This window comes from Chiloscyllium plagiosum, unplaced genomic scaffold, assembly GCF_037043375.1.
Source record: "Chiloscyllium plagiosum isolate Xiang-an unplaced genomic scaffold, Cpla_swu_hap1 HiC_scaffold_29, whole genome shotgun sequence".
In the NCBI taxonomy this organism is placed as follows: domain Eukaryota; kingdom Metazoa; phylum Chordata; class Chondrichthyes; order Orectolobiformes; family Hemiscylliidae; genus Chiloscyllium; species Chiloscyllium plagiosum.
Window position 1 is genome coordinate 100215310 of NW_028270167.1, and position 72089 is coordinate 100287398.

A 72089-nucleotide genomic window follows, 5' to 3' on the forward strand; every position below is an offset into this window, starting at 1 on the left:
AATTGCCCTAAGCTCTTTACTTGATGCTTGTCTAGACTGTGCAACACGTGGAAAGTATTGAAGAAATGGGTTTGTCACATCCTTTATTTCCATGTTCCAGCCTGACTGTCAGTGACTTGAATTCCTGACACTCCTATTCAAGTTTCTAATTTTTTTTTTATTCTGAACGTAAATGTTTGCTTCAATTGACTTAATGGCACTTGATGACCATTTGCAGCTCTGAAAACGTCAACTGCTGAAAGTGCAAGGGAGCTGGTGTTTCTGCTTCTCCAGAAACTAAGAAGGTCATTAAAAAATAAGCTGAACACAATGTGTGACTGTCTACTAACAGCTAGCAGATCTGGCTGCATTTGTGGAGTGAAAGCAGAGTTAATGTTTTTCGTTGAATGACTCATGTTCACAACTTCAGATCTCTCTGAAGAAGGGTCACTTGACTCAAGGTGAACTCTGATTTCTCTCCACAGATGCTGCAAAATATGGTGAGTTTCTCCAGCAACTTCAATATTTCTTTCAGATTGTCAACTTCCACAGTTTGTTCTTTTACATTAAAGTATTGACTGGCATATAAAATTGTTCTTTCGTTAGTCTTGTAAAAAAACATTTTAGGTGAAGCTTGCAGTGAATGCTGCAGACCTTATCCTGGGACTGAAACCTGGAGGTTTTGGCGTATGCTAAGGATGTTATATTGCCAGCAGTGACCAATGAAGAGATTCTTCATTGATGTAGGGCTTTTGCCCGAAACGGCGATTTTCCTACTCCTCAGATGTTGCCTGACCTGCTGTGCATTTCCAGCTCCATTCTAATCTAAAATGAAGAGGTTCTTGCCAGGGTTACTCATCAGTTGACAGCGCAGCTTAGTTTCAAGAGTTGCTTCTCCAGTAAGAGGGAGGACAGATCAACACATTTCTGAGCCCTACTGTTCATACTGATCATTGCTGAGGCTGAAAATATGGGCACAATCAGGGAAATGAGGGAGGCAGGCTTGAAAGATCATGGAGAGTCAAGCTGTCAAAGAGAATTGGTCTATGTCAGCATGGCTTAGCAATGAGAAGGTGCCAGAGTCCCTACCTGCCATTTCCTAAATCCTACCACCTCCCAGTTAAAAGCCAGTGAATAATTGAGCATGCTTTAACACAAAATCGTTCAATAATCATTTCCAGACCTTCAATGTTCAGGCCTTCAGTTGTTCACTTCAAAGCTCTGGACTGTGCAGTGAGGATAAACATATTGAAAACACATTGACTACCTAACTCTCTGCTTCCCAATACTATTACATCGGACACCTCCCCTCACCCCATCTCTTCAAAAAGAACTGACCATGTGTCCTGAAAACCTCTGTGCAAGTTGAAAAAAGGGCAGCATATATTGCAGTCATAGCTTTTGAAAGTGGCCTTTTTTAAGAGAATGTAATGTGAACAGGAATTTCTGGAAAACAGGAATTTCTGTAAGATTCCTCTTGACAACATCTCTCGGTGCTATAGCAAACACCACCATTCCAGACTACCGTCCCTCCCAATATTTGCATTACTCCTGGTGAGTAGAATGATTCCTCTTTTTTAAAAAAAAAAAATGTTGTATCAGCTCAATAGAGCCTTTTGGTCTTCAGGGTTTATTTCCAAATGTTTGCAAGTTGTTTATAGGTGTAAGCCTTTTGCTTAATTTGTGCTTCATGATGACTTGTGACTAGTGACATTTAGACAGACCAGATTGTCAGGAGGATGGGAATCAAAGTTTGCCTGACGTGAGGGCAACCATGAGGAAGCAAGTTTGATTTGATCTGATTTTGATGTGGTTTAATTATGCTTAATTTGGAATACAACAATGTGAAAAGGGAATGTTGGAGAACCACTGATTCCTTTAAAATGTTTTGTGCAATGCGACAAATGCCAGTTCAGAAAACAGCAGCGACATTAAAGAGGCTGCTAGACTGCGTCCCAAGGAATTTAATATTAGTGACAGAGTTGTCTTAAACAGTAGTACCATCACCCTAAATGCTGAGGCGGGAAACTACTTGCTGATCAATATTGAGGTTCTGTTTCTGGCCATTGGAGCTATAGTGAAAATACTGAAGAATTGGGTTCCACTCCTTCACCGCACCTCATCGCTTCTCTTTGTTTCTCTTTCCTTCTCATCCTCACTCCCCCACCCACCATTCCACACTCCCTCCAAAATCATTGCCATGGTCTCCAGACTTTGGTGACATTTGATGAAATATGGCTATGGATTGGGACCAGCTCCTGGTCTCCTCGTTTTGTCTATCTCCCATACAATGTCGCCATTGAATGCTTCGCACTTTTTATAATTTAAGTTGACCAGAGGCCATGTGTATCCACGGAGTCAGGCATATTCCCTAGTAATAGTTATTTGTTTGAATCAAACTTATAAAGTGCTTTCATGGTGAATTCAATACAGGCAGCATCACATCCACACCGTTTCACTGATGTCATCAATTAATCGAAGCCTAAATACTGTGGTCATTACACCGCTCTGGGTCAGAGACCTGTAATTACTTCTGGGTTTATTATGGTCAGATCTTGCAGTAAACTCCGAATGGATGAAGGAGCAGGAAAGGAAAAGGAATATTTTTTTTTCAACAATACAGCCAATACTGACTAATATGACATGAACCTTCAGTGAATTTGAAAAATGAGAAATTACTATATTCGGATACTGAATCAAACATTGACTTACAAATTATGCTTGTAAGGGTTAAATTAGCAATAGTATGTGAAGAGCTTGAGTTTCTTTTTCTAAGATCAGGAAGTTAAACTCAAATCCTTGCATTTGGGATGTTTTCCCTCTGTGCCAGTGCAGAAAGTCTTTATTTGACCTCTTTACTCCCCAACCACCAGCTCCTGCCCTCACAGCCAAAACTCTCGATGTTGATAAGCAGTGCCACATATTAACTTGGTGATCATGCACATATTTAAAATGATCTAACTGGTAGTTTATGATGAGTTCCAGCTGTCAAAATGTTGACACCTCACACTGTGAATTAGGTGGAAACCTAAATTTGTCAGAAACAAAAGGAAACAGATTGGCAAGTAAGTCTGGTATAATGTCAGATTTAAATCTGCTATGTTAGGGATCCAATATTGTGAAAGGGAAGTGCTGGCAGTTGTTGTAAGATTATGTCAGGGTTGCCTCACGAAGGCATCTAATGGCAGTGTGGTGAACACTAACACAGATGAGAACAATCACAGAAAACAACTGCTTGACTCGTTCAGAAATGCTTGGCTTATTTTGAGAGACCAATCTTGAATCAGCATAAAACATCCAATGTTTTTCAATGGTCGGTTGAATTTTGCTTGTTTTTTAGTATGAAGGTCTTGCATAGCCCAGAAATGGCTATAAACAATGGTGACATACTACATAAATGGTTTTCTCTTCTTTTCACCCTGTACTGTCTCTTCCACACCCCAACCCCAGCATTCCCTCAGTGTGGTGTACTGTAGACATCCTGTGGATTAAAAAGAACCACATACCAACACGACCACGATGGTTCATGATGCATCTTGAAAACAAATAAAGTCCCAGCAACATTTTCCAGATCATAGGACAGCATTGCCAATACACTCTAGGGGGATGGGTGGTGATGGCAGCAATAACTAATAACATTAGCAAGAATACAAGACTGGGATTCAAGGTATACTGCTTTGTCATTACCCCCTCATTAACTTCACCATTACAAGGGTAAAATCGGGAGCATTGGAATCTTCACCGCTCACCTGGTGATTGGTTTAATTGCAACAATAGTCAAGAAGCTCAATGTGATCAAAGGGAGAGCAGTTTGATTGACTGGCAAAAGAACTAACTGACCTAATTTCCACTCCCTTCACCATCACTGAGCTACGATGTTGGGCTACCTAGCACTTACACTCTACGGAATGGACTACAACAACTCATTAGACTTACACTGAAAGGACCTTTCCTGTCTATAATCTCTATTTCTGAAGAGAACAACGATCAGCTCAAGGCCTGTTACACCTGATTCTGACTTTGCATGGATATCTGTGTTCTTTTCTTATCACTATGGCAAATAATGCGATTTATTAAAATTGCACAGTCATTGACTAACTTAAGAAAACTAGTCGATCAGGCTTGGAATATTGAACCTCAAGTCTGCGATTTTTTTTGTTGTTAAATTGCTTTGGACTTAATTCTGGATAAGGTTACTGATGTTGAATGACTGCATTTCTGCTCTTTGATGAATTGCAGTTCTGGAAACATTGTCAGTGCAGACAATGAGGGAAATGGGAATGCAGGTTCTCCTGGATCAAGTGAAGTAATTGCAAAGTAAGTTTAGTTGCAGGCATGACTAAGTTAGTCATTATATCAGAATATGACAAACCATCAGGAAAAAACTGGTGAGCTGGTAGTTTGTGCAATGCTATACAACGATCAATGGTAACAAATCGGACGCAATGATTTGATCAGCTCTCAAAGAGGAACTTGCCTATGTTCACTCCCAAGTCCTTTTACTATGTGATACTGCAAAACATCTCCTTATGAATATTGTAGATTCCTTTTGAAGACCTCAGTTGAAGCTGCCTCCTCCACTATACCATTAGGCAGAACATTCCAGTTTCCGAACTATGCTTTTTTTTAAAGTATTCCTTGTCACCATTGATTTATTTTGCTGATCATCTTAAATCAGTGTCCTATTCTTCTCAAGCCTTTTTTAAATATAATCCGCACAGTATGGAAACGGGCCACTTGGCCCAATAAATCCACACCAACCCTCCACAGAGTAACCAATCCGGATGCTTTCTCCTACCCTTTACCCTACTCTATTCAACTCCCTCATGATTTTGAACACTTGTAAAATGTCTTATTTATCTTCAGTTCTCCAAAAAGAGCAGCCCGGGCATCTTGAAACTATCCAAATAGTTGTCCAGTTGCTCATCTCTGGTACCAATTTTGTGTACCTTTTGTGCACCATCTCAAATCCCTTCCTGAAGCGTGCTGCATAAATACGAGACATGAGGGAAAAGCAGGACTGTTTATAACCATTTGTCATAATTTCCTTATTTTGCATGCGACGGTCCTATTTATAATGTTCAGAATCCTAATGATATCTTCAGTCTGCACTGTCAACTTCATAATTTGTGTGCATACACACAATATGTATAAAATGCATTAAATATTAGACTGGGATCATTTAAGGAAGCATTGATACTTATATCGAAAGAATTTAGATTGTGTATAAAATGAACAAGGAACAATCCAGAAAAGTTCTGAGGTGGAGGAGGGCTGAATTCAATGGGCCAAGAGGGCATTTGAGCAAGGACATTTGAGCACAAATCTGGGCAATGTTCAGCTTCAGCTGTAGAGTACAGCTTAACATTTCCAAAAGCAGGAAATGGTGGCAAAAACAATACTCTCATTCCCTGCATGATGTTCCAAAAAATGGAATATTGTTAACCCCAGTGAGAACCATACTAAATATACACAGTTCAGAGGGGAAATAAAGATTAAGGGAGACTGACAGCTAACTTTAAAACGGAATCTAAAAGTCATCATCAGTCACAAACAGTGAAAGGGTGGCAAAAGAATGAGTGGGGCCAATGATCATGAATCCCCTGTTTAAAATTCACAGATGCAGGGGCCTGGCTGAGGTATTATGAAGAGGAAGTTCATGCCCAGTTCATGGTGAAAAAAAGTAGTTGAGACTTGGATGAGATGAAGTTTGACAGAATTTTAGAAAGGCTAAAATAAATCAAAATTGCAGATGCTGGAAATCTTAAACAAAAACGAAACTGCTGGAGAATCTCAGCAGGTTTGGCAGCATCTGTGACGGGAAAGCAGAGTTAATGTTTTTGAATCCTGTGACACTTGAGCATCTCTAGCTGTTCCTGCTTCATTTAGAAAGGCTGATTGTCATTGAGTGTTGGTAACTGACAACAACTGAATTGGAGACACCTGAGGATACAGAGAAGAGGAGCATTGAAGCTGCAGTGGTAATATCCACAACAACCTAATCCTGTTCAAATACAGACATGGAATCAGAGACTGGAGAATCACAACATTTAAAATATTTTTGTTCAAAATTGTCTGGATATATCCAGCAACCAGATTCATCTTCGTGGTGGGAGAGCTTCAAATGAACTGTAATCTCAGCCTCAAGCAACAATACTGGGAAATCATATGGACTAACTTTTTATGCTGACTAGAAAATCTAATGTGTAACCTGTTTACCTAAATCATCTGATGACGGCTTATAAGTCTGAATCTTCAGTTTTCTTGGGTATTTAAGCCGGTTCAGAAACGTAGAAAATAGGAAGCAGGAGGAGGCCATGCAATCTTTCGAACTTGCTCTGCCATTCATCACGATCATGGCTGATTGTCCAACTCAATCGCCTAATCATGCTTTCTCCCCATAACATTCGATCCCATTTGCCCCAAGTGCTATATCAAGCTGCCTCTTTAATTGTAGTTGATAGTGCTTGCTTGAAGTGTCTTAATTTGTCCTTACGTTCAATTGAAGCTGAGAAACAAACTTGGAGTCCAAACTCTGTCCAAATTCTGAGGAAGTTGACAATTTAAATTCACGAGAAAATAAAGTGACAGTCAAAAAGTAAGTTTGATCCAATGTACGACCATGTTATGCTTCAGCATGTGTTCAGTCTCTTTCTGAACCTGTGCCAACCTTCAAAGTTTAAGTCTGTAGGATGTTGCTTGATTGGAACAGCATTTCCTCAATCAATATTATGTGTAGTGAGATTAGTTATTCCCAGGTTATTCCCACATATCTCCCCATGTGATTATACTAACTCTTTCAGGTCATTTCGATTTTCATCTGGAAGTAACTCAGCAGTTTATCCCAGTTTTCCAGAACGTCCTCATTGTTCAATTTAATTTGAGGAATGTCTAATTCACAATCATCTTGATTAGCTTTTGAACAAAATACATCTCTTCAAGCCACAGAATGGTCACAGAAATAGGTGGAGCAGTAAGCCATTCAGCACCTTAAGCATGCGCTGCTGTTCAAAATGATGATGGCTGATTATCCAACTCAGTACTCGGTTCCATCATTCTTTGATCCCTTTGATCCCTTTAGTCCGAAAAAAAATCTATTATGTTTTGGAGTAGGTGGGACAGGAATCCAAGTCTACTAAATCTAATTTAGGAACTTAAGCCTACTGACCAAGGGTAGGGGGTCTATCATTCTATCATCAGAGTTCTGTTTTGCATCTCATACAGAATTGATGCAATTGCCCTTAATTGCTTCATTAATCCCTGGGGATGTAAATAATAAGCCACTTGTCAGAGCATTGTGTGTTGCTCAGGTGCCGCTCAGTATAATGCTGATCGTTGAGTCGGAAGATTGAGGGTTCAAGATCTACCATCGGCGTTAGAATACACTAATTGATACTGCCACGGCAGTGCAATCCTGAGATAATCCTGCACATCAGACGTGTATGAGGCATTAAACCAAAGCCACTCTGCACTCTAAAGGGACCCTTATTATTTTGAATTAAAGTGAGATTATATCTGGTGTCCCGACCAATATTTATCGCTCAATCCCGATGAGCAGACGATCTGGTCATCATCTCCTTCCTGTTTTTCTCACGGTACACAAATTAGATATCACATTTCTGACATGTGACTACATAATCAAAAGTACTTCGGTTGTTGTATAGAACATCTCTGATTGAAAATTGACTTTGTCAGAACCTGCATATATTATTACTCAACTCAGTTCATTTTTCACTCTCTTGACCCTCTTTTGTAAGAAAGCACTCCTTTCCAACTTCCACCAAAGGAGAATGAGACAAAGCTCAGTGCTGTAATATTTCACTCTATACTAACATCTGGATCAAACTGAAATACCATTCAATGCAAATAGAAAACGAACTGAACCAGTTTTAAAGGATTAAAACAAATTATAATTTTCACCAAAGAAGTATGTTGAAATATTTCAATAGTTCTCATTGTGTCAAGTACCAACAAACAGTGGAGTCTATTGCAATCTATTTTATCTTGTCCAAAGAATAGGCTGAGGAAAAGCATTGCAGGCTCTTTAAATTCCAGAATGAGGAAAGGAGTACAGTGTGGAACAGTGACTAACAGCAGGAAAAGTATTCTCCAGATTAGAATTGATGTGTAGTGGAATATACTGAAATGATAGAATGAGAGAAGCTAAAGTGGAATATTACCAGCTGAATGTTTTATAAGCTTGTTATTATCGGGTCAGTCAGGATCTTATTGAATGGTGGAACAGGCTCAAATGACCAAGTGACCTATTCTCATTGACTGTTCATACCTCAAAAGAATTTTGTTAGTTACTCGAGCGGAGGTATTAAACACATTTTAAACTGTTACATGGGCACATGCTGATATTTCCGTCTATGATTCCCTGGGTTTGATAGTATGTAGTTGACAGTCTCCCCAGGAGCCATGTACTTGTTTCAGAGATCTTGAAAGAGATGTTTAGGATACTCTGAGGTGGCATTAAGATGTTATATAAATGCACAATTTTTCTACTCTGCTAGGATAGAGAGGGTTTTGCTCTCTATCAAACCTGTGCATCATTTGACTTCAATCTGCTTTTCTTTGTTGAATTACTGTATGGAGTTTATTCTCTTAAGTCAATAGCCTGGGCTTTGCCCAGAGTTTAAGGGGCTCTTACTGACATTCTGCATCCCATGAGGTAGATTCATTGCAATCATTAATGGAAAATATAGCAGATCAAATATAATGTTGTTAATTGTTATTACATCTTTTAACATGGATAACTATGTGCTGTTCTATGAACCTCAGGATTTAAAAGTGGAGCCACTACTGATTTACCCAATGCGCTATACTGGCGGACTCACTGATACTGAAACCTCTATAATCTGGGACAATGATGAAATAGAAACTGACTGGAACTGCAACTTATCAAGAAAACTAGGGATCAGCGAGAGATTGGGGCTGAAGCTCAGAACACAGAGGCACTGCAAACCCAAACACCCATTGACACAGCTTCTGGAGATGAGTTTCGATGTGGTTCTGCACTATTCAGTTCTGATCTCTGTGGTTTGGTGGAAAAAAATGATATCTGCTAGAAGGCCACTACAAAGCTCTCTTACGGTAATATGACACAGAATCAAGTGAAATTTGGAGTTCTTCTTATGGGACTTCTTTCATCCTTTCAAGTGGCAGCTGAATTTGGTGATCAGGTATCAGTTACTATCGAATTGGATGAAATCTTGTTAGTGATTCCTTTATTTGCATTTCCCTATTTCTGAGGTTTGCCCCATTTCTTTATTAAAGAGCCAATGGGTGTGAGATCTCTTTAGTACTGTCCATAGGATAGCCGTGCTCCTGCCACTGTGCACTTTCATATTGCTATCTGCCTTTAAAATCAATCGGAATCTATGGTCACATACTGGTATCGGAACTGACCGGGGTTCATAATAGAATGACTAATTATTCAACTGCTGCAAACCAATGTGGGCTAGATTTTCCAACGGTCATTATCACAAAGGTGCTTTTGGTGCCACATTCAGTATTCAGAATAACAATGAGGTTTTCTGTTAGTGCAGAATTTCTCTCTGTTACTTTAAATAATAGTGTGCTGTGCGTATGTGCATGTGGTTTGTTTCTATTTATTTCTGTTCCTCAATGACTTTGAAATTGTTGTTGTATAGGATCAAAGGCAAAGTAATGTCTCCACAAGGACATTGTTGCTGGTTTTCCTCTGAGACCAGTGCCGAACTTTACCAGTTCATTGTAGGCCTGATACATTATAGTTAAGTTTCGCCTCTGCCAGCTGGTACAACATGGAAATTTGAGTATTGATGAAAATAAAGTTTTTTTTTAATTTAAGTCTTTAGTATTGTACTTATCAGGACACTCTCAAGAATTCCAATGGAAAGGGAGAAAGCATTTAATCTGTCTGGGTAATGAGTGCTGATTGGTAAAGGCATGGAGAGTGGACCAGGTGATGGTTGGCAGTTAACTGCCAATGCTTGTTGTAATTCGGCTAAATTAGTGATGGCCATTCTCTGCCTCATTTGGCATGACAATACTTTGACCACTCAGGCAACCTGCCAATTGAAAACATAACAAAGTTCAGCTGTCAACTGTCCATCACCATCTGACCAGGCCATTTTTCTTTTGGGAACATCTCGATCAATCATTGTGCACTTTCCAAAGCATCAGAACTCTTTTCGTGTTCAGCATAAAATGTTGTTTCTCTTTATGTCAAAATATTTCTGTATTTGCAAACAACCATTTGAATTTGGGAACCTTTTGTTAATGGAGTATCCAGCATCCAGCTGATATGATTAAAATGGAATCTAATTTTAGAATTTGAAATGATTTAACCCCCTGACAAGTCCACTTTGTTCATGCAGATCCTCTTTGAATATTGTATCAGTCTGGCTGTTGAAAGACAGCTTTGGAAAGTTGTTTACTTTGGTTAATTTCTATTTAATTAATTGCTGAAACGGTGGAAAATTCATTCTATTTCATTTACAAAACTAAGATATCTTGTGAAATCAGGAGATGTGCACAGTGCAAATGAAAATCCCATTTACTGCTGGCCTGGACAAGACTGATAAACTTAAACTTGTGCTTATAGAGAAAGGACTAGATCTTAACTGGCTCATTATCATCTAATGTATTGAGTTTAAACTTATGTCTATCTCTAAATTCTTCAAGGCCTTGATCCATGCTGTCTCTTGTACCCCTTATATACACACTCTGTTCTTTGGTTCTCTGATTGCTTTATATCTTTTTGTCCATGAGTATGGTCTCGCCCCCTTAATTAGCTGTACTTTACTGATAAGCTTCCTCAGATGCCCTCTGGTACTCAGTCTCTCTTTGAAAGCTTGCTTAAAAGCCGGTTTCATGTTTTTGGTGTTGGTCCTAACTCTTCTGATACATGCCAATAAACTTCTCCTATTTGGCATTTGGTGTATCTTTTTCCAGTTTGGAAGTTCCAACTCGAATGAATATAGGGTTAAAGACAGGATTCTTGGCAGTGTGGAGGAACAGAGGGATCTGGGTGTGCAGATCTCTCAAAATTGCCACACAAATGGATAGGGTTGTTAAGAAAGCATATGGTGTTTTGGCTTTCATTAACAGGGGGATCGAGTTTGAGAGCCACGAGGTTTTGCTACAGCTCTACAAGTCCCCGGTGAGACCACACTTGGAATATTGTGTCCAGTTCTAGCCGCCCTACTATAAGAAAGATGTAGAGGCTTTGGAGAGCATGCAAAGAAGGTTTACCAGGATGCTGCCTGGACTGGAGGGCATGCCTTATGAAGAAAGGTTGAATAAGCTCAAGTTTTTCTCTCTGGAGAGAAGGAGGAAGAGAGGAGACCTGATTGAGGTATACAAGATAATGAGAGGAATAGATAAAGTCAATAGCTAGACACTTTTCCCCAGGGCAGGATTGACTGGTACGAGGGGTCATAGTTTAAAGATATTAGGAGAAAGGTACAGAGGAAACGTCAGAGAGGGTTCTTTATGTAGAGAGTTGTGAATGCATGGAATGCATTGCCAGTGGTGGTGGTGGAAGCAGAGTCATTAGGGACTTTTAAGCGACTGCTGGACATGCACATGGATAGCAGTAAGTTGTTATTATATTTTACATTAGGATTAAACCTGAGCACACTGTCGTGGGCCAAAGGGCCTGTCCTGTGCTGTACTTTTCTATGTTCTATGTTAAAGCATCTCATAAATGTGAGTATTAATGTCCACTTTGGCAGATTTAATTGATTCTAATTGGAATGTATCTGCCAAACCTTCAGCAAACTGAATCAGTAAACAGCTTCAAACTGAGCACACATCCAGCGTATAACATTGCTGCTCCTCATTAACTTTTCAAATTCACTGCTCCATTCCAAATAGCGGACCACCTGTTCCCAATCATAGAAATTTGTTTCTGATGGATGGAAGTTGTTGTTTCTGTAATTCTGCCATTTTTATTGAACTCATCTCAAGTTACACTTTAGAATTTGACAGTCAGGTCAAGAAAGTTTGTGTTGAGGTTTATCAATTTTGACCAGTTTGCTAGCACTTCATGTTCTTGAATATTGGAATGGGACTGGGTTCTATCAGCCCTCTAGGGACAGGCAGCAAGGTCATTAGGTGGATAATAATAAGGGAAGGAAGGAGTTTCAGTGGCTCTCATATTTTCACCTCCGTAGTATTTTATTGATCCCAAATTAGGGAAAGGATGGCCACTCAGGTTGTCAATGTAGAGTCTGTTCCCGCCAATGCTGGCAGTTTATTAGCAGTAGGTGGGTCCTCCATTGTGTGGGAGACCTCCTCCTGCATCCGAGAGACATGCCTGCAGGATGTCCCTCCTAATGAAGTACCTTATGGCTCACAACAGGGTATCCCATCTGCATACTGGAACAGGCTCCTGTCCATGGTAGCGATCATTATGGGAACTGGAAATCAGAGTAAGTGAGTGAAAGAAGCCGTGAGGGCTACAGTGTTCACAAGATTCCCAGGTCCAGGTTGGCAGGTCCTACTGAGACCATTAATAAGTCATTAAGATCCCCCAATTGGTGCATGGACACTGGGTTACTCCTACCCCTAGTAAGAGTACTGTGATTGTTTCAGTGCTAGCAAGCAAATAGTGAAGTGTGGCCATGTGATAAAATCATTTACATTCAGTGCTGAACACTTGAGACTTTTTTGTGAGAAACGTTATAATTCTTCTAGATGTTCTTAATACACCTTTTGTTTCATACAATGGTGATTTTCTACATAGAATTACAGAGGAAATACAGACCATTTGCCACAATCAGTTCATGCCAGTGGTTATGTTCCACTCAAGGTGTTTCACATCTTTCCTCATCTAAATCGCTCATTGTAATTCTCTATTCCCATCCCTTCCAAGTGCTCGCCTAGTTTCCTTGAAATACATCTAAACTATTGATTTCGACTATTCCGTCTGGTCACATATTCCCCATTCTCATCATTCTTCCAGTGAAGAGGTTTCTTCTGAATTCCCTTTGGATTTCTTGAGGTACCATCTTATATTGACAGCCTCTAGTTATGTTCTACCCCGTAGTGAAATGTTTTCTCTGTGCCTTCTCTTTTCAAAACCTTTCATAATTTTAGAACTGTCAGCCTTCTTTACAAGTGAGAAGTGAACAGCACAACAATTCTTCCTTGATATCCACAGCCAGAAACTTGTGTAGCATTCTTATAAATCTTCTCTTCACTCTCTCTCTCATACATTCTATAATATGTCAACTCGAACTGCAGGCAATACTCTTAATTATAGTCAACCAAATTTTTATAGGGACCCTACTTTCAAATCTATCCCTTTAGAGATAAAGCTTAGAGCTTTGTTTGCATTTTTATGGCCTTTGGAACCTGTGGTGAAATTGTTAGTGACTGATGTAATTGTCTGAAATCCCTTTGTTTGTCTCCCTCACTGAGATGTGCATCTTTGAATAAGTGACCTACACATTATTCCTACCAAGATGTAACACCTTACTTTTATCTGTGTGGATCTTCATTTGCTAATTATTTGAACATACCGTAAATTAATTAATGATCTCTTGCAACTTCTTGTACTCCTCAGAATTGGCTACATTTCAACATTCCTTTCCAATTTGGTGTCATTGAATTGCTACTTTTTTTGTTGTAATTAGATACAATATTTAATTTGCAGTTTTACTTTATTTTGTTTTGAATTTTTAGAGAGGTGCAGTAATCCACACAGTAACTATAATAACTAAATGTAGAATGACAGATAGATGAAAATTATTACACACACAGGACTAATTAATAGACCCTATTAACTTCAAGGTCAAAACAGGGATTATTTTTTACACGAATGATATGGTGAGATTATCCGTAGTGCAATAACTTTTTGTCCATTTTTTGGTTGCAGTTTATTTCCCCAGGTCTTTCTGTGCTACTGGTATGAAATTGCAAAGGCACCCAGCCTCCATTTTAAACCAAATGATAATTAAAAAAAGCATTTATATAAAATGCAACATGATTTATGAAGCCATCCCTCTAGGCTTATACATATTCACAGCCATGTAGAGTTATATAGGGAGAGGCTGAATAAGCTTGGGCTGATTTCCCTGGAGCGTTAGAGGCTGAGGAGTGACTTTATAAAGGTTTATAAAATCATCAGAGGCATGGATACGGTGAATAGACAAGGTCTTTTCCCTGGGGTGGGTGGAGTCTCATCGAAACCTATACTCGTGAGTACAGGTTTAGAGTGAGAGGGGATAAAGTTGAAAGTACCTAAGGAGTAACTTTTTCATGCAGAGGATGGTGTGTATGCAATGAACTGCCAGAGGAAGCGGTGGAGGCTGGTGCAATTTCAACATTTAAAAGGCATCTGAGTGTGTATACGAATAGGATATGGGCCAAGAACTGGCATATAGGACTAGATTAGTTTAGGATATCTGGTCAGCATGGGCAAGTGAGACTGAAAGATCTGTTTCCAAGTTGCACATCTCTATGACTCTATGATCTACCACTTTGCTCTTAATGTACTAGTCAAGTCTCTTTGGATTATCTTTAACATTATCTCCCAAGGTTATCTCATTTTCCTTTCTTGCCCTCCTCATTTTCCTCTTTAGAAAGTCCCTGCATCTCTTGTACTCTTCGAGATTCACTTGATCTCATATATCTATATCTAATATACGATTCATTCTTAATCTGAACCAGATCCTCAATATCTTTATTCTTCCAGTGTTCCCTCCTCTTACCAGCCTTACCTTCACACTAACAGGAACATCACACCTCCGAACTCTTGTTATCTCACTTCTGAAAGCTTCACTCTTGCCGGCCGTCCCTTTAGCAGTTTACTCCAATCAACCCATGAAAGTTTTTGTCTCATACTATCAAAATTTGCCCTCGTCCAATTAAGAACTTTAACTTATATATAATGCCAATCCTTTCCATAAATATTTTACAACTAATCGAATTATGACCCCGGCCCCAAAAAGCTTCCCTACTAACCATTCAGTCACTTGCCCTGCATATTAATGAAGAAAATTGACTTTAGCACTTACCAAATTCCTCAACATCCAAGCTCTTAAGACGATGGCTGTCCCACTTTATGTTTGGAAGGTTAAAATTTGCTATTATTACAATCCTATTATTCTTACGTATAAATAAGATCTTTCGACATATTTGCTACTCAATTTCACTCTGACTACTGGGGGGACTATTACAATCGCATCAAAGTAATCATGCTTTTCTTATTTCTGAGTTCCATCCACATAGCTTCACTAGACCATCCCTCAGAAATCCCTTGTTTTAGAACAGCAGTAATGTTTCACCACAAGAAAAGTTGACTCCAATCTCCTTCTAGCTCTTCCTACTTCTGCTGTACCTTTGATGACGGGAAGGGCTTTTGACATAAATTATTCCATTTACAGGTGATGGTTAGTAACTGAAAATAAAGATACTATGGGTGACTTGGGTGATGGGAAATAAAAGGTTACATTGTGTGGAACGAAAATTCTGGAAATAAACAAGAATTTTAAAAAACGAACTCCATTCTGTCTGCCCAGGTCTTGCCTACACCGCTGTACCTCCAGAGTACTTTCCTTTTATTTTGATGAGTTCAAGTTAATCTCAGCCACTGTTTTGTACTTGTTAACCATTTGTTAACGGGTGTTTGCCGTTTCAGAATGTAGGTTGCCTTATTGTGTACGTTCTCAGAGTTCAGTGTTTGGAGTCCTTGTTGGTTCAACCTGTGCTTTGGTCTATAATGCAAAATTACAGAAAAATATTAATAGCAATTTAAAATAAAATGTTAAGATATCGGAGGCACAGCAAAGAGCTTCAAAGTTTGACAGAGGGATTGTGGGAAAGGACATGGAAAGCTGCAGGGTTTCCAGAACTTCTGATCTCTGGCTTCCCTGATCGAAATCAATCTGTGATTTATCATTTTTGAGGATTGTTATTCATTAATATCGGTGTGTCAGATAGATCTCAGTCTCAGGGAGGTGTGACCTGCTTCTTTGTTTAGTGATTAACTCAGGGGAACATAACAACAGTAAGGGTGTGAAGCCAAAGCGGTGCAGGAGCAGAGGATCCCCCGTGTGTATGTGCACAAATCAGGGAATGACACATGGACATAAGAGCAAATAATCCCAACTTCATCAATAACGCTGTAGAGAACAAACACAAAGCAATTATGTTAAACTGAAATAAAACAGTCTCTTGTCTCACCTGGAATGTTACATCTAGTTTCAGGTGCCACGTTTTTGAAACAAATGCGAAATTATGAGATTGGGTGCGTGACTGATTCACAACACTATTCCCGGGATGATACACCTCACCAACTCGGAGAAATTGGGACTGTTCCCCTCTGCTGATAGTTTCCTGACTCTGTGAACAGTTGCTGTGATTGGTTCTCAATTCCGTCTTGCGTCATATAGATCCCCATGGCTAAATATTTCAAGTACTCATGAGCTCTGCCTTACCCGATCAACATCGACCTCTAGTTTATTATTTTTGAGGATTGCTGTTCAGTAATATCCCTGTATCAGATAGATCTCAGTCTCATTCCCTGGGATTTGACAGGTGTGGTGTGTCAAGTAGATCCCAGGAATTGTACTCCATGAGATTTATGTGTGAGAAAAACTCCAGCTCTGAGAATCCGCCCTTGGATTGTGCACGTGTTGTGTCTGAATACCTGACTGAACGTTGACATTTTTGGCTGATGAATGTTTCGTTGGGCGCTTTAGGTGGCGAGTTATGCATTAGGGACCCAGGCTGTACTGAAATTGGGAGTACTTTTAGTTTAGACGGTGTAGAGTAAACTTTCAAACTCCGTTGTCTGCCTTTTTTCAGCTTCTGGTGGAGCAAAGCTCCTAATTTGTATCATTACTTACAGTGTGGAAACAGGCCCTTCGGCCCAACATTAGGTGACCCGAGATCGTGATCCTTGGTGCATAAGAGGAAATGTTCTCTAATCATTCTGTCTCTGGAGTGTTCCATCAGGCACATTGTGTGAAAGGTGCATTTACATTAGTGGGCCGCATGGTAGCGCAGCATTAAACTAAATGACTGGATGAAACACAACCAAACAGAACAAGTGAGTTATTTGGCTGGGAAAGGAGTAGGATGTGGGAAAATGTATTATTACTGACTGGCCTAGAAGAAAGAATTAAGCAAACTCAAGGTTAGTGCATATTCATTCAAATTTATTAACCATTTCAGAAAGCATTTTTATCCAAAAAGTTGATGTAAAAGCTAACAGAAGTGAATATAATGGCTGGATGCCACATTGAGACAAGAACACATGCGCTGTCAGGTGGGAATTTTCTGTACATCAGTAACAATCATCAGAAAGGGAATACAACGGCTCATCAGAAAGGGTAGGCAACCATTCCTAGTCAGGAACAAATAAAAACAAAACCAATGGGCTTCAAACAACTGGGAAGCTCCACATTCTTCCAACCACAACCATCTCAAAGATATCATAGTAAAAAGGAAAATCCATCAATAATTGTCTCAGTTATACGCTGATAAACTGAAGTCATCTCACTGTTAGAGTCAGCAACAGGACAGACTGTAGATTGGGAAGTCAGAGGCCTTGATAAGCAGATCAGGAAAATCAAAGGGGTCCACAACTCATTCACTTAACCTGGAAAAGAGAGATAAAGCAATGACTCATTTGTTTATGATCGGGGGCATTCAGATTTAATTTTTATTCAATGGCACACTTAGAGATTTCACAAAACATATTGGGCTGCTTGGCGTGAGAAAGATGTGATTATTCTCACCTTCACTAGAGTGACGGCAGCGCTATAGAAAATACTCAGGAAGAACAAGGTGATGAACGTGGAAGCAGTTGTCCAGATGTTGCTGTTATCATCCTCATAGTCTTCAATCCAGGTGCGATCTATTGAATCTATGAATATAAAGCCGAGAGAACGCATTTAGATTGTTTATTGATCCAGATCGATCTATCTGCATCCAAGTCATGTAATTAGAGACCATTACATCTTCATAAAACAGTCAGGTATTTCTCAAATGTGACTCTTATCTGTATCTATTAGTGCATTATTGATTCTCAGCAAGAAATTACAAATACTAACTGCACATGTTCATTCTTCATTGTCCATGTCAGAACATTTTAAATTAGTTTATTTCTTTATTTATTGAAGGATATTATTATTTGGCGAATGCTTATAACAAATGATTATTTTAATTATTTCATTATATTTTAAATATAGGCTGTGACAGTTTAATTGAAAATTGTGGCCATCACTGACTAAAAGTTCAAAAGTGATTTTCATCTTTATGTATTGGTGACCAATTGCTTGGCAAATCACAAATATGTTACATCACAATCAGAGCATTGCTTCATATTTTTGTTGTAGGATCTGAATATTTAGGAATAAATTTTTGTGCGTGTGTCCCTTAATTTATTTGATCTACTGCTTGGTGTTTATGGTTTTCCTTTAATGTTTGTGCATGTGGTTATGAGTGTTTCTTACTTCACTCTTGCCCATGTTGGAGTCTGTGCATGAATAAACCTATTCGTGTGCTCATGTTTGTGTACATAAATTTTGGCCTTTTCACATTGTGTAAGCTTTATCATTCAAATATGCCACTTCGTTGCTGCCTATGCTTATCTTGTAATGTCTTTGTGAGTGTTCACTTTTCATTAGTGCTATCTAAAATGTGTGATTATGTGTCTATTTCACATCCTACCTGAACTAGATTATTTTCATGTTTGTGCTTAATAAATGTTAGCATGCAACGTCACGTTTTGATGATGATTATATTTATGTGATGATGTCTGCTTGTGTGGCAATCTTTCCTAAACTATATCCTAATAAGCTTGTTTGTGTTATTGTGTGTGGATGCTTGCTGATGGTTGTGTCCATTATCCTTGTTTAATAAATGCCCCACTGTTTGTTAATTTATGCACTTGTCTGCATGTGAGACTCTAAATTTGTGTGTATGTGTGACCGTGTATACATGCTGATCAATGTGGTTTAAAAATAAATAACTAAGCTGCCTCTGTCATCGTATGTTTGTGATTATGAAAATGGGAAAATAATGATATTAATGTTTATCTCTGTGCACTTATGTGCCTGTGTGAGTCAACATGTGGGAGGACATTTTTCAGATTTTGTATCTGTGTGTTCATGTGTGTGTTATGTCTGTACGCATTGTGCTGTATGAATGTATATGTATTCGTGTCCATTTGTGTGTTACCGTGTTTCTCATGGTTATGTGTGAGTACCCCTGCTCAGTTGTGCAAATGCTTTTCTTTTGGTGTATGTGAGTTTTTGTAAGAGCTTAGGTGAGTGTTCAAGTACCATTTGCATGTGTAGCTCTGTGCAAGTATACGTGTGTGACGTCTTATCTATATGCACATTTGAGTGTGCACAAAAATATGTGTCTTTAGGTGATAGCCTGTATATGTGTCTTTACATGTGTCATTTGTGAGCATCTCTGTATCTGTGTGCGTTTCTGCTCTTATACCAGACTGCAATTTTTATTATTCTAATTTTATTGTTCTAATTTTAATGGATTGCCCACAATTAGATCTGACCTTGGTGTTGTAGGAAACATTTTCCATCATCGTGGAGAAATAAGCGTTTTATGAGCGACTCTTCTGTTGCAGTGATAGAATTTCTGTTTCTGAGACAAAAGGCCTGAGTTCAAATCCCCACTGTCCCAGAGATAACATTTCTGAATATGTTTATCATAAAATATCTACTTATGTTCTGTATGTGAAACAAAATAATATCAGGTGTTCGAATACAGAATTGATCCCATGTGCTCCAGGAAACTGAGACAAAACTATGGAATTCAAACTGGGACGATGCAAACACCAGTTTTGGATTATGGGAATCAATGTTAATCATTTGTTAACAGGGCCAAGCGTGTCTAACATGCTTCAAAGGTATTGTTTTGCATGGAAATGTTAAATCTTCGGACAGTAAGCAAGAAGCTGACTGTTCCTGTTAGTAACTGGGTTACATTACAGAGGACATCTACCATGAAAACTCTGCGCAGGGAGCAAGAGGACAGACCATTCATCGTTCCCCTCTTCCCTTTGCTCCAGAATAACTTATCTGTCGATTCTCTTTGGTGTGAAAGTGAAGATACATTCTGTCAACTCATGCATTGGTGCAAGATCTCTGGCAGTTCCCCAGAAACAAAGGTTACATTCAAACTGCTCTGCACTCTTTACGATTGGTATGTTCCAATCAAAACTAATTTTAAAAGTCTCTTAAATTTACATTTCCAATTGGCACAATGTGGCAGTTTAAAACTGACGTGAATTTTGTCAGAATGTCCAATCGGGGGAATCAAGAACACCAAGTTCAAAACGCGTGCTCTACTCTTGACATAAAATGGACATTGTTAGATTTCATCACAAAGGGATTTCGGATAGATAACGTCCTTGGCGGAATCCTGCAATGAGTGAGCTTTACTCTGTCTCTGACCCAGGGTGTATCTGAGCAGGGAACATTAACTGCACAAGACACTCTTCCTAGACCTGTTAATAATCCACTTTAACTACACAGATGCAATGTAAGTCAAAGTGAGAAACGACTAATTCATTATTTAACTCACAACTGGAGGAAAAAAAAACTTTATTACTTTTGTTGAATTATTAAATGTAACTTTGAGATTTTTATTGACATGAATTAACAGTGTCCATCAGTGCAAGTGAAATGTTTACAAAACTCGGTTTACCGCTGGATTTATCGACTGTTCTGTTGATGATCTTCAATGGAATCGCTTCATGTCCCACCACACAGGAGTAAGAAGCACCGCTGGCCCACTCCTCCGCTGTAATGGATAACAGGCTGTACATGAAGAAGGAGGTGTTCTCGCTCTCCGCCATCACCTCGGTGTTCTTGTAGTTATTGGGATTCACCGGTTTGTCATTGTTTGTCCACTTGACGAAGATCTCTCGGGGGGAGAAACCTCTCACTAAACAGGTGAGGGAGAGAAACCTCTGAGCGGAGATTTCTTCTGTTGGTGGCAGGAGGACCGACACTGATGGCTCCAGCGGATTAATCACTGCAGAATATTTGAGATAAATATTAATTAACTATAAAAATCCAGAATCAACATCGCAATTTCACTAAATATTAAAATACACCATTTTTAATTTGGGATTTATTCACTTTCGTTTTTTTAAAGGAGCAGAATGGTATCCGTGATGTTCAGTAAAAGAAGTAAAGAGTTTAGTTTGAAAGTCGCCTCCATGTTTCCAGCCCACAACGAGAACATTCTGTCCATTTGTCATTGCTGATGGTGACATCACAACCCAGGCTTCTTCCCACCTTATCTGACTTAATCAGAATACAATATCCTTTGGTCAGTCTTCTTCTTAATCAGCTACTTAGCTATCCTGCCTTCAGATACATCATTAATGCTCCCAAAGGTGTTTGTTCATTTCCAATCAAAGCCTGCCATTGATGTAACTGGATCTGGATTACACATGGGATGCTTTGTGTTTTAATCTCACCACTCACCTTTCTCCTTGTGGATGGAGTCTCTCACCGGAGTCGGTAGATTCTGATGGTACACCACACATTCAAAAGTAACGCCACTCAGCCAGGCTTCAGTAGAAATGTCTAATTTACTGATCACGCTGTCGGGATTCTGTCCAGGCTGCTCAGCAATCTCTGATTTCAGAGGCTTCTTTTCTTGTTTCCAGGTCACGTTGACTCCAGAAGGAAGATTGGACACAACGCAGGTTAACGTCACCGTCGCCTCCAGTAAGACTTGTTCTACTGGCGGTGGGAGGATTTTAACGGTGTTAGCGTGGCAATCGGTATCTTCTGTGAACAAAAATCAAAGTCAATGAAAAATGCCCCTTTCTGATACAAACAGCCAATCTTCAGATTACTCCTTCACAGGGTGAAGACACCACCTTCAAAATGGCAACTCCAATTATTGCTGAAACGATGCTTACTATTGTTGATGTATTTTGATTTGTGAAAGCATTTGTGATTACCTATAACATACCCTGTGTAATTATTCTTAAAGAACACTGGCTTTGTAACAAGTGAAACCGTGAAAAAAGTAAAATCATCGAAGATACCATCATGTAACCCATGGAATTACCTTTCTTTCAGAGTTTGTCTCTCACTTAAGGCCATCTACTGATAGTAATCTGAATATAATGAGTTCATTTCCATGTTCATAACCCTTACTGCTGGTCACAACTGCCAAATCAAATCCCAAGTTTTGGACAAATTGTAATAAATAATAATTATTTTCTTTGCAGAGTTCTAAAGTGTTATGGGAGCGGTGAACAGCCATGGAAATTCTGTTCATTATATTTAAAGTGATCGAAAAGACTTTGCGTTATTGGTGTGAGATCATTCTCTAATTTACGTCATTGTTCCTCGTGGGCTGAGTGTGGAGTAGATCTGAAAACAAGACACTGAGTACAGCATTGGATATCGGGAAGGACACCCACCCCCCTTAAGTCTTTCCCTCCATTCAGTTAGTTCATGACTGGTCTGTACTTTCACTTTATTTACCCGCTGCATGTTTTAATTTCTTCATAGATCAGAGAGAAAAAAACAAGCAAAAGCATCTTAAATTAATCTACAAATGCAATGGAAATGTGCACTAGTTTCATAGACATCCATTTCTAACTGTGTAAACATCACCACACCCAAACCAGGCTAAATCAACCTGTCTCAAATTCTTAGTTCATTCATCCCTATTGTGGCATTACTACCAGAATATATTCTCCTGCCTCATCCACTAATTACAGAGAGCTCAGTGAGATCACGTTTATCCTATTCTGGATTAGTGGTGCTGGAAGAGCACAGCAGTTCAGGCAGCATCCAAGGAGCTTCGAAATTGACGTTTCGGGCAAAAGCCCTTCATCAGGAATAAAGGCAGTGAGCCTGAAGCGTGGAGAGATAAGCTAGAGGAGGGTGGGAGGGGGGCGGGGGGGGGGGGGGGGGTGGAGGATGCTACCTGAACTGCTGTGCTCTTCCACCACCACTGATCCAGAATCAGGTTTCCAGCATCTCCAGTCATTGTTTTTACCTCGTTGATTTTAACCCTACTGCGAATCCTCTTGCAAGGATACCTGCCTTAAAGACGTTTTCCTCCTCTCTCTATAAGAATCTCAGGGAGTCCCTCTCCCACTGCAACTCCCAAGTCATTTCCTCTGCCCTGAAGCTCACCCATTGTACTCTATGCTACTTTCTCCCCACCCCACCCTCCTCTAGCTTATCTCTCCACGCTTCAGGCTCACTGCCTTTATTCCTGATGAAGGGCTTTCCAGAATCTGGTTTCCAGCATCTGCAGTCATTGTTTTTATCACGTTTATCCTAGTTAATCAAATATGATACCCACTTGGTCTGTGGCCTGATCCCATAAATGAAGGAAAAGAGCTCAGTACCAGATAAAAATCAGTGTCGTACAATGTCCAAAGCCAACAGGTCATTCCTGAGCAGGGAATGAAGCATTGAACGCATATTGATTTATTTTCAAGTAAGGGTCACTGCAAATTTTAACCATGTCATTTTGAGACCACAACATCATAAGATAGAGGATCAGAATAAGGTTGTTCAGCCAATCCAGAGTGTAGATCAGAGTGGCGCTGGAAAAGCACAGCAGGTCAGGCAACATCTGAGGAGCAGGAAAATCAACGTTTCGGGCTAAAGCCTTTTTGCCTGAAACGTCGATTTTCCTGCTCCTCGGATGCTGCCTGACCTGCTGTGCTTTTCCAGCACCACTTTGATCTGCACTCTGGTTTCCAGCAGCTGCAGTCCTCACTTTTGCCTGTTTGGCTAATCCAGTCTGATCTGCCATTCAATCATGGGTGATATGTTTCTCAACCCCATTCTCCTGCCTTCTCCCCGGACTAAGCAAGAACCGATCTTTCTCTGTCTTGAATACACACAATGGCCTGGCCTCCACAGCCCCCTGCAGCAACAATTTCCACAGATTTATCACCCACTGGCTGAAGAAATTCCTCCCCATCTCAGTTCTAAACGGTGCCCCTTTGACCCTGAGACTGTCCCCTTGGGTCGTAGTCTCGCCTACCAGTCAAAACATCTATTCCACGTTTACTCGACCTCAGTCTCTCAGTATTTTCTATGTTTCAATCACATATCTCTCCTATACACCCCCTCCACCCCCAAACTTATCCTTGAAGCCATTACCAGGCAAGGATTCAGCACTCTCAATTCCTCTCTCTGCATGGTCAGGCAACAAACTATTTAACACAGCTCACTGTCTATATAACTATCATCAAAGAGAGGAAACATACTTTTCTGACTTGCCAAAATGTTGAATTATGAGCAATGCTAATGTAACACTCAAACTGAAATAAGAGACACATGGCATATTGGGAAATGAGAAGCTGTACCGTGCTGTTTACTACGCCTGATAAATTAGTGTGTTTGATTCACATCCGAGTTCAGAGTGATTTGTAGCTCTCTCAGTCTGTGTCTCTTACCCTGGAGTGCGGTGATGTTTTTACTTTGAGTGTTCTCTCCATGAGTGACCTGGCAGGTATAGACCGCGCTGTTGTACCATTCACCATAAGGGACCATCAGCCGACTCGTCACCGAGAAGTTCCCGTTCGCCTCACACACGGGAGACGTGAAGAAGCCAGAATCCAAGGGTCGGCCATTTTTCAACCAACTCACGGCGATTGACTTCGGATGGAACTCGATGATTGAACAGACGACGGTTGCAAACTTGCTGCTTGCGATTTCTTCACTGGAGCTCACAGTTAGGAGAAGAGTTGGTGGGAGAGGACCTGTCCCTTTAGGAAACACATCGTATACATTATCTGACGAATTTCAAAACAAATACAATCAGTTCTCATATATCAAGGTTTCTTGTGGTTAATGGATACTAACCTTGATATTATAAAAACCATAATTGTGCAGAGTGCTGAAGAAGCTGGGATCCACACAGAAAGATCATTGGGGAATGTGAAGGACTAAAATTAGAGGACACAACAAGGGAGTCAAGGAGGCATAGAAACTATAGGCCGGTTAAATCAGAAGGGAGATAGCAACGTTGGATGGTATTCGTTTTAATGAAAGAGTCTGATGAACAAGGCAGATGAATTACCGGCATAAATGAGGAAATGATGCCGTTGTTATCATGGAGACATATTGAGAGTGGGGCAGGAGTGGCTATTCAATATTTCAGGATTTAGTACCTTCAGGTGAGACAGGGAAAGATGGAAAAGGATGGGAGTGGGGTGTACGGTACAGAATGTTGCTTCTGTCGCAATTCTGACAGGAGTATTTTTAGCTGGAAAGAGAAATGACATCATGGATACCTCCTCGAATGAAGGCAAATGAACAGTACTTCAAAACCAAAATACAGTAAACATAACTACTGGGAGAGCACAATAAGACCTTACTATAGGTCCAAAAGACCAAGTGCAGATACATGGGCAAATTTCAGAGTAACGTAAATTAAATAGGGGAATGAGAAAAGCGGTTTTTAACTTGCTCAGTATAGGCTTGGATATTCATTTTGTCAAAAGTTTAGAGGGAGCAGAATTCTGAAAATGTCCCCAGGAGAATATTTTAACAAAGTATGTGTTTAATACAGAGAATTTTAATCCAGACCTTGCAAGAAATGGGTGAACCTGGACTTAACTTTAGGGAATGAAGTCGACCCAGTGGGTAAAACATTAATGGACAGTGCAGACAGTGATCATAAATCTGTTGGATTCCAGATTGTTCTGGAAAGAGATAGAAATTGGCCCAAATTTCTGAAGGGGGAAGGACAATGTTAATAAGATCAGGTAATGATTGGACCAGAGTGGACTGGAACTTAGTGGTAAATCTAAATCATAGCAGTGTGACACATTTAAGAAAGAAATAGGAAAAGCACAGGGAGGACATTTCCCAGGAAGCCACTGTGTGGGACCAAGAATGTAGCGGGCTCTAGACATCAAACAGACCATGAGAAGAGCAAAAGGGACCATGAGAAAATAATAGCAGTCAAAATAAAGGAAAATATTTTAAGACGACACAGGCTCGTTCATAAAAGAATAATATGGGAAACAGTAATGCCCATTAAGTATTATTATTGGAATGGAGCCAGAGGATTAGGTTGCAGTCGAAATGAATGTGTTTTTTTTATATTAGATTACTTACAGTGTGGAAACAGGCCCTTCGGCCCAACAAGTCCACACCGCACCGCCGAAGCGCAACCCACCCATACCCCTACATTTACCCCTTACCTAACACTATGGGCAATTTAGCATGGCCAATTCACCTGACCTGCACATCTTTGGACTGTGGGAGGAAACCGGAGTACCCGGAGGAAACCCACGCAGACACGGGGAGAACGTGCAAACTCCACACAGTCAGTCGCCTGAGGCGGGAATTGAACCCGGGTCTCTGGCGCTGTGAGGCAGCAGTGCTAACCAGTGTTGTGTCAGTGTTCACTAGTCAGATGGACAATGTGGGGACAGAAATCATGGAGGAGTGTTGTGATGTACTTTCAGAATTAGGACAGATGTGATGCTCTGTGTTGTCTTGCTGGATGAAAAGGACAGATGAAATGTATACCAAGCTGTTGAGCGATGCAAAGGATAAAATAGTTGGTCAATGACAATAATTTAGAATTCCTGTCTGGTCCCAGCAGTTGTGCCAAGTGAATGTAGATCAATCAACATTGCACTGTTATGCAGGACGAAGGAAGGCATAAACAATGAAAACACAGATCTGTCAATCTAGTCTAAGTGGTAGGGAAACTATTGAGAAGCGGGATTAGTCTTCATTTAGAAGATCAATCAACAATTTTCAGTACGGTTTTATTGAGAGGAAGTCATGTCTAACAATTTGATGGTAGTTTTCAGAGAGATAACTCAATGTCCAGATGATAGCAATAATCAGAGCCAATGGGATCCGAGTTAATCTGACGGATTGGATTCAGAACTGGCTGAGTGGTGGGAGCAGGGGATAATGGTCATTGGGTGTCTGCGTGACTGGAAATCTATGTTTCGTGGTGTTCTGCAAGGATTGGTGTTAATTTCCTTGCTGTTTCTCTTATATACCAATGATTGAGACTAGAGTGTAGGAGGGTTAACCAGTAAATTCACTGATGAAAGGAAAATTATCATGTTGGTAAGTCATGAGCATAATAGCTTTAGATTGCAGGAGGATATACAAGGGTTGGTTATATGTGAAGAGAAGTTGAAAATGGAAACATTCTGGAAAAGTGTAAGGTGATGTACTTCGGCAGAAGAAACTGCGAGGTATTACGTTTTAAATGATGGAACCCGGGAAAGGACTGAGGATTTTTGGTGTACGTATCCACCGATCCCCAATAGTACTGTGTCGTCTGGATAAAGAGGCTAAGAAGGTAGGGAGGATATTTGCTTTTATTAGCCGAGACATTGACAATGAGGAGTAGGGAGATGATACTGGAACTTAGTAAAACACTGGTTCGGCCATACGTTGTGTGCATGTTATCGAAGGATCTACAGTGTTATACGTTGGGTGCTCTTTGCTGTCCTGGTGATTTGTGCTGTTTCAGTGACAACGTTTACAAGAAAATCTAAGGTAGGGATAATGTACAGTGCTGGGTCCTCTACTTTTTGTCATTTACATAAATGATTTGGATGTGAGCATAAGGGGTTCAGTTAGTAAGCTTGCAGATGATACCAAAATTGGAGGTGTAGTGGACAGCGAAGAGGGTTACCTCAGATTACAACAGGATCTTGACTGGATGTGCTAATAGGCTGCGAAATGGCTGATGGAGATTAATTCAGATAAATGTGAGGTGCTGCATTTTGGGAAAGCAAAACTTAGCAGGATTTATACACTCCTGGGGAGTGTTGCTGAACAAAGAGACCTTGGAGTGCAGGTTAATAGCTCCTTGAAAGTGGAGTTGCAGGTAGATAGGATAGTGAAGAAGGCATTTGGTATGCTTTCCTTTACTGGTCAGAGTATTGAGTACAGGAGTTGGGAGGTCATGTTGCGGCTGTACAGGACATTGGTTAGGCCAATGTTGGAATATTGCGTGCAATTCTGGTCTCCTTCCTATAGGAAAGATGTAGTGAAACTTGAAAGGGTTCAGAAAAGATTGACAAGGATGTTGGCAGGGTTGGAGGATTTGAGCGACAGGGAGAGGCTGAACAGGCGGGGCTGTTTTCACTGGAGCGTTGGAGACTGAGGGGTGACCTTATAGAGGTTTACAAAATTATAAGGGGCATGGATAGAGTAAATAGGCAAAGTCTTTTCCTGGGGTGGTGGAGTCCAGAACTAGAGGGCATAGGTATAAGGTAAGAGGGGAAAGATAGAAAAGAGACCTATGGGACAGCTTTTTCACACAGAGGATGGTACGCGTATGGAATGAGCTGCCAGAGGAATTGATGGAGGCTGGTACAATTGCAACATTTAAGAGGCATTTGGATGGGTATATGAATAGGAAGGGTTTGGAGGGATATGGGCCGGGTGCTGGCAGGTGAGACTAGATTGTGTTGGGATATTCAGTTGGCATGGACGGCTTGGGCTGAAGGGTCTGTTTCCATGCTGTACATCTCTATGACTCTATGAATGTGATTACACTGAAGGCAGCATTGATGAGATTTGCCAGGATTTTGCCTGGATTGGTTTAGTTATGAAACTAGATTAGATAGACGGGGGGTTTTCCTTGGAACAGAGGAGAATTAGGGAGAAGATTATCATGATATCTGGAATTATTTTAGGCATATTCAGGGTAAACTGGACGAAACCTTTCCCCTTGATGGAGAGATCAATGCCTCAGGAGCACAGGATTAAGGTAAGACCAGGAGGTTTACAGTGGATCTCGGGGGAAACAAAATCAAACAGAAGGTGATGTGAGTCTGGAGCTCAGTGCCTACAAGTCATGTAGAGACTAAGCCCCTCATAATATGTATGAAGTATTTAGACGCATACTTGCAAAGGCAAGTCACAGAAGGCAATGGATCAAGTGCTGGCACAATGAGATTGGAATAGGTGGCTATTATTGATAGGTGTGGACTGGATGGACCAAAGGGCCTTTTTCCTGTGCTGATTCTGTGAAAACTGTTATAAATAATGCCTTATTCATGTAAATCCACAGATGCTCTGTTTATCTCAGTTCCCACAACACTTACCAACACATGGCATTTCTTTGCTCTTGTGTGACCCGCTGTGTTGAACCTCACAGTAGATTTCACTGGGGCAATCTCCCGCTGACCCAGGCAGGGTTAACTGGCTGCTCAGGGTGTAGGTTCCCTTCTTGTTTCTCACTGATGGGTAAGTCTTCAATCCAGTCGTGATCAGCTCCTCACCTTTCTTCCAGGTTACCTTGGTGACGTCAGGGGAATAGTCCATCGCCAAACAACCAAAGATCAGAGAACCGGTGTTGTGCTCCTGACAGGAGGAGACCAGGCCATAAAGTGTGGGGGGAGACGGTGTCTCTACAATAGAATGACCAATTGAGCATGTTAGTTTCTGTTAATTTGACCTTATCAAATGTATCCTCATCTGTAAACGTTTGCCAGTATGCACCCGCTGAAGTTTACAGCATAACTGGAGTTTATTTTTGTTTCCTACCAATTGCTGGCCCTCTACCTTGACCATTACCATAATTAAGGAAGAAGAACATCCTGATCCCACACCAGTATCTGTTTGAAGATCTCACCAACTGACACTTTCAGTGGATTGCAAGTGAAGAGCAGAGAGATTTCAGTAAATACAAACCAATGATATGCAGATTCATCGAAATTCTACAGTGTGTGCAAACAGGCCATTTGGCCCAAGTCCACACCCACCCTCTGAAAAGTAACGCATCCAGACCCACTCCCCTACCTTATTACTCTACATTTAACCCTGACTAATGTACCTAACCTCCCAATTCCTAAACACAACATGGCCAATTCACCAGTCTGCATATCTTTGGACTGTGGGAGGAAACCCATACAGACACGGGGAGAAAGTGCAAATTCCACACAGACAGTCACGCGAAGTTGGAATCGAACCTGAGTCCCTAGCACTGTGAGGCAGCAATGCTAACCACGGAATCAGCGTGCTGCCCCACTAGGGCACAGTGCTGCGAGACATCAAAAATAAAACAGATATTGCTGGAAATACCCAACGGAGAGAAATCAGAGTGAATCAGGTCCAGTGAGCCTTCCTCACTTATCAATGCAAGGTAGAATGTTCTCTCTGGGAGGGAGGTCACTGCAGCAGCAGCACAGGCAGGAGCTGAGCACTGGGACTAGGAGGATGGCTGTCACGGCTGAACTCATGCCAATTGTCTGAAAGTTGAAACTTCTAATTTACAATTACCTGAATTTCGAGGCCTCTGAAAAATGGAGGACCATTAAGGTTCAGAGACTTTGGAGTGTTACACCTGAGTATTTACGTAAATATGATTTGAGAAATGAACAAGTAATCTTTAACTTTAATAACTATCAAACTGATACGCAGTTCACCATCAAACCTCATCTCTCAGACTAACCACTGCACGTACCCTCTGTCTAGACCTAAATTTCCATTCACATTGACAAACCCTACCCTGTCATATACCCATTCATACCCAGAACACACAACCATATCACAAGAAACACATCCAAGGCAATCCATATTGGTAGTGCAGCTGAGCAGAGAGATCTCAGTGTCCATGTACATAGATCCCTAAATGTTGCCAGCCAATTTGATAGGGTTGTTAACAAGGCATACTTTGTGTTGGCTTTCATCGATAGAGGGACTGAGTTTCAGAACCATGAGGTTAGGCTGCAGCTCTACAAAACTCTGGTGTGGCCGTACTTGGAGCATTGTGTACTGTTCTAGTCACCACATTCTCTGGAGAATGTGGAAGCTTTGGAAGAGTTCACAGGAGGTTTACCAGGATGTTGCTTGGTATGGCGGGAAGGTTTTAGGAGGAAAGGACGAGGGTCTTGAGGCTGTTCCTTTTGAGAGAAGACGGTTCAGAGGTGACTTAATTGAGACATAAAAGATAAACAGAGGGTGATGGCTAGCAGGAGGAGACATAGCTTTACATTGAGGGCTGATAGATAGATAGAGGACAGATGTCACAGGTTGTTTCTTTACTCAGGAACACACTGCCTGCAACAATAGGACACTCGCCAACTTTAAGGGCATTTAAAAGGTTGTTGGATAAACATATGGATGAAAATGGAATAGTGAAGGATAGACAGGCTTCAGATTGGTTCCACAGGTCGGTGCAACAATCGAGGTTTGAAGGGCCTGTACTGCACTGTAATGTTCTATGTTCTATATTCCAGATCGACATATAATCTTAATTCTTTTCACTCATTTCCACTCCTGCCACCCTGCACCTGGTCCATGATGAATCTGGTCCTGACTGGGACCTGGCACCGTAATTTGCACAACCTCTGACCTCACATGTTACCCAAGTCAACCGGTGCACATTGTGCTCCCTTCGCATCGGTGCTTTACCACCTGCCATTTTCCAGACTCCGAGCTTTGCATTTTGACATCACGTCCACCTGTCACTTCATTACAGTGACCTTCCAACCCCGCAACAACCTGGCATCCTGCCCCCCTCTACACTAACCAGCCTGGCACTCTTCCCACCTCTCCACAAACCAACCTGGCAAAGACAGACCTCCTGCCTTTCAGCTCAAACTACCCCTCACCTACCAAGCACAATTTGACCAAATAAACCTGTGACCATTACCATTTACCTTGATGCCACCTTGCCAGACAGAGTGCATGCAAGCTTACCCAGCAGCCAGCCAACACCTCACAGCCTACCAGCCCAAACTCTCCCACATGCCCAATCTAGCCCCTCACTTGCTCACCACCTTCCAACTTTGAGCCTACTCCACCATAAAGTCAGTGACTCATAAAGTCATACAGCACAGAAACAGTTCCTTTGGTCCAGCTCATCCATGCTGACCAGAGTTCCCAAATTAAACTAATTCCACTTGCCTGCCTTTGGCCCATATCCATCCCGACCTATCCAGTTCCTGGAGCTGTTCAAATGGCTTCCAAATGTTGGACCTATCTCTGCATTTACCACTTCCTCTGGCAGTTCATTCCAATGTTTTGGACAGTTACAACATGAAGCCCAAACTCCTGCACTCATTGCTCTGACCAATGAAGGTACATTTGCCAAACACCTTCAACACACGAGCTACTTGAGACAACGCTTTCAAGAATCTATGAGTCTGAACCTCAGGGCCCTGTGTTCAACATCACTACCCAGTGCCCTACCATTAACTCTGTAAGTTGTGACCTGATTTAGCTTCTCAAAAAGCAACATTTCGTATTCATTTAAATTAAACGCAATCTGCCACTCCTCAGCCCATTGGCCCAGCTGATCAAGATCTCATTGTACGTTTAGATAACTTTCACTGCCAATTATACTATCAATGTTGGCGTTACGTGCAAACTTACAAACCATGCCCCATTCAATGTTTTCATGGCTTTCAGCCAATATTATACCCTGCCTGCCTTTCTCCCACATATCCGTAGCATTTTCTTTTAAGGATTGAAGGAATCTATCTCCTTCTTGAAATCATTTAATGTTTTGTCCTTAATCAATTTCTGTGGTGGAGAATTCCAAAGGTTCACCATTCTTTTGCTGGACAGTAAACAATCAGGATCAATGTTATTGGTGTGTTGGGAAGACTGGTGAGCAGCAAAATTAATGATGATCCCATGAATGGAATAGCCTTCTAGAGCGGCAGAGGGGCCTTCTTCAGCTTCTAATTTGAATGCTGACATGTCCCTTCGGCAGCATGTTCCAAAACTGTGATCCTTGAGGATAAGGGCGCACATGCATGTAAATGTTTCACCTGAGAGCTTTCCTCCAAATTAGACTTCAACTTGACTCTCGACTATTTCCCCGCCCCTTTCCTCTTCCTCAATCACAGCCATGGGACTCACTTCTAACAGTGCTGTGAATGTGCTAATACCACACCAACTTCAGCAATTCAAATACGCTGATGACAACTGGTTTCTCAAGGCGATATAAAACGTCTGACACTTCCACACCTGTCTAGAGATGCAAACAACCACTGGAAGAATTGAAAATTATTTGAGGTACTTGTGTGTCCACACAAGATGACATGGTTTCCTTCTGGGTGATTTGACTGTGTTTTCACTGAATGAACAGAGCTATTTCTTAATCATATAATGGGAATGAAGCTTCCCTCATTTTTAGCAAGGCAATCACACATTATATTTCTTTATTCCAGGGAAGTGTAGTGCTAAACTAATGGAATATGATGATTGGGATGCTTCAATTGGAAATTGTCAGAGATTTAAAGCTTACTTTCATGAGCAATTAATTCCAGCCTCATTGTGTCACTTTAAATACTCACAGAAATGTCTTTCAGAAATGGTGTCTCCCTTTGTTATGGGCAGTCGAATCATGAAATCTGGGATAGTTTTTGCTTGTTAATCAAAGGCATTAAAGAGTTTTAGCCAAAGGGAGACCTGTGGATTTGGCTCACAGATGCACCATGATCTAAGTAAGTGGTAGAACAGCTCAAGGGGCTGAGTGCGCACCTCTTGCTCCTACCTTCCTATCATTGTGTCATTCATTAAGCTAGCATTGGCAGTGAACGCTTTTTATTAAAATATTTCAACAAATTAATTGTTTCACACATGCTTTAAAAAAAAACTTCTGTTGATTATTTGGAACGGGATCATTGACATTCTCTATTTGAGTGATCAAAATAACTTTCACCCAATTACAACAGCCACTGCGCTCTGGAGTGTGTTGTTACTTCATGATAGTTTCTTGTGAAACTACAGCTCGAGATCAGGGCGCTCAAATTCAATGATTCTCTGATATTTAATATCTCTGAAAATTCGCAATTTGTTCAAATGCATCTTCTCTCTGAAGAACGTGTTTCATCGAACAGAACTTTTTTCAATGAAACAACAAATGCTAGAAAACCAACATACAGACAGAAATTGCTGAAGAAACTCAGCAGGTCTGGCAGCTCCTGTGGAGAGAAAGCAAGGTTAACCTTTCACTTCCAGAGACCCCCCTCTTCAGCAAATTGTTTTCATGTGTTTGGCACCAGAGGTCACACCTGCTGAGTTAGACAGCGATTATGTTGGCTTGACTCCTGTTGGAAAAAGGATTCTTAGCAGAGGTACTGGATGGTCTGAGATAGCAATTGAAGACCAATTGAAAAGCTATCACCATCTGCTGCAGGTGTTGGATTCAGCGGAACCCCCACCGTACTAAACAATCAAATTCAGCTACAGCACTGGTTTAATATAAAGTAAAACAGCCTAAGCATAATCTCATCAAATATGCTTCGAAAATGATTCATTCTGGTTTAGTTATAAATGATATTGTTAGAACAGGAAGTAAAAAGCTGGGATTTCTTTGAGCACTTACTCCATTAACCCCATCTAGCGATACCCAAAAGCTTGTGAACAAATTTTGATCTGGAAAAAGCTGCTAACCGCCAAAATTCTATTTAATATCTAAGAGACACAAGTCAGGACAGCGAATTGAGTAGATTTCACTGGCCTCTGTGAGTGGAATTCCAACAAGCACCCAAACATGTCAATCTGCTTTCTTGCACTGAAGTAACCTGATAAGAGATGGTGTTACATACCTCTCTCACAGGTTGTAAGTGAACACAGGCCACCTGCCACAGAATCAGGGACCCTATTACAAACCACAACAGACCTGAACACAATGAGCTCGACACTATCGCGGAGAACACAGCCCACCTGTTTGACAGTGCACAAACCATGTTAGTTATTAACACCTTCCAACAACCAGAGACTGTTCCAGAATGTTTGTACAATAAAAGTAACATTTCAACATTTATCCAATAATACTTTGACAGCAGCTCAGATTTGTTCAAGTTCTATGGGAACTGCAGAAGAATAAAACTAGGAATTGCATTGCCATCTATTCACTGTCACTGGATTTCAACCTAGATCTCCCTTCCTCTTAGCCCTGTGAATGTTACTGCACCAGATGATCTTAGTCTAAAATAGATTTAAATGTTTGGAAGTGTATTATGACCGTTGCCAGTGACATTAAAAGCTGATGATAGGTTTTTAAATAATAGGATGCAAAATAATTTCTGCTTCTGCATTGTGCCACTAAACATGTCCCGGATAACTGAGGCACAAAGAAAATATGTAGCACATCTCCCTCTGCCTCGCTCAATCAAATATCCCTTGTTGCCAACAACCAATTTCAAAACTTTTATAATCTGCCTTTTGTTCCTGAAACGTTCGTTCTGATTGCTACAACTTAGTCAGGGCTCTCAATTCTGAAGCACCTAATCGAATATTGCATTTCTGATAAAAGTGGCTTTGAAGTGCAAGATAAAATTGAACTGTCTGAGATACAGGTATCCGAACTGGACAATTTACAAATGGTCAGCACAAGTTGTCAAGTTAGCCGGAGATAGCACTGAAACAAACTGTACAACAGCCTTGATCCTAGCAAATACATCTGCTCAATTCCTCACATCAAGTATTTACTGTAATTGAACATTCATCAGAGGAACTAACCAGAGGATTAATGTGAACAAGAATGTGTTCACAATGAACATTGATAACCAATGAGTTTAAACTTAATAAGTCATTGTAATTAACAAAATTATTGAGGTGGGATATATCGCCAATTAAAGCACAGCCCCGGAGGAAATGGATTATTCTCTAATTTATTTTTTACATATTCTTAAAACATTTCTTGAACTGTGGAGATTTTGCATGCACTGCATAAAGCTAAAACAGCATTCAGTGTGGAAATGCATTTCTATTGAAGAAATTAGTGCAAGTTCATTTTCTTGTTATATTGTCCATAATGTTAGGTGCATCAGTCACCTAATGGGTCTGAGTAGGTTACTCTTCAGAGGATCGGTGTGGACTTGCTGGGCCAAATGGCCCGATACATACTGCAGGAAATCTAATCTAAATGATTGTCACACTTAACCAATGTGAGCAGATTCCTTCCGATAGCTACATTGCAATAATCGGTCAAGTATATTAATTAAAATAAATATTACTCTATTTTCAGTGTTTGAACAAACAATGTGCTCTGTTATCCTCTAGTTCATGTCTTCTGCAAATTTGTGAACTCTGCATATGTCTGAACACATTGATGTAAAATACATTCTCTGCGTTTGCAGCAAATACTCCCATGGTTTTAAGAGTAGATTTCCTACAGTATGGAAACAGGCCATTTGGCCCAACAATTCCACACTGACCCTCCGAACAGTAAGTAGCCCACTCAGACCATTCCCCCTAACTTATATTTATACTTATATGTATAAGTGTATACTTATATGCATCCTAACCTCCACATCCCTGAACACTATATGCAATTTAGGACAGCCAATCTTTTGGACTGCGGTAGGAAACCAGAGCGTCTGAAGGAAACCAACGCAGACACAGGGAGAATGTACAAACTCCACACAGGCAGTCACCCGAGGGTGGAATTGAATTTGGGACCCTGGCGCTGTGAGGCAGCAGTGCTAACCACTAAGCCATCATGTTGCCCTGCGAATTCATGAGTGGATTATTTTAATTAATTCGAAATTTGGTCTTGGCCACATAATTCACAATAGCAGTCGTTTCCAAAAGAATGACTCTTCAGTTGATAATTTGTTGTAAAATGTAACTATTTATTTAAATGCACTGATTGGGAACACCTAAAGCACTGTGCAGATTAAATAATTCAGTTAATGTTTTATTTTTATCCTGCAAATCCAGTTTAATCAGGGACATAACAATTAATTAACTCTTGTGAAACAATTCAAAGCAGTGAAACTGATCTGTTCTTCATAGAATTGAGCAGAATTTCCAAATGGTCTTTGCCAATGATCTTTTCCAGCCTGAAAAATTGTATGTAGTGTACAGCGGAATTGAAAGGTGTTTCTTGATCAATTATTACACCGTCATGGCATTTTTGCTCAAGAGCAAGAACTATTAGAACATTAGACTTTTGAAATTCTATTTATATTTCTCTATGGCTTGTAATCTGTTTAAAGACAGACCTTGTAAATGAACTAGACAGTTTAGTTCTGAATTTGGACTGTAAAGCATGGATTAGATTAAGCCTTAATTACTACTTCTAAGTAAAAATGGCGCCCGAAGGTATATGTTTTCCCTTCATTTCCAAAACCTTTGCGATTTGCCTTTCACTTAATATTAGGCTTTATGAAATTTCAACTGGCATGCTGATTGCATTGAATGAGGAACCCTGGAGCAGTTCACTGTCACCAACCATATAAACAGTGCAAAAACAATGTAGAAACCAGAAACTGTTTCCCAAATATAACTAATTTAATATTACCCAAGCACACTCCCTCCTCAACAGAGCAAAGATCACCAAATCACAACACGGTGTGTTTGCAGCAGAACTCGCTCTGCAAACATTTCCAACACAACCAAGAGCATGGTGTAACCTCACAAAAAAACAGAAATTGAAATCTAACAAAACTACTCAGAATCAAGCAAACTAATGATTAACTTGAACAGTCATAACAAGAAATAACAAGTCAAAACAGTAGCCTGTCTGTGAGGGGACTTAACACTTAAAGCTGTAACGTTTCCAGCAACAGTTCAATTTATTTCCAACCTGTACACCCTTCCTGATCAGGACAATCTTGTGCAGTCTACAGTAGAGCGGTTGAAGGAATATATTGATTAATCACTTCAAGGTCAAAACAAAACTATTTGAATGGACAAATATTACCAAATTATAATTTTAAGTTAGTTTCAATTACGTAATCTGATCAATTCTGCAATTTCAGATTTTAGTCCCAAATTTTATTTTGAATGAGGCTACTCAAAACAAAATTCATTTAGTTTACATTAGAACTCAGATTTTTTTTTAAAAGTCAGTGCATTAAAAACTCGTTTCTTTTTCATTTTTCACACTTCCGTGTTTCTGACTTAAGTTGGTTTTCAGACAGTTACAAACGGATGTAATGTTTTCAATCAAGCAGAGAAAAATATGTCATGAGTTTAACAAATCCAGAAATGATTCATGAAAAACAAAGAACTTCACAAATATTGGTAATGAAAAGTAATCCAGAGAGACAATCTCCTCACCAGAAAGAAAACACCAATTACAGAAAGCATGAAAACGCAGATCAAGTCCACAAACTGAATAAGAATCCAATCAACTCAATTCAACAGAATCAAGGAAAATAAAATCAGAATCCAATCAACTCAAAACAACAGATTTAAATGAATGATAATCAGAATCCAAGCAATTCAATTCAACAGAATCAAATAAAACAATTTCAAAAGCCAATCAACGCAATTCAACAAAACCAAGTAAAAACAAAGCCAAAATCCAATCAACTCACTTCAACAGAATCAAGTAAAACAAACTCAGAATCTAATAAAAACAGAATGAAATATAGCACAGCAGGAAAATTTTCTGACAGTTTCTAACCTGCTTGCCATCAACAAAATTAACAAAATAAATGAGAAAATATAATCATAGTAAGAACATTATGTATACGGGGAATATATTCAAGAAATGAATAATGATATTTTAACATATTTTAATCATGTTTGGTAATATTTCAAATATCTTTAAATTCTCAGCATTTTGTTGCTGATAATAAAACTCACAGTCAGGGTGTCACTGACATTAAACATTATTTATACCTGACTGATTAAGAGACATTAGGTGCTTCAAGTAACCCAGCCACACAGAATGCCCATCTGATCCAAAAAAAGAGATACACCGAGCAACTGACTCCATCATCACCATTGTAGCTATTTGCTGAGCCTTAACTGGTCTATAAATCAGTCTGAACAAAAATCAATCCGAACTAAATCAAACTCAGCACAGAATCTGAGTTTCATTTAATTCAGAAATTAGTCACATGAATAGAATGTTTTTTAAAAAGTCACTAAGAAAGTTCAAAGTTCTTACCTGAAGTCACTGTCACCATGGTCCCTTGGCCCCAGTCAGCAAGATAGTCACACAGTGTTACATTCTCTGGTCTGGGTCACACAATAACTAGCTCTGCATGAAACAAATCAAAAATCTACCATTATTTTAAATTTTCAGAACCACAGGCAAAATAACGTCACGATTAATCTTCATCACATAATTGCGCTAGTGAATTCTGATCATTCTTGATACATTTTAATACTGTTTTATACTCCACAGAGTAATACATGAGCTGATTCTCAAAATCCCCAACTGGTGTATCAATAATTACCCAAACACTCTCACAAATTAAATAGTGATGCTAGCATAAAACCCCACAGAACTAATACTGCACTGCAAGTTAAGACGGTTTGTAGAAGTAATCGCTGACTAGTGTCAATCAATGGAGGCTGAATAGGTTTTTGTATTGGTCATAATTGCAGTGTCACCCCAGCTATATCACTGTGAGACACGTTGTGTCAAATACTATGACAGACTGTAAACTGTGAGATGCAGATAATTTCATCACTCCCTGGAAAGCAGTGATTCAGACTCCTCTAAAAATGATTCAGTGCATTATTTCAGCTTTTACTATTCACTGTATTTTGAAAGCTTGGAATATTTTTACAGGTCTGGTCTGCATTTAACTTGGCAATCAACACAAAGAAGGGAGAAAAAAAATTACACATTTTTACAAACTAGAACTACTGGATTGCATTTAAATTGCATCTCACATTATTTCTCGCTCCTGCCATGGTAGAAATCATCAACTTGAGATTAACCCTTGTCAGCGGTTTTTGTATGAGGATGTCACTATGCACAATACTGTGACCCACTGTAGTATCACAATGATGTAGACCAGTACACTCATTCTCTGTTCTTTACTCCATGTCTCAATTTTCATTTGAAAGAGCCATTTAGTACTGATCATGATTAGAATTAATGCCATAGTTGACATAACAATTAGCAGTGATTTCCTGAGCTGTCAGATATATTAAAACTAATATTTTGACCAAGCATTTAATTGATGGCAGTGATAGCAGTACATATGATAAGCCCATAATATTGTCTCATTGTATCACCTAGTTTGCTAGTTTAAATGGTACACTTCCTTTTTGATAGTTTTGTAAGAGGCAGCCTGAGGTCTGCTTCAGATTGCAGTTGGTATAATTGCATTTAAAACTCGTACTGACCATCAGTTTATGATGGTATTGACAAAATGTTCCCTCGAGCTGTTTTTGAACGGGTCCAGCCCTGGTTCCTCTCGCTGTGGTCTCTTGCACAGTAATAGATGGCGGTGTCTTCGATCTTCAGGTTCCCCATGTCCAACGCGAAAATGTTGTTTGAAGTGTCTTTGGACGCAGTAAATCGACCCTTAATCGCTGGTGCATAGTTATTGCTGTTTGAATTATAGTAGTTCAGCAGCCATTCCAGACCCTGTCCGGGAACCTGTCGGACCCAGTGCATGGTGTAGCTGCTAAGATCGAACCCGCTGGTTTTACAGGTCAGTTTCAGGCTGCCTGCGGGACGGCCAGTCTCTGCCTCTGGCTGGGTCAAAACAACCTCCGACTGGACACCTTTAAAAAAGAAAACAAATAAACCATGAGCATTAATGCTGATGAAATGATAGCTGAGTCTTTTACATTCCTGCGGTAGACTAACATTGAGACAGTCACAAAGAGAGACTTGAACAAAAAACACTCACATGATAAGAAAGTCAGTAACAAACTGAGAAAAAGTGTCGACACAATCATTCTGATAACTTGTGGGAAACGGTTCTGTCAAGATCTTTCTAAACAAAGCCGACCCAGGAGTGTTGAATTACGGTCTAGTGCCCAGGATTTATATGGCCATCGGAAGGGGCAGGCTTACAGCTTCCGCCTGTTGGTGTCCTGCTGGAGGCTGAGACTGCATTCTGGTATCAGCTTGCACAGCCCGAACACATGGGGTCATGTCTTTACATGAGGTTCTGCTTAAACATAGATATATACACATCTTGGGATATTTGTTTTGCTGAATAGCTTCTTTGGAAGTAAATTTGAGTAGCTTCAGGTCTGTTTCAGATGATAGTTGCAAATGTTTTGTTTAACAAAACAAAACTAATTCAATTAGAAGTTCGCTCCCTTTATTTCTACAGTCAAGCTTTTTTCCCCTGCACACCGCAAGTCTCTGTCGCATTACAAAATAACATGTAATGCATAATAAACATTTAAAAATTCAATTTAGGCAACTGAATACAGAGCGTGTCCAAAGTGATTATATTTAGAATATTCAATTAGAAGTTAACTCTCTTTAGTCCTACCTTCAACCACAAGCACATAAAGCTAAAAAGAACTTCAATAATCTTAGTGACTTTATTTTTGCTGTCACTCAAAGTCTCTCTCACATTACAAAATAACATATCATTTCTAATCTGCGTTTCTAAATTCAATTTAGGCAACCTAATATGGAGCATGTCTAAAGTGTTCAGAATGTGAGTGTATGTCACTAAACAGTTTGGACCCGGAGATTAGAAGCACCTCCTTACATTGCAGAATGTCTCTCCCTGCATTTTTTTTTTCAAATTGCTCCAACCCTAAAATGCACAGTAAAGGAAAGCTGTTTGCCTGAGAAACAAAAAGTGAGTTGGCAGTGAAACATAACACCTAGGTAAACTTTTGAAAGAGCATCTAATGAACTACAATAGGACAGTCCATAAGTTTTTTTTTGAAAAATCCTCAACATCTAAACCATTGCAGGTAACTGTCTGGGTACATCAGGAGTGTCTGGTTAAATTAGAGAGTATTACAATAATCATTACCACGAATGTAGGTCATAAACAGTACATTTCTCTGCTCACTAATAGCTTTGACAGAGGCAGTTAACTCATAAAAATCAGCAAAAATTCGCCATTACACTACAGTATTAACCCACTCAGTTTCAATGAGATGCATGAATCAGAGAATGTTGCAACAAGTGATGTGAGTTTGAACTAATTCAAGTTTATTAATTTACTTTGAGATGATAACAAATGTTACTGCAATGTGGGATTTTGGATCCATTAATTTCATATTCAGGAGCTTTAAAGATACTCAATAAACAGGCTGAACTAACCAGAATGTCAGTGTCCTGTTTTCTGATAGTCATACAGTGAATGCTGTATTCAGTGACTTTCCTTTTTAAAGAAGAAATGCCAAGTGAAATGTGTCCATTGTGAATAAATGGGAAAATATTGTTTGTTTGGTAGGATTTTACTTTAGTTGATTCATTTTCCCTTTAATCGGCCGGATACAACAGTTGGCAGCAATTAAGCTGACTGCAGAAAAGGTCCTTGAGTTCCCAGTTTCATTTACTGGAAGCAGATGGAGTTTCTGCAGTGGATCAAATATATTTTGCCTCACTGTTGACCACTTGGTGGAAAACCAACTGCAAACCATAACCACTGCCTCCGCACAAACAAATCTACTCAGCAACAATGCTGGAGAAAGGTTTATTTTTCAGTTGTGTAACTTGGAGAACTAGTCTCTCCTCTCACGGAAGGAAATATTCGCAGAGTCTCAGACACAACCTTAACATCAACAGCTCATTCAAGGATCACTACAGCACTGTTTAGTATTGAGAAAAATTGATAAATAGTCATAGAGTCATGGAGTGATACAGCATGGTTACAGACCCTTAGGTCCAACCAGTCCATGCCAGTCCTAATCCCAAACTAAACTAATCCCACCTGTGTGTACTTGGCTGATATCCTTCCAAACATTTGATATTTATTTACTTATCCAAATGTCTTCTAAAGGTTGTAAGTATCCACCACCAAATCATCTCACACAAAAACCATTCTCTGATATCTTTTTTAAAATTTTTCTCCTCTCATTGTAAAAACATTTTCCCTACTGTTGAAATCCTCCATCATAGGGAAAACACGCCAATGTCTGGGTCAAAAATTAAAACAATCCCAGCTCCAAACATTTACAAAATATCACTGTGGATCTTCCTCGAATCCAAAAAAGATTGCCCCCTTTGATCAATGATTTCTAAAATTTACTCGCATATCTGTTGTGAAGGACGTTTTCAAATAACTTCAGAAGTGCAAATGGTTCACATCAGTCGGATTAAAGTAACATTTCGTGCGTTACCCCACACACAAAAAAGCGTGTTGACATGAATTGCTCTGAGGAAGTCTACGATGGATTCTTTTATCAAACAAAATCATTTCCAATGTTGTGAGGGCTCGTCCACCTTCTGTGCGATGATCTGAATTTTAAGTTGTGTCTGACTGCAGATGAAACTGGCTGATCTGTGTAAAAGTACAGTTTGTGCCTATCACATTGTTAATTTATATTGCTGACTTTAGTTGATAAAGTGACATTGTCCCAGGCATCATCTGGCACCAATAATTAGATCATTAATTTCCGCATCGCTCGCCAGAGAGTCAGGTGGAGTTTATTGATATGTGATATTTTTGAAACGAAAGCTTCGTACATTTCCAGGGTGAATCATGTCAATTAGAGCCATTCACCTTTCCACTCATGGCTTTATAAACTTATATGAGGTCACACCACCCCCTGAACTCTCACCCTCCAGTGAAACAAGTTCCAGTCTATCTGGATTTACAACGGTGGTTCTGTTCCCTCACATTCTGCTGTTAAAGATCATCCTGCCACCCCAGATCCACAGAGAGCATCCCTTGTTACTAGTTCAAAGAAATGAAAGGAACTTCTCCCACCATATTATTCAATTTTAGTTGGCTTCAAACACCATAAAAAATAAATGATCATGTCATTGCTGATTTTTGGGAGAATGCCGTGTACACAGTATCTGCTGAAATACCTGCAGTACCATCCTGAATCTGGTTTGCAGGTTCATCTGTTGCTCACAAACGCAACCAGACATCAGGGAACAGTGAACATCGCTCAACCCCACTCCTCCACCCTCCCCCCACCCCCGTACTTTGCTCTTTGTGAAATCTGTGTTGTCAATAATCAGTTAAAAGAAAGTGTTTTTTTTAAGCGTTCTTAATTCATGTTGCTGATCTTGGCTGAATGTTGCTGTCAGCATTTCTGGGGAATATGTCTGTATCTTTTTCATGTCGGTTAACAATGATATTAAGTCAAGAATAGTCAAAATGTCCTGAGAAACAATGTTTATAAATGGGCCTATTAGCTCCTCAGGGCTGTACCAACTGTTTGAATATTGATACAGTTCTGCCCCTACTTTTTCCCCATAAGCCAGGATTTACAGCATTGGAGATCATATCTATGTTGATAATGGATTAGACCCCACACAATGTTCCCGAATGTTTACAGTGCTATCACCTGCAGGGTCATGGACAACATGCTATAAATTGGGTTTTGGCTGGAAGGCTCTGTCTTCATGTGATATGGGTGCGATAGGTGAAATGATCTCTCTCTGTCGTGAAAACTTTCTACTACTCTAAATTCATCTTTCCTACTATGTTTCGTTCAGAGGCTCGAATTCACATGATTCATGCCGGAAATATTCCAAGCATTTGTTTCAATGAGATCAATAAACTCCACCTGATAGTCTGGCTAGTGATGTGGAAATTAATGGTCTAATTAATGGTGCTAGATTATGCCTGGGACAACATCACTTTATTCAACTTTATTCAACATCACTTTATTCAGCAATATACATTAACAATGTGAAAGGCACAAACTTACTTTTACCCAGATCAGCCAGTTTCATCTGCAGTCAGACACAACTTAAAATTCAGACTATTGCACAGAGGATAGACGAGCCTTAAAACATTGGAAATGGTTTTGTTTGATAAAACAGTCCATCGTAGACTTGCTTGAGCAACTCGTGACAACAAACTTGCTGGATTTTTTTTGTGTGGGGAAACATATGAAATGTTATTATATTCCGACTGATGTGAACCATTTGCACTTCAGAAGTTATTTGAAAATGTCCTTCACAAAAGGTATGTGAGTAAATTTTAGAAATCATTGATCAAAGGGACAATTTTTTTTTGGATTCAAGGAAGCTCCATAGTGATATTTGGTAAATGTTTGGAGCTGTGATTGCTTAAAACTTTTAACTAAGACATTGGCATACAGTGCACAACTTCTCAATTTGCTGTAACATGAAACTCGTAACCACTGTGAACCTGGAAGGCGATGGTTCAGAATTTAACAAGGACCTAGCAAGGTTCGTGGAATGGACCAACAAGTGATTCATGAAATTTAACAAAGGCATTTCTGAAATGATTAGTTTAGCTAGGAAGAATGTAGAGACACAAATTCACATCTCTGTTTGCATTTCAATATGCTATAAATTACTTTTCCATTATATCCTAAAATACTTGTGTCTTTGTTCATATTTAATACACTCTATCTTGTTCCAGTATTAAGATAGTTTCTTTATTTATTTCACTCAAGACTGTATGCTGTATTTTTGCCTCAGTATTGACCAAACTCGGTTTGGTGCCAGCTTATATTACTTGAGCTGCTTTTTCAGGAAGTGAATCTCTCCACCTGCTATGTCAAAATAATCTGTTCATGCTTAGATAGAAATAAATCCTGTTATTATCATCCCAAATTCAGGATCGGTTATTTTGTAATTATTCATTGGAAATGAACAGAATATGACTGGCCTGCTGGCTTGTTCTTGGTGGAGTGGGAGAGGGAGTTAAAGTGTACAGCCATGGGGCCATGGGGTTGGTGTCCCAGAGATGTTCTCTGAAATAATCCGCAAGTTAGTGTCCTGACTCCCTGATGTAGAGGAGACCACGTCAGGTGGAACAGACACAGTGGATGACATTTGTGGAAGAATAGATAAATTTCTCTGGGATGTGAAGGATAATTTGGAGCCTTGTCGGAGGTGAGGGGGAAGGTGTGGGCACAGGTTTTGCACTTCCTGTGGTGGCAGGGGAAGGTGACAGGGCTGGGGAGTGGGCTGATGGAGGGGCGTGGGCCTGATGAGGGAGTCGCGGAGGGAATGGTGTTTCCAGAATGCAGATAGGGATAGGGAGGGAAATATACCCGAGTGATGGGGTCTGTTTACAGGTGGTGGAAGCAGCGGAGGATGATATGATGTATGCAAGGTTGGTGCGGTGGAAGTTGAGGACCAGGAGGGCTCCCTGTTGCGATTGGAGGGATGGGGTTCAAGGGCATCGTCGACCACGTGGGAGGGGAAATTGCAGTCTTTGAAAAAGGAGGTTATCTGGGATGTTTTATGGTGGAACTGGTCCTCCTGGGAGCAGATGCGATGGAGGCAGAGGAACTAAGAATAAGTGATGGCATTTTTACAGGAGGTCGGGTTGGAGGAGTGTAGTTCAGGTAGCTGTTGGAGTCAGTGGGCTTGTCGTAAATGTTTAGTCGGTCACTGGAGATAGAGGTGGAGAGGTCTAGGAAAGGTCGGGAGGTGTCCGAGATGGTCCCTGTGAAGTTTAGGTCAGGGTGGAAGGTCTTAGTAAAGTTGATGAACTGTTCAACCTCCTAGTAGCAGCATGAGGTGGCGTTGATACAGTCATCAATGTAGCGGTGGTAAAGGTGGGCAATGATACCAGTGTAGCTGTGGAAGATTGACTGTTCCACATATCTGACGAAGAGGCAGGCATAGCTGGGGTCCATACAGGTGTCCATGGCTACCCCTTTGGTTTGGAGGAAGTGGGAGGATTGAAAGGAAATGTAGTTGAGTTTGAGCATGTGCTGCTTGGGTTGGCATGACAGGAAGAAATGGAGGGCTTCGAGGCCGACATCATGGCGTTTGGATGTGTACAGGGCCCGGACATTCTGTTCATTCTGGGGCTTATCAATAGCTTGCAGTTATTATGGAACTGCAAGGGCAATGGCTGGGAACTCGGAGAAACCAATGTTTAAGTCTTCTGCTTGAAGCAAATTCTGACTAAAACATTTAAACACCACAAAGCTCACTGTCGGAAATGCCAGTGCTGCAACTTTTAATAATATTTGAAACTTTGTTAAAAATAGGGATTTTTAGTCATAGTTTCTGAAAGAATCAAGAAAATAATTATCTGTTAGAACAAGCTCTTTCAAAGAGAGAGGATTTGCAAAGTTTGAAACCATACGGTGCTGTGGTTTATTTGAATTCAATGTCGGCCAGAGTTAGATACAGACAAGGTGATCTCTCCATATATTGGTTCTGTTAATCGGACACACCGACATACCTGAATGTACAAAACTGTATTATTTGTTTAAGTTGATCAAAATCTAGGAAATAGATCAAACAGAATGTATTCAGCTGGGGAGGTGATGGATACAGAAGACAGAATCTAAAACTGGGAACATTAAATCTGAAGAGAGAGTAACAAGTAGTACAAGATCAAAGACATGACAAGGTGCAGTCGATATGTCCCAGACCTTAGTGAATCGAATGAGCTTGTTAGATGGTCGAGAGACTCGTCCAATGACGTCCTGGAATCAGACTGTGAAACAGAGATCGAAAGGTCGATTTGCAAATGTCACTTCAAAGTCACTTCACATTCTGTGTCCTGATATAGGCCACATTGGCAGATGTTTCCACCAGATTGCATCCCCTGGGTTTATTTTCTGATCAGAAGTGAGATGTGTGGCTTGCTGCTGGCACATAGAAACAGGAAGTTGTGTGCCTGCTGAGAATGATACATCAGGCGTTACTTTCCGTATTATCAGCACAAACAGTCTTCCTGCCTCTGAGGGTGAACACACACTGACAGTGTCAAGAACAAACGTACTGATTGCTGTTGGTCTCAACATTGTATTCAATTCCATTCCCATTTTCCAGAATGAAACAGAAGAGACACAAGATTATTTCTGCGATAGTAAATTGTCTGTCAGAGAGATAAGAAGAGTTATCACCAGGCGAAAGGAGCTAAATGACAATGTGTAGTTTCGCTCATAAACCTATGTTTAAAAGTAGAAAGTTTGAGGGAAGTTAATAAGTAAATCTAAGAGACAGCATTGATTAAAAGTTGAAATTGTAAGGTTTAAGCAATAAAATTCAGCACGGCTTCAGTGGAAGTGATATCACATCTGACATGGCTAATACTGTTTTCCGAAGAGGCAATGAGATGTGTCATCGAGTGTAAAAAATGGATGTAATGCTTATTGATTTCAATCGGATTTTTGACAAGATCTTGCAACTTCAATAAGGTAAGGGTTCATGGGATCTGGTGCAGATTGGCAAATGCATCGAAGGTTTATTTGGTGGCAGAAGGTAATGACAGTCTTTGTGAAGACATCTTGTGTCCAGTGGCTTGCTGTTAGACTTGGTGCTGGATCCTTTGCTGTTTGCAGCGTATATGAACGATCTAGTCAAGAATGTAACAATTTTCATCAGTAAGTTCAAAGATGAGGTGAAAAACATTTGACTTTGCAATTAATGAGGATGAAAGCCAGTGTGACATCGATGACCTTGCCTGTTGGAGAGAAGAATTGAAACCAGAACATTATATCCTGAAGTCTGTGAAGTAAAGCATTTTCGAGACTAACAATTTAAGCGAAAATACAATGCACGGTAGGAATCTACAAAATACAAAAGATAAGCGATCTTCTGTTGTGCATATCTACATCATGGGGGTGGGGGGATATTGTGGCTAGACTATTAATTCAGGAAACTGGGGTCTGAGCCCGCAGTGCTGCCACATAAAGTCGTGAATTATGGTTGACAATTAAACAACTCGTTGGAGGAATAAGCTCCACAGATATTCCCTTGCTCTGCACAAAACATCAGCGCAAAAGTTAAGGCTGAAGCATTCACAGCAATCTTCAGCCAGAAGTGCCAATTGTCTGATCCATCTCGGCATCTTCCAGTGATCACCAATATGACAGATACCTGTCTTCAGGGAATTCACTTCTCCCCATGTGATATCAAGATACTGTTGGGCGGGGGGCACTGGTTACTGCAAATGCTATGGAGCCTGACAAAATTCTGGCAATAATACTGATGACTTGTGCTAGCCAAGCACTCCCGGTACAGCTACAACACTGGCATGGACAATGTGGAAAATAGGCCAGGCGTGTCCTGTGCACAGAAAATAGGTCAAACCACCCTGACAAATTACTGCCCCATCAGTCCATGCCCAACCATGAGTTAGGTGTAGAAGGTGCTATCAACAGTGCTATCAAGCAGCACTAGCTCAGCAATAACCTGCTCGGTGACATAAAATGTGGGTTACACAAGGCCTACTCAGCTCATGACTGAATTACAGACTTGATTTAAACATGGACAAAGAACTGAATTCCAGAAATGAGGGGAGAGTGACAGCCCCTCACATTAAGGTCACATTTGACAGAGTGTGATATTATAGAGTCCAAGCAAAACTGGATTCAATGGGTATCAGGCGACAAACTCCCTGCTGCCTGCAGTCATACCTCACACAATGGAAAATGTTTCTGCTTGTTAGAGGTCAGTCGCCTCAGCCAAAGCAAATCTTCGTTGGAGTTCCGAAAGAAAGTGTCCTCGGCCCAATCATCTTCAGCTGCTTCAGCAATGACCTTCCCTCCATCAGAATGTCAGAAGTGAAATCTGCATTAATCTAGCACTTTTTTTGTGACTCCTCAGTCCACATTCAAATGCAACAAAATCTGGACAATATCCAGACTTGAGCTGACAAGTGGCACATAGCATTCACACCACAAAACTGCAAGGCAATGACCATTGACAATAACAGACAATCTAACCAAAACCCCTTGATATTCAATATTGTTATCTTCACTAAATCATTCGCCATCAACATATTGGGTTTCCTTGTTCATTAGAAATTGAGCTGGACACTCCATATAAATACAATGGTTGTAAGAGCAGGCCAGATGCTAGGAATACTGCAGCGAGTAACTCACCCTCCTGACTCGCAAAGCCAATTGACTGTCTAAGAGACAGTGGTCAGGAGGGTAATAGCACAGCTCGCCCCTTGACTGGATAGGAGCAGCTTCAACTGCACTCAAGAAGCTTGGCATTGTCCAGGACAAAGCATCCCACTTGACCGGCAGCACATGCACAAGTGTCCATTGCCTCCAAATCTGATGCTTAGTACCTGGCGTATGCACTATCTAAAATACTACACTGCAGTAACTTAGCCACTTCCTTAGACAGTACCTTCCCACTGCCACTTGCATCTCGAAGGACAGGAGCAGCAGATACATGGGAACAGCACCACTGTAAGCCCCTCTCTAAAACACTCGGCATCCTGACATGGAAATATTCACTGATCCTTTACTGTAACTGGGTCAAAATCTGGAATTCCCTTCCTCAGGGCACATGTTATTTCAGAAAGGCAGCTTACTGCCATTTTCTGAAGGACACCTACAGACAACTAAAAGCAACCACTGTGTTCCATGAGTCAATTTAAAAAAATCATTCAAGCTAACATGACAGTTTGATAAAGGTTGAGGAGGCATTATGAGCATTTAATAAGCAATCGAAAGGTTTGGAGTAAAGTTCCAGAATCAATCTCTACCATGGTAGCTTCAATTAATGAAATGAAAATGCTGGAGTAATGAACGATATTCACAGACCTACCAAAGGTTTGAAGCATGTTACATGGTTCAGTATTGTTCTTCAGAGGAGGATGTGTGACCTTCCTACCTGGCCTGCCCTACCCGTTCAACAATAAGGCAATGGTCCTTTCCTGTGCCGAACCTGACTAAGAAACCAATCAGGAGAAAGTGAGGACTGCAGGTGCTGGAGATCAGAGTTGAGAGTGTACTGCTGGAAAAGCAGTAGGAAAATCAACGTTCCAGGCACAACCCCTTCATCAGATATCCTAATGAAGGCCTTATGCCCGAAACGTCGATTCTCCTGCTCCTCGGATGCTGCCTGACCTGCTGTACTTTTCCAGCACTACAGTCTCGACTGAGAAGCCATTTGGTTGTAATAAAGCTTCTTAAGAAAGATCAACCATGATTAGCTGAGCAAGATGGCAGGCCTTCAAAAAGGTACCACCTTCTTGGGATATGTCAGTAAAGAATTCAAAAAATGCAAATGACGGTGAGTCAGGCTCTTCAGACAGAGTCCGGTACACAGTTTAGATTGATGATTGGATGCAAAGTCTCCTGTGATGTTGCTGTGAACAGCAGGAGAGTTCTTGCCAGTATTGCACTTCAATATTTGTTCATGATGTAATGTGTCAGATTTATTGCATTTCTGTTTGTGACCGCTTTCTGTGCTTTCCCAACATTAGGATCACAGTGGTGATATCACGAGACCAGTATTCCCAAACTCCAGTTTGGTGTTGATTGGATGGCGTTTGGAATACCATCGTTTGCCCAGGGTGAAATTTGAATTTAAAGAAAGCCTGGAATCGAAAAGAAAGCCAAATGGTGACCATGTAACCCGAGTCAATGGAAAAATACAAGAACAGCTGGTTCACGAATGACAAAGTACCTGTCACCTTTACAAGGTCTGGCCGACATGAGATTCCAGACCCACTGGGAAGTAATTGACTGTGTTTTGAAGTGGCTTTAGCAAGCTATTCAATGGGCAATTGGGGATAGGGACTCGATGCTGACCCTAGCCAGAAAGTAATAAGTGTAACGAAACCTCGCAACAACTATATCAATTAAATGTAATTGTTGAGGCAGTTCCTGATGTCATTCAAGTATTTCATGTGAATATTCTAAAACGCACTTTGAGTGATGTTGCATCGTCTAAACGGACTGCATTATAACTCAGTGGGACATTCAGAGTAGATCCAGTTCCACATTGAAGTTTAATTGCAGAATTTTCAAAACGGAATTGGTAACCTAAATAAAAGTTTTAAATTGTGTTTATCTTCCAGAAATAAATAAAATCTGTTGCAATTCATCTTCATAAATTTGTATTCACTTCTGCAAATGGTCAACATTCTTAAAATAAACTTGTTTCGATTTGAAACTAACCAATAAATCACTTCGTTCATCTGGCTATGCTGTCATCATCACTTCCTTGAAACTAATTAAGCATTTATGTAAATAAACACAGAAATAGAATTCTCAGAATAGATTACAGAACAACAAAACCCCAACTTATATTTCCCCACAAGCACAGCACACGAATTGTGGAAAAATGCAAATAACTTAATGGATTCCAATACTAATTGATGTTAGGACTTTTTACGATATAAAAGTTGTATGATTGTTGAATGACAGAAGTATCAATTGTCATGTTTAGTCAAAAAACCTATAATTAAGAGATACATTGGCACAGCTAATATTTCTGTCTCTCTTTTTCTCTCTTCCCCTCCTGCCTTCCCCCCATTTTTCTTTATATCTGATGCCTTGTTTGCCTCTCCACAATCGGACAATGTTTTCCTCAATAACATGAAGCCAACACCTCACCAACATATCCTTTCAGCCAAATTCATCCATTTCTCTAGAGAGATTGGAGTCATTAGAGCAAGATTTTCTCAATATTGAATGATCTGGAAATGCTTGATAGGAATGAAGCTGCAAGACTTTACTGTGTTAGTGTTTTCATTGTATCTCAGCAGTATTGTTCTTGGCTGAGGAATGTTTAATAGTGTAATGCATATTTAGTCTATAATTAACCTTTACTGCACATCTCATGGAATGTTTAATATTGTAGAGGTCGATTTATTCTGTATCGACGCTGTGTTGTACCTGCTCTGGGAGGGTTTTTTCAGGGAATCTTGGATGCAGATCTACTCTGTGTCCTAACCAAAATGTATTTGACATATTTGCATTGGGCAGCACAATATAGAGGGAGATTTACCCAGCACATTACATGAGCTGTACAATCACAGAAAACATTTGATGTAGCCGTGTAAAGGGGCTTGAACTCCTACCCACTGTCATTCTGATTTTGAAATGCTTGATACCAGAATAAAAAGGGAACAACACTATGCTTCAAAAATTTGTTATAGAAGTAGATTATCATCTACAGGCACAGACATACACATGCACATATGCAAATCATCTATGAACAACCCTTGCAGTGTTTAATGGATGAGTGCTGAGAGAGCTTTAATTTGCAATGTGTGTATTCCATGCAACACATGCCGACAGTTTGTTTGATATGGTAGTTTAAATATAGTTTTGATCTGTCTTTAACCTTTTCTGTGACAGCTGTGGTTGTGTTTGACAAATATTCAACAGAACTGGAGGACTGTAAATGCAGTCACTGCATTAGAGGCAGAATGCAATGCCATCAAACAGGGAGAAAGGCGATCCCTGTGTATTTTCATGATGAGGAGGGATTGAAGCAGCTGAGCGTCAAACATGAAATGGAGGTTAGTTTGACTGAGGCCGAGATAATTCTGAAAAGACTAACTTAGAGCAAAGGTTCATGATAGAGAACCAGAAGCAGCCTGTTCAGCCAATGGAGTTTGGTCTTCCAAACAATGACGTCATAGCTGAGCTGATAATCCTCACCTCCACTTTGGAGTGTTTTAACTGTCAGCATTGATTCAATTACCAAATCAAAACCTGCCCATTTCAGCCTTCAAAATACTGAATGACCCAACCTCGACAGTCTTCTGTGGTAGAGAATTCCACGGATTCACAACATTCTGAGAGACAAAATTCTCTTCTGCCTGAAATTTGTGACCTCTAATTCAAAGATTCTACTCCCTGGTCTGAAACTCTCCCACAAGGGGAAACAACATTTCTGCATTTACACCATCAAGTTTCCTGAAAATAATAGATGTTTCAGAATGTCACCACTGAATCTTCTATGTTCTAATGTGTATTGGCCCAAACAACTCAATCTCTACTCCCAAGGCAGTCATTCCATCTTCAGGATCAGTCGACTGAACCTCATGTGGATTGTCTCACAGTCCAGTGTACGTTTTCTTTGATATTAGTCCCAAGAACAGGTCACAGTATTCCAGTTGTGATAAGAATAGAGCTTTTTTTTTCAGTTTTAACAAACATTATAGTCATACAGATATCCAGCACAGAAACAGACCCTTCAGCCCAACTGCACTAACCAGATATCCCAATCTGACTGAGTACCATTTGCCAAACATTTGGCCCATCTTCCTCCGTTATCCGTTCATACACCCATCCAGGTGCCTTTTAAATGCAGTAATTTAACCTGCCTCCACCACTACCGCTGGCAGCTTTTTCCGTTCACTCACGCAAGTGGGCGGCACGGTGGCACAGTGGTTAGCACTGCTGCCTCACAGCGCCAGAGACCCGGGTTCAATTCCCGACTCAGGCGACTGACTGTGTGGAGTTTGCACATTCTCCCTGTGTCTGCTTGGGTTTGCTCCGGTTTCCTCCCACAGTCCAAAGATGTGCAGGTCAGGTGAATTGGCCATGCTAAATTGCCCGTAGTGTTAGGTAAAAAGGGGTACATGTAGGGTGGGTTGCGCGTCGGTGTGGACTTGTTGGGCCGAAGGGCCAGTTTCCACACTGTAAGTAATCTAATCTAAGAGAAAAGGTTACCCCTCAGGTTCTTTTCAAATGTTTCTCCTCTCACCTTAATCTGCTGTCCTCTAGTTTTGGACTCTCCCACTTGAGGAAAAAGATCTTGGCTATTCACCATATCAATGCCCCGCATGATTTTATAAGTCTTGTTCAGGGCACTCCTTAGCCTCCTTTCCTCTCACTTTAGGGAAAAGAAAAGCCCCAGCCTATTCAGCCTCACCTTATATCTTAAACACTCCAGTTCCAGCATCATTCTTGGAAATCTTTTTTACATCCTCTCAAGTTTCACAAAATCCTTGAGAGAAATGATCAGACAGATTTGTCTGTAATAATTCTAAACGTAGCCTCATAACTGTTCTGTACAGCTGAGACATGACATCTCGACTCTTACACTTAATGTTAAGACCAATGAAGGAAAGCATGCCAAACACCTTTTTCCCCACCCTGTCTCCCTGCAACTCCACTTCCAAGGAATGATACATCTGCACCCTTTGGTTTCTTTGCTCAGCAACACTCCCCAAGGCCCAGCCATTAATTGTATAAGTCCTGCCCTGGTTTGCCTTACAAAACTACAACATCTCACATTTATTTAATGAAGCATGGGTTCATGAAAGGCAGGTCATGTTTAACTGATTTATTGGAATTCTTTGAGGTCATAATGAGCGTGGTAGACAATGGGGAACTGGTGAACACAGTGATCTGGATTTCCAAAAGGCATTCAGCAAGGTGCTGCACAAAAGGCTGCTGCATAAGATAAAGATGCAGTGTTACAGGCAATGCATTAGCATGGACAGAAGATTAGTTCACGAACAGAATGCAAAACGTGTTTTTCTGGATGGCAATCAGTGGCTAGTGGTGTGTCTCAGGGATCAGTGTTGAGACTGCAATTGTTTACATTTCAGGTAGATTGCTTCGAGTTAGAGACCAAGTGTAGTGTGTTGTAGTTCGCAGAAGGCACTTAAATGAGTGATAGAGCAAAGTGTGCAGAAGGATATAGACAGGCTAAGTGAGTGGGCAAGGGTCTGGCAGATGGAGTACAATGTTAGTAAACATGATGTGATCCATTTTGGTAGGAATAATAGCAAAGTGGACTATTATAAAATGGTGAAAAATTACAGAATGCTGCTGTGCAGGGGGACATGATGCATAAAACACAAAAGTATGGTTTGTAAGTCCAGTAGCTAATTAGGAAGACAAATGGAATAATGTTCTTCATTGGCAGTGGATAGAGTTAAAATTAGGACTTTCTGCTGCAGCTGTATAGGGTGCCGGTGTGGCTACGCCGGGAGTACTTTGTACACTTTTCATCTCCTTACATGAGATGGTACTGGGTTGGGGTTTGCTGAGGAGGTTGACCATGTTGCTTCTGGAAATGAGAGAGTTGTTTTATGAGGAGAGATTGAGCAGACTGGGATTACACTCATTGGAATTTAGAAGAATGGGGGAGGGGATTGTAAAATTATAAATGGGATAGATACGACAGAAGCGGGGAGGCTGCTTCCACTGGTGGGTGAAATTAGAACTACAGGGCATAGCCTCAAAATAAGGGCAGCAGATTTCAGACTGAGTTGGGGATGAACATCTTCACCTAAAGGGTTGTGAATATGTGGAATTCCCTGTCTAGTGGAGTAGCTGAGGTTAACTTGTTGAATGTTTTAAAGGTCAAAATAGATTTTTGAACAGTAAAGGAATGTAGGGTTATCGTAAGCGGGTGGGTAAGTGAAGCCTCAGTCCATTGAAAGATGATCCATGATGTTATTGAAAGGCAGAGCAGACTCATGGGGTTAGATGTCCTTCTCCTGATCTCAGAAGGTCTGGCAGCATCTATGGAGAGAAAGGCTCACCAGTTTATGGTTCCCTGGCTTTTCCATACAACTTTCTTCAATAATGCCGCCACATTAGTCACTCTTCAGTCTTCTGGCATCTCACCTATGATTATCAACGATACAAATATCTCAGCAAAGGGTCCAGGAATCTCTTCCTTAACTTCCCACAAAGTTCTGGGAAATACCTGATCAGGTCTTTGAGATTTATTTCCATTCTTCTGCTTTAAGACCTCCAACACCTCCTCTTCTGTAAGATGAACTCTTTTTAAGATCTCATTATTTATTTCCCAAGTCCCTTAGCTTCCATGTTTCTGTCTACTGTAAATATTGATGCAAAATATTTCCTTAGTGTCTCAACCATCTCCTGAGTTTCCATAGAAAGCCATGTTGATCTTTAAGGGGCTCAATTCTCTCCTTAGTTATTCTTTTAACCTTAACATAATTTTAGAATCTTTTCGGATTCTCCTTAATTCTATTTGTCAATGCAATTTCATGTCCCCCTTTTGCCCTCATGACTTCCTGTTTAAGTATACTCTTACTGCCCTTATACCCTTCTCAGGATTCACTCGATCCCAGCTGTCTATATCTGATGTATGTCCCGTTCATTTTCTGGATAGGAGTATCAATTTTCCTTGTCATCGAACTTTTCCCATGCCTTGCCCTTCACACAAATGGGAACATACCAACACTGAACTCTCACTGTCTCATTCTTAAAGGCCTCCCACTTATCAACCGCCCCCTTACCTGTGAATAGCCTCCCCCAACCAACTTCTCAAAGTCTAATACCATCGAAACTGGCCACAGTCCAATTTGGAACATTCATTTTTTAATCAATTTTATCCTATCTCGTCATTATTATAAAACCAATAGAATTATGATCACTTTCCCTGAAGTGTGCCCCTGTGGACACCTCAGTCACTTGCCATGCCTTGGTTCCCAACAGAACAAGTTGCACACTCTCCTAGTAGGTGCATCCACTGATTGAAAACAAAGTTTTTTTGTACACACTTAACCAATTTCTCCCCATTCCAAACTCTGTTTGGGAAGTTAAAATTCCCTACCATTATCCTTTTTTTCTTACAGATAGCTGAGACCTCCTTTCATATTCGCTTGTGAATTTCCCACTGACAATTGGGAATCCCATTTTACAATCCCAGCAGGGTGATCACCTCTTTCTTATTTTTAAGTTTCATCCATATAACTTCACTGGACAGTCTCCAAGGAATATCCTCTCTACATCCGGCCATAATGTTCTGACTAACCAAAAACACCACTCCTCCTCCTCTCTTGCTCCCCTGCCCATACATTCTATCATATCTGTATTCTGGAACATTAAGCTGCCAGTCCTGTCCATCCCTGAGCCACAATTCTGTAATGGTTATGATATCCTTGTCCCACATTCCCATGCATGCCCTGTGTTCATCTGACTCACATGTCAGGCCTCTTGCATCAAAGTAAATGGAGCTTAGCAGCCTTACCTTGCTCTTGCCAAACTGTTGTCTGCCTTGACTCTTAGAATTGCTCACCTCACCTCACCTCAAATGTCTCTTTTCTCACTATCTTGTTGGTTATTATCACCTCCCTTATTAGTTTAAAACCTTCAGCATACTGCTAGCAAATTTCCCCACAAGAATATCGGCCCCCATCCAATTCAGGTCCCTCTGAAATAGGTCATTTCTATCTCTGAAGAGATCCCAAATAATTGAAAAATGGGAATCCTAGCCCCTGCAGCAACTCCTCATTTGCTGCTCTATCTGACTATTCCTACTCTCAATATTTCATTAGTTTTTAAACAAATCGCAACATGATGTTTGCCATCCTTACTGACAGTTGAAATTGGGTGGCATGGTGCCACCGTGGTGAGCACTGCTGCCTCACAGCGAAAGAGACCCGGGTTCAATTCCCACCTCAGGAACTGTCTGTGTGGAATTTGCACATTCTCCCTGTGTCTGTGTGGGTTTCCTCCGGGTGCTTTGGTTTCTTCCCACAGTCCAAAATATGCAGGTTAGGTGAATTGGCCATGCTAAATTGCCCATAATGTTAGGTGAAGGGGGAATGGGTCTGGGTGGGTTGCTCTTCGGAGGGTTGGTGTGGACTTGTTGGGCCAAAGGGCCTGTTTCCACACTGTAAGGAATCTAAAAGCTAACTTTTTGTGGTTCGGACATGTGGACTCCCTGCAGATTTCAGAATTCAATCTCTATGTCAATAATACTCAGCCTCTCTATCTTGCCTGTTAAAATGCATAACTTCACTACTTGTGTCTGTTCTCATTTATTTCATCCGCATTGCATTAATCTGCAAAGCTCCTTGTTCACTCGGTTGTCCTATCTGTATCCCTCCGAAAACTTCTTTTTGTGTCATACTCACCACTTGCCTCCTCTCCAATTTTTGTGTCATTCGCAAACTTGCCTACAACATATTCCCTTTCCTCATCTAAGTCATCAAAATATTTTGTAAATTTTTGTATCCCCAGAACTGATTTATGTGGTACTCCACAGATTGACATCCAGTAAAATAAAACTCTTAATCCAACTTTTCGGATTGGGATTTCAAAAATTCTCTCTCAACAATACCTCCAAAGCCATGGGCTCCTATCTTATTCAGTAATCTTATGCATGGTTGTTATCAAACACCTTCAGAAAATCAAAACATATTACAATCCCTATTTCCTCCATTTTCTCAAAGAATTTCAATACATTTATTAGGCAACATTTCCATTTTGTAAAGCCATTCTCAGTGTTCTGCTGTAAAATCTTTTTTTATAGACTCCACCATTTTTCAATAAATGATGTTAAACGAAGTAGCCTCAGTCAATCTTTTTTGTGCCTTGACTTTTTTTTGAGTGAAGGTGTTGGTTGAAGGATCTACGATCAGCCCTCACTTCCACCTGCTGGAGAAGTACTGCCATTGCATCTGCTGTGAAAATCTCAACAAAATGTATCTGATGCTCATCAACTGAGATAGTAATTCCACAAATGATCCAGCTCATCACCTTCTGCTGGTGGTCCCAGATTTTACAAAGCAACTCATTAAAAGTCGACAAGGCTTAAATAGCATCAAACCAAGATCAATATTGGAGCAAAGATATCTCAATTCCTGATCACATATTTTTGTTCATCTCTTTTTAGGACATTAGCTTCGACAATGTGGAGTCTGCATGGGGGGAGTTGTGAAATACCAAGGGACAAAAAACATGAGTGGGTGTCATACACAGACCCCCAGACTGCAGTAGTCATGTTGGAATAGCATTAAACAGGAAATTAGCCAAGCATGTGAGATGGATACATCGGTAATCATGGGTAATTTTAATTTGCATCTAGATTAGACAAATCAAATTAGCCACAATGTCTAAGAGGAGGAATTCCTGGAGTACATATGAGATGGCTTTCTTAAGTAACATGTGGATGAACCATCTAGAAAGCAGGCCATCTTAGACTGGGTACTGTGTATTGAGAAGGGAACATTGCCAATCTAACTGCGTGAGACTCCTTGGGGATGAGTGACTATGACATGATAGAACTTTTTTATCAAGATAGAGGGTGAGGCAGTTGATTTGGAGACTAGGGTGCTGAATCGTATTAATGGAAACTAAGAGGATATATAAGGTTTGAGTTGGCGTTTATAGATTAGTGAAAGTTACTTAAAGGTGTGACAGTAGATTGGCAATGGCGAATAGCCAAGGAAATCATGGGGGAGCTGCAACAACTATTTATTCCTGTCTGGTACAAAAGCAAAATGGGTAACAGGACCAATCCATGACTTAGAAAGGAAATTAGATAGTATCCATTTGAAGGAAGAAGCATAGAGATTGGCCAAGAAAAATAATAGGTCTGATGTTTGACAGCAGTTTCGAATTCAGCAAAGAAGGGCCAAGGGATTGATTAGGATGGGGAAAACACAGTACAAAAGGAAGCTTGCAGGGAACATGAAGACTGAGACTACAATGTTCTACAGTACGTGAAGAGAAAGAGATTGGTGAAGACAAATGTAGATATTCTACAGATGGGAATGGGGAAATGTATAACAAAGGACAAAGAAACAGCTGAACAACTAAACACATACTGTCTTAAAAAAAAAGACAGTTGTGCAGGAGATTAGTGAGGCTGCAGTTGGAGCATTGTGTTCAGTTTTGGTCACCTTGCTCGAGGAAGGATGTTATTAAACTGGAAAGAGTGCAGAAGAAATTTATCAGGATGTTGCTAGGACTCAATGATCTGAGTTATAAGGAGAGGCTGAACCAGCTAGAAATTTTTTCTTAACTGTCTAGGAGACATAGAGGGGATCTTAGAGAAGTGTACAAAATCATGAGAGACATGCACTCAGTCTTTTTTAGCCAGGGTCAAGGAATCGAGCATTAAATGTCATTAGTTTAAGGTTAGAGGGGAAAAATATAAAAGGGAATCTGAGGGGCTATTTGTTTACACAGAGGCTGATACGTGTATGGAATGAGCTGCCAGCGGAAGTGGTTCAGATGGGTACGTTAACAACATTTAAAGGCATTTTGGCAAATACATGGATAGGATGTGGACCAAATGCAGGGAAACAAGGTGAGCATGGGTGGACATTTTGGTCGGTATGGACTAGTTTAGGCCAAACGACCTGTCTCTGTGCTGTAGGACTCTCTGAATCGAAGATACAAATCAAGTACCAGAAATCCTGGAGAATGCAAGATTTAGTGAGAGGGAAGAACTGAGGGAGGTCAATAATAGTAGAGAAATGGTGCTGGGAAATTGAGGGGATTAAACCCAATAAATCCTCAGTGCCTGATAAATCTACAGCCCAGAGTATTAAGGAAGTGGTTCGAGAAATAGTGGATGCTTTGGTTATCAGGATTCTTTAGATTTTAGTACAGTCCCTGCAGATTGGAGGGCAGCTGCTGCCACTCCAACATTCAGAAAGAGCTGTACAGAGAAACCAGGCAATTATAGACCAGTAAGCTTCAGATCGTTAGTGGGGAAAATTCTCTAATCCTTTATCAAGTACTTTATGGCAGAGCATTGAGAAAGCCATGGCAGGATCAAACAGAGCCAGCGTGGATATATGGAGGGGAGATCATGCTTGATAAATCTATTGGAATTCTGCGAAGATGTAACTGTCAGAGTTGACAAAGGGGAACTAATCAATATGATATATTTGGGCTTTCAGAAAGTGTTTGACAATTCCCACTTAAGACATCACTGTACAGGATTAAAGCGAATGGGATTGGGGTAAGTGTACTGAGATAGATAGAAAACTGATCAGCAGAGAGGAAACAGAGTAGGGCTTAAGGGGTCCGTTTCAAATTGGCAGACAGTAACTAGTGGGTTACCACAGAGACCCCAGCTATTAACAATATATGTTAATGATTCGGATGAAGGAATAAAATGTAATATCTCAAGATTTGCAGCTGATACCAAATTGGGTGGGAGGGTGAACTGTGACGAGGATGCAGAGATCCTATGGCATGATCTGGACAGATTGGGTGAGCGGGCAAATCAGTGGCAGATGCAGTTTATTTTGGATAAATGTCAGATTATTCACTTTGGAAATAAAAGCAAGGTGGTGGATTACAACCTGACTGGCTGTAAAGTGGGAGAGGGGAGTGTGCTGCAGGACCTACATATCCTTGTGCACCAGTCGCTGAAGGTAAGCATGCAGGTGCAGCAGGTAGTAAAGAAGGCAAATGTTATATTGGCCTTCATTGTGAGATGTTTCAAGTACAGGAGCAGGATGTGTTGTTACAGTTGTACAGGGCTTTGGTGAGGCCACACCTCAAACACTGTGTGCAGCTTTGGTCTCCTTTATTGAGGAAGGATGCTCTTGCTCTGGAGGGAATACAGTGAAGGTTTACCTGACTGATTCCGAGGATGGTGGAACTAACATATTAGGACAAGTTGTCTAGGTTAGGATTGTTTTCGCTGGAGTTTAAATGAATGGGAGGGGATCTCATTCTAACAGGACGAGAAAGGGTAGATACAGGGAGGATGGTCCTGATAGTGGGTGTTTCCAGAATCAGGGGACGGAGATGAGGAGATACTTCGTCACCCAAAGAGTGATGAGCCTGTGGAATTCATTACCACAGGAATTAGTTGATGCCAAAGCATTGAATGTATTGAAGACACGGCTAGATGTAGCATTTAGGGAAAATGGGATCAAAGGTAATGATGAATAAACAGGACAAGGCTATTGAGCTAGATGAAGAGCCATGATCATGATGAATGGCAGAGCAGGCTCAAAGGGCTGAGTGGCCTCCTCCTGCTCCTATCTTCAACGTTTAAGAGGATATTGCCCTGAGAAAACCGTGGACATTATTAGTGCTTTCCCATTTACCTCAAAATATCACTCATCACCCCACCCGAAAAATAATGTGGAGACATAACTTCTCAAATATCAATGACACAGCTCCTCCCAAGAGTCAAGATGTGATGGTTGAAGTGCAGCTTTGCTCATTCTTAACACAAGATGTCATTTTGTTCTGTGATTGTAAGGGTGTGTGTCTGCGTTTCTGTATGCGTGTGTGTATGCGCGCGCGCGCGCATGAGTGTGTGTGTGTGTGCATGTGTATTTGTGTGTGCGTGTGTCTGTATTTCTGTGTGTGTGTGCACATGTGCATTTGTGTGTGCATGTGCATGTGTCTGTGTATATCCATGGCCGTGTGTCTGTCTCTGTATAGCTGTAAGTGTGTGTGAGTGTCTGTGTGGGTGCCTCTGTGTGGCTGTGTGTCTGTGAGTGTGTGTGTGTGTGTGTGTGTGTGTGTGTGTGTGTGTGTGTGTGTGTGTGTGTGTGTGTGTGTGTGTGTGTGTGTGTGTGTGGGCGCGGATGTACATTTCTGTGTCTGTGGCCATGTGAAGCACATCATCTTTCCTTGAAACTACTTTCTTTGTCAGAGGCCACCAGCATGCTCCAGTTGCTGGAAGGTGCTCTCATGTATTTCAGATTGTGTGCCTCCATGCAATGTAACGCTCCTGTTTGACGAAGAGACTAATTCATAACAGACAGTTTTTTACCACCGATTTCTTACTAACAACTATAGAGTGTCATTATGAGTTATTGCCTTTAGTTTTAGCGTCTAAGGTGATGTCTGGTCACCCTGACAGCTCATGTCAAACCAATGGAAATCTTCCCATTCATTTCTCTCAGCCAATAGGGACTCTCTCCATATATAGTCGATGTTCAGGGCTGTCATACCATTCTTCAGCATACCTGAAGCAGATCCTTTGGTCCATCACTAGCTGCCTGGCTGTAGGAATCTTACCATGCAAGAAGTAAATTGTGTGGGCGGCACGGTGGCACAGTGGTTAGCACTGCTGCCTCACAGTGCCAGAGACCCGGGTTCAATTCCCGCCTCAGGTGACTGACTGTGTGGAGTTTGCATGTTCTCCCTGTGTCTACGTGGGTTTCCTCCGGGTGCTCCGGTTTCCACCCACAGTCCAAAGATGCAGGTCAGGTGAATTGGCCATGCTAAATTGCCCGTAGTGTTAGTTGAGGGGTAAATGTAGCGGTATGGGTGGGTTGCGGGTCGGTGTGGACTTGTTGGGCCGAAGGGCCTGTTTCCACACTGTAATCTAATCTAATCTAAATTCACAAGTCACATGCTTCCATTCTGTTGACATGTCCAAGACATGTTTGTTGGATGATTTAGGGACTCTCCATTTGAGAGGACACAGAATTCAAGAATTTGTCATGTCACCTCCGAATCTCAGCATTCCAACTGGGATACCCTCACCCAATTCAACCCAACAACTCTTGCATGTCTCCATACAACAGCCTTTTCACTCCTCCCTCTGCATGTTCCAAGACCACAAAACTCCTCACAAGTGCACCTGTATCTCTCAGATTACTTCAGACCAGACAACCAAGGGAAAAGCAGAAAATGAGGACTGAAGCTCAGAGTCAAAAGAAGTGGTGCTGGAAAAGCACAGCGGGTCGGGCAGCATATCCAAGGAGTAGGAGAGTCAATGTTTCGGGCATAAGCCTTTCATGGAGCTTCCTGCCCGAAACGCCGACTTTTCGGTCAGAAGTAAAGACGATTGTTGTGACAAGGTTTGCTGTTGGAATTGGGCAGTGAAAATCAATAACTTAGTAATCATTCTAATAGAACGCAATAAATCAACATTCTTGTGGATGGATTATCTCATGTTCTAAATAAAATACAATAAAATACATTGTTATGTGAATCATGAAAGAATTGGAGAACGTTAACAGATTGATAACAAGGTCACAAAGCCCCCAGTTGACACAGTAGAAGAAAACAAAGAGTGCAGATAAGCAAGTTAAAGCAGAATTATCAGAGATCATATTAGATTGAATGGCTCAGACAAGACAAGAACAGGTGACGAACAAATGGATATTTTTAGTTCAGAGAAATTGACTCAGCTACAATAGAAAGATGAAAACCTGAAGCAATATATTGAAAAGCATACACAGAAGAAGAATCTGAATGTATTCCGAAATTTTACTAACTTTAAAATGATGTCTTGATGAGGAAAGGGAGACCATCGCATATTCAGGCAGATGGGAAAGTGGCAGAAATTCATTACTGGGCTCATAGAAAAGAGGTGTGGCAGGGAGCATATGAGCTACCAGTGGGTCATTTTAGGAGTGATAAAACTCACCAAAATACAAGAACATTTTTACTGGCCTAGACTGCATTAAGAGTTGAAATTTGCCAGAAATGCCATACCTGTCATGCAACCGGAAAGCCTCAAGCAGGAATAAAACCAGCAGCACCTTTAATACCCACCCCTGCATTTGAGGAAACTTTTACAAGAGGCTTAATTGATTGAGTAGGACCCCTACATAAAACAAAAAGTGGGATCAGGATTTGTTAACAATAATAATTGAGTCCATTAGATTTGCAGAGGCCATTCCATTTGTGCAATACCACTGCTAGAAGGATTGTAGAAGAGTTACCCCAATGTTTAACTCGATAAAGACTACCCACAGAAATACATTTAGATCAAGGGTCAAATTTTACATCAAATTTATGCATGGAAGTTATGGGTAGCTTAGGAAAAACAATTCAATTCTACTACTTCCTAACAAGGATGCCAGGGAGTGTTAGAAAGGTGGCATGAAACTTTAAGACTATTAGTGAGTTTAGCGATGACCATATTGAGGGCTTATTATCAAGACAATCCAACCAACTGGACAAAGGAATTCCACTTGTACATCTTGCCAATAGGGATGTACTAAATGAACCTACCACATTCAGTCCATTTGAATGAGTTTTGGGGCATGAGCTGAGAGGACCACTGGAATTAAATAAGGAACAATTAGTGAGTCAGAGTTCAGCTACCATAAATTTGAACTGTGCGTCAAATTTTACAGAATGATAAAATTGAGTGGGGGAGTTGGCTAGATGGCATTTAAAAGTAGCACAGTATGTCATGAAGCAGGAAGCAGACAAAAGACCGAAAATTTGCAATTTTGTGAACAGAGATAAAGTGTTAGTGTTACTTCCAGTGGGAGGTGAACCTTTAAAAGCAAGATTTAGTGGAACTTATCAAAGTGAAAGGAAGTTGAGTGAGTTGAATTATTTGATAAGGACTGCAGATAGAAATAAATCTCAGAGTGTCATGTGAACATGCTCAAAAGGTATTGTGATAGTGCGACAAAGCTGTTCCTTTAACAAGGTTAGGTTGTCATTCATTTTTTTCCTTCTGGAGGTCATAAAAACACAGGTTCGGAAAAGTCTGAGTTTGGAAGGGTTTTAGGGCCAATTTGACAATAGCTAACAGATACTCAGGCAGAATGCTTTCACGCTTAAAAAACAAACACTTGCATAATGAAAGGGGAGCGGCCAGTTTTCCCAGCTCAGCTGCTCTCAGGTTTGGCTTTTATTAGCATTTGTGTGAAGAAAGGCTGCTGGACCCAAAGAAGCAGGTCCAGGCTGACAATCTCTCTCAGCCGTCTATCCTGTGATAACTTGTGTTTGATTTGACCTTTTGTGCCAAGGGGTGTTTATGGGGATGTTGCAAGTATCTTGGAACAGATAAACTGTTAGGTTTTAGGATAGGATAAGTTATTCAGTATTCTGTTTTCTGTTTTTTGTGTTTCATTCAGTAATCTTGTAAATAAATCCTGTTTGGTTTAAAATGAGGTGTTTTGACCAGCTGATTCTCTCCTTGAATATCCACTGTACACCTTCTCAAAACAACTAGCAAAGTTAGGGTCTGGGCTACCTTCTTGAAATGTTTTGAGGGGTCTAGCCTGGTCCATAACAATCGAGAAAGAAAGTAAAAGAAGAATGTGTCACTAGATAAAACACGAGTGATGAAGTGAGTTCAGAGGATTCTGAATTGGACTTTCCTCAAATTAAAATGGACAATGAGGACGTTCTCAAAATTTGGTCTAAATTATTGAGTTATCTTCCCCAGGAAATCAAAATGACCTGAAAGAGTTATTACTATTGCATGGTGAGATATGTGGGAATAAACTGGGAAGTACAAATGATGTAGATATTGGAAATGCTGTTCCAATTAAGCGATATCCTTATAGAGTTACGCCAAAGAAAGTTGGTATAGGTTCAAAGACAACTTGAACGCATGTTCCAAAACAACAGCATCAAAGTGAGTTGCAGCAACTGGAGCTCAGTCATAGTAATGGTGCCACAGCCAGATGATTGTGTGCAGATTATTGCAAAGCTAATGCAGTTGCAGAGTTTGATTCATATCCGATTCCACATTGAGAAAACTGTATTGAAAAGGTAGAACAAGCATTTGTAATTTGGCCTTGCTCAGAGGATACTGGTAGGTACCTTTATCGGAAGGAATGAAGACAATTTCGGCTTTTGTCACAATGAATGGACATTACCAACTTAAAGTCATAGAGTCATAGAGATGTACAGCATGGAAACTGACCCTTTGGTCCAACCCATCCATACCAACCAGATATCCTAACCCAAAGTAGTCTCAGCTGACAGCGCCTGGCCCATAACCCTCCAAACCCTTCCTATTTATATACCCATCCAGATGCCATTTAAATGTTGCAATTATACCAGCCTCCACCACTTCCTCTGGCAGCTCATTCTATACACGTACCACCCTCTGTGTGAAAAAGTTGCCCCTTAGGTCTCGTTTATATCTTTCCCCTCTCACCCTAAACCTATGCCCTCTAGTTCTGAACTCCCCCACCCCAGGGGAAAAGACTTTGTCTACTTATCCTATCAATGCCCCTCAGGATTTTGTAAACCTCTATCAGGTCACCCCTCAACCACCGATGGTCCAGGGAAAACAGCCCCAGCCTGTTCAGCCTCTCCCTGTAGCTCAAAGCCTCCAGCCCTGGCAACATCCTTGTCAATCTATTCTGAACATTTTCAAGTTTCACAACATCTTTCCTATAGGAAGGAGACCAGAATTGTACACAATATTCCAACAGTGGCCTAACCATTGTCCTGTACAGTTGCAACATAACCTCCCAATTCCTGTACTTAATACTCTGACCAATAAAAGAAAGCATACCAAACACCTTTTTCACTATTCTATCTATCTGTTATTCCACTTTCAAGGAGCTGTGAACCTGCACTCCAAGGTCTCTTTGTTCAGTAACACTCCCTCGGACCTTACCATTAAGTGTATAAGTTCTGCTAAGATTTGCTTTCCCAAAATGCAGCACCTCGCATTTATCTGAATTAAACTCCATCTGCCACTTCTCAGTCCATTGGCCCATCTGGTTAAGATCCTATTGTAATCTGAGGTAATCCTCTTCACTGTCCAGTACACCTCCAATTTTGGTGTCATCTGCAAACTTACAAACTGTACCTCTTATGCTCGCATCCAAATCATTGAAGTCATGCAATTTGGTTTGGAAAATGCACCAGCCACATTTGAAAGACTAACCAATAAAGTAAATTCTGGGTTATCCAATTGTATGGTGTACATCGACAACCTTGTGACCTCGAAGTTACACATGGAAGGAACATGTGCAGCATTTATTGGAACTATTTTACTGACTTTGGGAGGCAGGCTGGTGATAAACCTGACTAAGTATGGATTCGCCAAAGTCGGAGTCATGTCCCTGGACAAGTTGCCAGGCATGGACAGATGGCCCCGACCATAACATTGACAAAGACAGGAGGACTATGATTCCTGGGAGTGAACAGATTTACCAGAAGTTTGCACCAAATTGTAGCAATGTGGTTGCTCCACTGACTGACTAATTGAAGAAGTGCCGGATATTTTAGTGGACAGTAGAACATCTGGAGGCATTTGATAGCCTGAAAGCTGTGTTAGCCATTGCCCCAGTGTTAGCTCTGCCTAATTACACAAAGCTACTCAGCTCCTGACCTCATTAGAGCCTTGATCCAAATATGGACAAAGCAGCTGAATGCTTGAGATAAGGTGAGAGTGACAGGCCTTGGCATCAAGGCTACATTCGATTGAATGTGGCTTCAAGGAGCCCTAGGAAAAATGGAATCAATGCATGTTGGTTGCAAACTTTCTGACGGTTGGAGTCAGACTTGACAAATAGGAAAATGAATGTGGTTGTTGGAGGTTAGTCACCTCAGGTCCAAGACGTCTATGCAGGAGTCCCTCAGGTGAGTGTCCTCACCCCGACCATCTTCAATTGCTTCATCAATGACCTTCCCCTCCATCACAAGGTCAGAAGTGGGGATGTTCGCCGATGATTGCATTACGTTCAGCACCATTCACGACTCCTCAGATACTGGTGTCATCCATATTCAAATGCTACAAGATTTAGACAATATCCAGGTATGGGCTGACAAATGGCAAGTTACATTGGTGCCACACAAATGCCAGGCTATTACCATAAAAAAAAGACAATCCAACCACCGCCCCTTGGCATTCAATGGTATTACCATCACTGAATCCCATAATATCAACATCCTGGGGGTAATCATTGACCAGAAACTCAACTGCACTTACCACAAACACATTAGCTACAAGAGCAGGTCAGAAGTTGGAAATACTGCAGCGAGTAATACTGCACCAGTCTACCATCTACAATGCACAAGTCGGAAGTGTGATGGAATACTCCAAACTTGCCTGGATGGGTGCAGCCCCATCAACACTCAAGAAGCTTGCTACCATCCAGGACAAAGCAGCCCACTTGATTGGCACCACATCCACAAGCGTCCACTCCCTCCACCACACATGCTCAGAACACACTGCTGTTGCTATAATTTACAAGATGCACTGCAGAAATTTACAAAAGATCCTCAGACAGCACTTTCCAAACTCACAACCACTTCCATATAGAAGGACAAGGGCATCAGATATATGAGAACTCCACCATCTCCAGTTCCCCTCCAAGTCGGTGGCACAGTGGTCAGCACTGCTGCTTCACAGCGTCAGAGACCCGGGTTCAATTCCTGTCTCAGGCAACTGTCTGTGTGGAGTTTGCACATTCTCTCCGTGTCTGTGTGGGTTTTCTCCGGGTGCTCCGGTTTCCTCCAACAGTCCAAAGATGTGCAGGTTAAGTGAATTGGCCATGCTAAATTGCCTGTAGTGTTAGGTGAAGGGGTAAATGTAGAGGAATGGGTCTGGGTGGGTTGCTCTTCAGAGTTTCGGTGTGGACTTGTTGGGCCGAAGGGCCTGTTTCCACACTGTAAGTAATCTAATCTAAAAAAATGTCATACACTATCCTGACTTGGAAATATATTGCCTTCACTTTTGCTGGGTCAAAGTCCTGGAATTCCCTCCCTAATGGCATTGGGAGTTAACAGCAGGTGGACCACAGCAGTTCAAGAAGGCAGCTCACCACCACCTTCTCAAGGGCAATAAATGCTGGCCAGCCAGTGACACCCACAACCCATAAAATGAATAAAAGAAAACAGTTCATTGTATTTGTGAGAAAGAGAGAGAGAGAGAGAGAGAGAGAGAGAGAGAAAACACCATGCCTGTGAGTGTGCATGAGAGAGAGAGAGATAGAGAGCGAGTGAGTGAGTGAGAGAGAGAGAGAGAGAGAGACCATGCACACGTATGTGTGTGTATGTGTGTGTCAAGGGGGCAGGGGGAGTAGGGGCAGTGGGGGGTGTGGTGGTGTGAGGATGCTGTCACTTTAAAAAGGTTATTTTGTCCTGTGTTTTTTTGTAAAGGCAGAGGTGCCAAAAAGAGTCTAGAGTGCCTTCAGGTTTTTCTTAAAAACAGTTTAACAATAGAAAAGGCATGGCCAGTTCTCCAGTTCAGGTTCTTCTAGTTTTGGTTAAGCTGCAGCAATATGAAGATGTTTTGAGTATCAGAAGGTTGCAAGCTTCAGTAAATGATTCCAAACTGACCACTCGGACATTTCTCTGGATGTTGTTCCCTCATGCCTATAAGAATACGAGTTTGAATTTACCTTTTTGCTGAGGGATGTGTTCATGAGATGTTACAACATTGGAACAGGAAATTAGTAAGTTACTGTATCAAGTAGTCGGTTATGTTTTCCAATCATTGTTATTCTAAATGCCACTTTCTTTTGTTTGTGTTTCAACCGTAGTGTTTAAATAAATTCTGTTTGGCTTAAAGCTGAAAGGTTTAACCAGTTGTATCATACCTAGAACATCTGCCTTTAAACAAAGACAACCTTATTTACCCTAACTATGCCCCTCATGATTTTACAAACCTCTATAAGGTCACCCCTCAGCCACCGACGCTCCAAGGAAACCAGCCTCAGTTTCTTCAGTCTCGCCTTGTCGCTCAAACACTCCAACCCTGGTAACATCCTTGTAAATCTTTTCCAAACCCTTTCTAGTTTCGCAACAGCCTTCCTTTAGGAGGGAGACCAGCATTGCATGCAATATTCCAAAGGTGGCCTAACCAGTACCCTGTATAGCCGCAACATGACCCCCCAACTCCTATACTCAATGCTCTGACCAATAAATGTAAGCATACTCAATCCCTCTTCACTATCCTGTCTTCCTGAGACTCCATTTCCAAGGAACTGTGAACCTGCACTCCAAGGTCTCTTTGATCAACAACATTCCCCAGGACCATACCATGAAGTGCGTAAGTCCACTGCTTTGCGTTTCCAAAATGCAGCACCTTGCATTTATCTAAATTGAACTCCATCTACCAACCTTTGGTCCATCTGATCAAGATCCCGTTGTACTCTGAGGTAACCTTCTTCGCTGTCCACTACACCTACAATCTTGGTATCTTCTGCAAATTTGCTACACATACCTTCTATGTTCACATCCAAATCTTACATATAAATGATGAAAAGCAGTGAACCCAGCAACGATCCTTGTGGCACTCCACTGGTCACAGACCTCCAGTCTGAAAAACAACCCTCCACCACCACCCTCTGTCTTCTGCCTTCAAGCCAGTTCTGCATCTAAGTGGCTAGTTTTCCCTGTATACCATGAGATCTAACCTTGCTAACCAGTCTCCCACGAATAACTTTGTCGAATGCCATACTTAGGTTCATATAAATCACGTCCATTGCTCTGCCTCACTAATTCTCTTTGTTACTTATTCAAGAAACTCAATCAAGTTTGTGAGACATGATTTCCCATGCACAAAGCAATGCTGACTATCTCTAATCAGTCTTCGTCTTTCCAAATACATGTACATCCTGCCCCTCAGGATTCCCTCCAATTGCAACATGCCCACCAATCATGTCAGGCTCACTGGGCTATAGTTCCCTGGCTTTCCATACCACCTTTCTTAAACAGTGGCACCATGTTAGCCAACCTGCTGTCTTCTAGCACCTCACCTGTGACTATCGATGATACAAATATCTCAGCAATGGGCCCAGCAATCACTTCCCTAGCTTCCCCCAGAGTTCAAGGGTGCACCATATCAGGTCCTGAGGATTTATCCACCTTTATGTAGTTTAAGACATCCAGCACCTCCTGCTCTGTAATCTGGACATTTTTGAAGATGTCACTATCTATTTCCTTACATTCTATATTTACCATGTCCTTCTCCACAGTAAACATTGATGCAAATACTCCTTTAGTATCTCCCCCATCACTTGCGGTTCGACACATTGGCTGCCTTGCTGATCCTTGAAGGGCCCTATTGTCTTCTTAGTTATCCCTTTATCCTTAATGTATTTGTAGAATCATTTTGGATTCTCCTTAACCCCATTTTTGCTCTCTTGATTTCCCTCTTAAGTATACTCCTACTTCCTTTATACTCTAAGGATTCACTCGATCTATTCTGTCTATACCTGTAATATGCTTCCTTCTTTTTCTTGACCAAACCTTCAACTTCTCTAGTCATCC

General features: G+C 40.8%; 1 gene segment (V, D, J or C); it reads right to left on the minus strand.

Annotated features, from left to right (window-relative positions):
* Positions 1-17113: 17113 nt before the first annotated feature.
* Positions 17114-40115, minus strand: LOC148142470 (Ig heavy chain C region, membrane-bound form-like). The segment is given in 8 exon segments: positions 17114-17578; positions 17718-17845; positions 20656-20985; positions 21444-21752; positions 24401-24712; positions 29042-29347; positions 38803-38895; positions 39996-40115. Coding segments are annotated over 7 exon segments (1413 nt in total).
* Between the last annotated feature and the right edge of the window lie 31974 nt (positions 40116-72089).